We start from the raw sequence: 72,089 nt of genomic DNA, 5'->3' as shown, positions 1-72,089 counted from the left end.
GGGGTTGTACTAGTGGACACCAAGTATAAATTGTGTGGGGTCATAATCCAATGGGAAGATAAGCTAGGCGATTAAGAGATATAACCTTATTGAGAATCACATGGACTCCAAAACTGTGAACTAAAAAAGATCTCTTTGGTTTGATGTTCTTGTTCTAACTTCCTTTTTCTGTACTCTGGCTTCTAAAGCCAGCTCTCATGTGTGAACTCTTCATATGCAATAAAATAAGCCATAAATAAGGCCAAATAATTGGTAATCTTATGGAAGTGAGCCAGGCATAGAATGGCTGTCTGGAGTTTCTTTTCCTATATGAGTTATGAAAATTGACTTATTCCTGAGATACAGAGAACATGATCTATGGCTGAGGGTATTGCTGCTGGATATCACCTTAGAGATCACATTTCAACACGTGGATATAACTATAAGAGAAAAAGTGACCAAGACTTTCATGTTCCCAAAATTATTGCCATAATGAGTGAGTCTGACACATGACATCCCATGACTGTATGGAGCAAGTGAACATTCTTTTGTTTTTAAAACATGTAGTATATACATATATACATGCTTATACACATTACACTGACGTTAACTTTGTCCAAAGTTTTCATTTTGGTTTCAGACGAAAGTGTTTGGATTTCACCATTCCAGAAACAGTCTCTCTCTGGGTGAGGATGTGAGAATGGGTCGAAATGATGACTTCCTTCTGTGTTTCTCTGGCAGTGCTGAAAACCAGACCAAGAGCTTCTGGTCTTCAGGTAAACAAATTGTTGATAGAGACTCCCTTCTCAAGAGATGCAATCGTCATGAATAGTGCTCACTGTACACTACAGTTTTACTTCCACAAGTGCCCAGAGCACACGAGCGAATGCTGGAGGGCACAGATGTGGGTGATTCTCCTTTAAGAGGGGCAGAAGGGATGAACACAGTGGCAGGAAACCTGTTCCTCAGCAGAAAGCCTTGCAAAATCTGAACATGACCCTATGTGAGGCTGGCTATTTGAGCACAGTCTTGGACAGGTCATGAGCATCTGAAGAGTGTGGAATGTTCTGCTAAGCCAAAGGTTGACTAGCAGCCTCTCCTTGGGGGAAAAGGATGGTCTAAAAGTAAACACTTATTAGAAATCTCACTAAACCTTGTTTTTTATATTAAGTCAGTTCTTCAAGGCAGAGAAGTGAGAATGGATAAAGGAGAAGGGTCCTAGGACCACTGAATTTTCCCATCTTAGAGCATCATTTTCTTTCTCAAAATACACTAGAGAAACCACAGCTTAATCCCCCAGTCAAGCAGGAACTATATTTTCAAAACAGTATATGCCAACATGTTCAGGTTCAGAGAACCCAGTGATAGTGGTTCCATTATATTCTCCACAGTAACTTTTCTCTTTTGTGAGATCGGGTCTAAGTAGGCCTTTGTGCTAAGCTACATGTGTATGCGGATCAGAGGCATATACCAGCATGCCTAGCTTCGTTACTACTTTTTATGTTTTCTGCCTTTTCAAGGTCAGTCAATAGCTCTAACATGGCTCTCTCCCATTTGTCTTCTATTCATGCCCTTACATGGTTCTCTTCGTCTGGTCTAACTGGAGCCATCTGTCTCTAGCCATCATACTGTTATGGTGGCCCATCTTGCTTCTTTCAAGCTAGCTCCATACACATCTGATTGTTACTAGGGAGTCTTTCCTGACTTGTGCTTTTCTCTTTTCAAAATGCCTGATTGTGCAGGACATTGAAAGGAATTCCTGAATTTTCTCAAGAGTGTAAATGACTAATTCAAGGCTGTTAACAGTTTCCCACTTAAACACACAAGTAGTAGGCCAGGATTGGTGGCTCACATCTGTAATCTTCGATACTTAAATCTGGAGGATGGTGGTTCCAAGTCCAACCTAAGCAGAAAAGTCTTGAGATCCCACCTTCAAAATAATCACAAAAGAAGGGCTGTATGTATAGCTTAAAGTGACTCTACAATCTGAGCAATAACTGTCATAGTATAGGTCACTTTGTGCTTCTTGTACCACAGGGTCTTTAGTCCCAGGTTTGTACTAATAGCAACTCTTTAATTCCAACTTTGCGTATGTGAGTGTATGTGTACAACTTTACACACTCATGCACTTTTTGTGTACATTGAGTATTAATTAAGGTGCAGGTGCTTATGTTGCAGAGACTTCAAACAAATTTGAATCTTTCCAAATACAATGAACCATCAAGAATTCTACCACTGTCATTATTCAGTACAAAGTTTCCATTTCCAAAATGCCATTTCGCTAGATGGTGTTTATCTATCCAAATTTACTTAGTCTTTCCTCTAGTTGACCCTCATCCTTCCATACCATTGTACATCCATACACTCCCCAGATTATTGCTTATAATGATCATACCATGTTCCTGAAATAAGGATTCTTTAGTGAAAGAATTAGCATTTAATTGTTAGCAAGTCACCTTCTTCAGTAATAACTCACAACGAGCTTAAAGTTCTACCCTTAATTTGGTCGGGCTAGGTGGACACAGCATAATAAAATGGACAAAACATCATTTCAATGTCAGGTAGAGCACTATGGGACCTGACCTCATACCAATTTGTGCTAAACATGGCCCTCACAGGTGAGGGCAGAATACCTTTTTGTCCTTGTGGGACTCCTGAATTTCAGGGAAGCAGGACGCTGAGACTGAGCCCAACCCTTACACTTCTCAGATTGCTGGCCAAGTTTCAGAAAAACTCAATAATCTGCTCAAGGAAGGTATGCCAAGGTACAGGTGAAGAAAAGACAGGAGCTAAAAATTTGGCATGGGATTTCTGAGAAGACACCTTTATACTTACTAAGAACTTAGGGCTTTTATAAATGGCTCAGGATTGGTTGTGGTCAGACAGTGTGGGTATGCAAGCCAATGAGGGGACTGGCAATTTCAATACAGTGTCATACAATAGTGACAAAAAGAGAATAACCCCAAATGGGGCTTCACTAATCATCTACCTGATATCAAAGTATTGTGTCTGACCAGTACTGAGTGTGAACCTGGACTGCTGGGCATAGGACATAGGATGTGAATTGAGTTATAAATGGAGGGATGGGTTGATGAAAATAATTGTCAAAAGCAACAGTACACTCACATCTACCGGGGATCAGTCATAAAGGGACAGTGCACTCAACCATATAACCCATTAGCACTGCTCATTCTTGGTTGCTGGCCAATCACTTCCTGGCTTATCAAACAGCATGCCATGTGGCAATGGTTTGGTGGACACAGAGGGCTAGCATATAAATATCAGTGAATACCTGGCATGGTAGTGGAGAGAACCAAGTCTTGGCCACCCTGCACTGCTCATTCCCAAGGTTCTCAGCCTGTTAGCTCCTTGTGGCAAACTCACTTCTCCCATGGGAACAGGTGCTGCCTGCAGGCCTCCCTGTTTTGCGCTCCAGGTCTCAAAAGTCCCCCAAAGGCTGGTCTAAAAGTGTGGGATCCTAATGCAGGCAAAGCCCAAGTGTTGGAAGTTCCAATTCATAGCAGTGACAGGGTGCTGCAGAGCTCTGTAATGTGTTGTACCTCCAAGGGAAGGAGGCACTGACTGTTGGTACATGAATGCAACAGGGTTTCCTGATCCTCCCTGCCCAACAGCAGCTGTTCTGGCTTGAGCAGTACAAAGGAATGAGGCATGAGACACCTTGGGGACAAGCACCCACCAGTAGAAGGGTGGCTAGGGCAGGTACATCTACAAAGAAGAGTGCCAGTACTGGGGGCTGTGCTCTTTTATCAACTTCTCCACATTTCACTTTTCAAAAACATCTTAGACTTTAGAGTAAGTTTCAACCTATGGACAATTTACATTAGTGTTTCTCTGGACTGTCCCAGCTCTCCCTCAATGCACATGTCATAAAACATATGAATCAAAGCCAGAACATTTCGACTGAAGTCAGATTAGTCACTAAACACAAACCCTATGCCAACCTCACCATTGCCTACTTCTGCCCACCCTTCTCTCACTCACGAGTCTATCTGGCCCTGCAGATTCCTGCTCTCTTTCCCTTTGAGGAACAAAAGTGCCCACCATACCTCCATGGTTAGACATCGTGAAGGGTTCCACTCAGCATTTGCTGTCTTTGTAGGCATAGATTGTCGAATGTCAACAGACTCTTCCTCTTTGCCAGCAGTCCACAGAGCAACATATGCTACAGTCATCTCAGCGAATCTCACTGGGACACGAGTTCACCAAGCTTACACTTGTTCATGGTACTCGTGTTAGAAGTCAGAGTCTTGTACTTAATAGGTAGGTGACCTATACTCCAATTTTGTGCTGGTCATTTTTAAGTTGTGATCTTGCTTCCTATCCAGGTAGATGCCAGGGCCTGGACTCACCTATTTTAAGCTTCCTATTTTAATGAAGTTGATATGCATCCCTAGCTTAAGAGGAGATGTCACCCACTTTTTGGCTTGGGTTGGCCCTGAATAATGATCATCCACATCTCAGCATCCTAAATAGTTAGGATTACACAGGCGACTCACAGCTCCAATGTGCCTTCCTTCTCAACACTACCCACTCAGCAATGACTGACAGTTTTCTCTCCTGTTACTCTTACCCTCTGGAATTTCAGAGAAGAGACACACATTTTCTTCTTCATTGTACTCTAATTGCTCCCAAGATTGCCTGAAATTGTACTGTCTATCTCCCCTCATTGTAGGCTCCATAAGGAAATGATACCCCCAGATCCTGGATGTTTATGCATGAGGAGGTAGGTCCCAGTGACACAGAGGTAAACTTAGTTATGAACCCCAAAGGGAAGTCCTGCTACTCCAGCTGTGGGCTGTCAGTTCCTTCTGCAACTCCCTCAGCTACTCCCTCAGCTACAGTCATCCTCCATGCACTCACCACACTGATGGGTATGAAGACAGCATCATGCCAATTGGCCAGGTCAAACTCCGGGCACCCAGTGATGGAGCTGGAGGAGTTGCACTTTTCCCCCTATCCAACCTGACATCCAGTCCCTCCCTTCAACAGGGTTCAATCTCTGTGGATGCTCCTCTCTACAAACTTTCTCAGTCTCTCTCTAGAAGTAAGGAACAGGTATATGTAATTGAGAAAAAGCAAACACAATCTCTCATCATGAATGGGCTAATTTAAATAGTGAAAAAACCCACAAATTTATACTGAACCCCTCTCCCCACTTCTTTTATTTATGTACAAATCTCGAGGCTCCTCATGGGAGGAATGGCCTCCTGGGAAGGATCACAGCACTACCTGAACCAAATAGATTTGATGAAATGTCCCCAGAGAACACACTGGATACTCTGAGTAGAACAACACACAAACCACAGATTTTAAAGAAATTGTCTAAAATAATTTTTTAACCAAGGTACTCACAGATGCCCCTCCCATAATCTTGGGAAAGATAACAGTAGAGCAGCCATCTGGATCCTGTCCGAAGTGGTTATAGGGTGTTTGGAACCAAGCGATTTCCTTGGCCCAATCCACATCACAAAGAGGCAATATGGATGCTCCTACTCCAATGGCTGGGCCCTTTACTGCTACAATATTAGGCTTCTTAAACTGAATGAAAGTATTCACTAAATTTCTAAATAAAAAAATATAAATGGGGAACAAGTAATAACATTGCATGTGTGAGCAGATGACAAAAATCTATTCTAGATTGCAAGTTGCCAAACAGAAAACGTGCAAATCATAAAAGCTAAGATTTGTTAAAAAGCCTTCTCCCAGAAAAGGTAGACTGTGGATCTACTGGTTGCATGCCTGGATATCACGCAAAGGTGGCTGCTCCCACCGGTTGTAGATGACATAGCCAGAAGTGCTTTGGGTATTTACAGTGGCTCTTGGCCACTCTGACCATTATATGTAGCATTTCCAACTTTCTCTTTGAATACCCAAGGATCATACTGACTTTAGGGCGTTCTTGTGTTGAAGAAAGAAAATTCAGAGTGAACTTGGCACCAAGATTGTCTGGTAGTGACTAAATGGTATTGACTAAGGGTAATAACCTGCCCCTGCTAGGAGACTTTACACATTGAATCTGGAAACAACGGGTATTTTCTAAGGTCTTATAAACTGAACTAAATTAACTTAGGGATATGGAGCTAGGCTAATTTAAGACATGAGGTTGGAAAGAAACATCATCAAACATCCCAATGCCTGTATCCCATTATGTGTTGGTGGATGCTACTGGCACAGGAGATTGGAGAGCAAAGCAGGCTTGGGGGAAGGTGGCCTTTGCAGGGGACAAGAAATTGCCACAAAGCACAGCCAATGCTTTGTTGGAGTTTGTTTTTACAAGCTTTGTAGTTCCAGGGAGGTTGATGCTATACTATATAGGGAATCTGCTTCTTCCTCCCCTGCCATATAGCTGATTCTGTTTTCAGAGGTGGTTTCTTGTTCTGATTTCACACAGTAGAGGAAAGCATGAACTTATACCTACATATATACAAAGTGATTCTTTTTATGTAGTTTGAGTCTGACCATTGAAGAACAACTACAAGTTTTCATATACAGAGTTCTAAGTCAGGGCTTTACTGAAAACAGCCATTGAGACACTTCCTACTAATTCCCCATCCTCTGAACACTATCAAGATGGAATATAGTCCTGCATCTCCCCTTGCCCCCATGTACCTCCCCACCACAAGTCCTGAGGGTTGAACTCAAGATCTGTTTAGTTGGCTGGCATTTGACTATTTGAATCACACTTCGAGTCCTATCTTCACTAAGCACTTGGAGGCTCAATTTTTACAGAGATTTCTTTTTTGGGGGAGAGGGTCTGGTCGTAGGACTTGAACTCTGGGCCTGGGCACTGTCCCTAGCTCTTCAGCGCAAGGCTAGCGTTCTACCACTTAGGCCACAGCGCCATTTCTGGCTTTTTTTCTTTTTGCGTATGTGGTTCTAAGGCATCAAACCGAGGACCTCAGGCATGCCAGGCAAGTGCTCTACCACAGAGCCACCATCCCAGCCTTTAACAGACTTTTCAAATTGAGCTTGCCAAGATCGTCTGGATGGATTTTAGACATTTGAGTAGCTAGGATTACAGATGTGAACCACCTGTATCCCTCTAGATTATATTGTAAGGAGGGAGGTTGGGAGGTTTATAAAGAACACAGGAGTACAGGGCTTGCAGAAGAAGATTCCAGCAACTGGTGTGAGGTGTAGTCCATTAGGTGAGGCCGACCTCATCTCAACTTTGCCATTTTCCCCCAAGGTTAGTACTGTTTTTACAGTGCAAGAATTAATTATTTTAAATTAGCAAGCTACACTAATATCTGAGTATTCCAAATGAGATGGTACAGGCCTTGTTAGAAAGTTCACACTGCGGTTTAATGATAAATCTGTGGTGCATAAAGACATAAGAATCAAAAACTGTCCACTATTCCATGCTTTTCCCATGATATATTTGTACATATATAAAAAATTCTGGTCTCAAAGTCTATGATGAAAATCAATACCAGGATTGATACAGGGTTGATACATTGTTTTATAACTGCAATTTCTATTTTTGCCTGGTGTGATAATAATGTCAAATGAAGTTATGTCTCTGTTTTAGAGATCCATGCTAAATTTACCATCAGCCCTCCTCAGAGGAAGAGTGCCATGATGATGTGTGAATTCATTTGTAAATATGAGTTGAACAGAAACTCAATTTGTTAAAACACAGCGACCCATCAAAGCTCTGTAGAAATGACCTGTCAGGAGAGACCTCCCCAGGCCACAAAGCTGTAGTTTCATGAATTACAAAAATCCAGCTGCATTATATCTAGCGGTAAGAGATCATGATGGACCTAAAGAGGAAAATGTGTACAACTTTGTTAAGTATATATAGGGTTTTGTTTGCTATCCATGGGTCTTGAACATAGGGCCTGGCGACTGTCTCTGAGCTTCTTTTTTATTGTGAAAATACCATACAGAGGGGTTACAATTACATGGGCAAGATAATGAGTACATTTCTTATCAAGCATTGTTGCCTCCTCCTTTGTTTCCCCATACTATCCCTTCCCTTCTCTACCCCACACACCCTCCTACCACCACCACCCCACCCACCCCAGTCCCTCACCCGACCAAAGTTGTAAAGTTTGTTTTTCAACATAACGTCTTGTACATCTCATTGTTGTAATGAGTCCAACTCTAACCCAATTTAAACGATTTGTTTTTTTCCCTTCCCCTCCACAAATTATATAAACATCAAATACAGTGAAAGCAGGGCTTATACCATGGTGGAGGTACATACAAAGCAATAAAGAAATCATCTTTTAAGTATGTTGGAAACAATCACAAGAAAGAAAAAAAGACATTTGAATCCTTATCTTGGAGTTCATTTGAACTAACATCAACTTGTCTGACAGTTTCTGTTTGTCTTAGACATATACTAGTTATTGCAAATAAGGGAAACTATGGGACCTATATTTCTTTGGGCTTGCCTTACTTCACTTAATATAATTTTTTCCAAGTCTTTCCATTTCCTAACACATGGGACAATGTCATTCTTTCTGATGGAGAAATAGAATTCCAAGGCTAGTCTTCTACCGAGTTCCAACAACACTTCCAGTTTTTCTGAGTAGTTTATTGGAGATAAGAGTCTTATAGACTTTTTTTTTCTGGGCTGGCTTCAAACTGCAATCCTCAGATTTCAGCCCCCTGAGTAGCTATGATTACAGGCATGAACTAACAGGCTCCTGGTTTATATATCTATATCTATATCTATATCTATATCTATATCTATATCTATATCTATATCTATCTATATATATATATCTTTAAGAACTTACAATTAAAGCCCACAAAGATTAAAAGGTGCACAATGCAGCATACTCAATTTTTATTTTTTCCCACTGGTTCATCGGTTAACTGAGTTAAAGATTTGCCGCAAAATTAGTTTATGAAGACAGAATTCCTTCTGCAAAGACCCTTGACATGGTTAGATAATAAGTCAGACCCTCATAGAAGGGAGTAGGAATTGTCTCGGAAAACCAGGCAACAAGATCTGAATTAGGAAGTAGTGTGCTGCCTTCCTCAGCTTACTCAGCTTTATTATCTGAAGAAGGAAGGATTGAGTGGGAAGAGGTCAAGTTCTAGGGGCAGTTTTGGGGTTTATTTTGCTCTCTCTCCAAATCCTCTAGTATCGGACTGCTGAGTAATAGCCTCTTCCTTTGAAAACTCCCCATGTTATCTCACTCTATCATGAGAGGAGATCTCACTTCTGTGGAGAGGAGCTTGCTTTTGCATCCTTCAGACACATAGTCTGCAGACATCAAAAGACCAATGCTACAAATGGAACCCAAGCTACTCAGTTTTATAAATGATGTAAGGGCCATTTTATGACAATGAATCTGCAAACTGACCATCATCAATCCAATAGTTGAAATAGCAGCCCTAGACAGTGGATGATGTAAGATGTTATTTGATCTGCATTCTCACTTCCCTTCCTTTCCATTTTGGATATTTGCCACAATGTGGATCTTAGCATCAAAAAGTTTAAGAAATTGAGACATGACCCCAGAGAAATAAGCAAAAAAAAATATACAGAAAGATTGTTTTGTGTAATGTCCTCTTAGGCAAATAAAGTTTTTTTAAATAAAATGAGTAAGAAAGAAAAAGGTTAAGTGAAATTGCTTTAAATAAGTATTTTTTCTGATTCTCCCATATTCCATTAAGAAAAATTCTCGTGACAAAAATAGATTCACTCAAAGCAGCAATAACGCAGGTTTTGCAGAAGCACAATGTTTCTGTTTCCTATAATATCAGCTGAACCTTCTGTGGGAGCCAGGAGAAGAACATGGCAGTGGGACGCTGGTAGAAAAAGTAGGAGTGAGGATTTGATGAAAACATGCATCGAAACTCACCTAAAAGTGCAAGAGATGCGGTTTCTGCTTAACTATATGTATCTATCATTTTTCTTTTTCTAATCCCAGTTCTACAAGCCTCAGCCACTGTCAAGGTCAGATGTACAAAGTCACCACAGAAGACAATGGTGTGTGTGTGTGTGTGTGTGTGTGTGTGTGTGTGTGTGTGTGCGTGCGTGCGTGTGTGTGTGTGTAAAAAGTGAGGCTTAAAGTCATGCAACATATCCTAAACTATGGTTTAACAATAAGCAGTGTCCACACATTGATATGAGGTTTTGAAAGTCTAGAGCAGAATTATATCCACTGATTAAGGTTTATAATTTCAAGTCAAGTAATAAGGCAGTGCCTTCTAGTACTACATCACAAAACTCCAATTAAAGAACCCAGAATAATAATGGGATTATAGCATTTCAAACCACAGGCATGTTATTCTGGGGAATAATAGAGATGAGGAAGACTGAGGTCCCAGGCTAGTCTAGGCAAAGTGTTAACAAGAAGACCTTATCTCAAGAAATACTTCTGGCTAGGTGGTTCATGCCTGCAATCCCAGCTCTGAGGGAGGTGTATGGACTCAATGCCCCAAAATTACTTTAAATACTGAAAACAAGAAGGGGGCTGGTGGTTTGGTAGAGTGCATGCCTAGCATGTATAAGGCTTTGAGTCCAATCAAACAACAATACTATAAAAAAGCAAACAAATGTAAGATGTGCTCATTAGATGGATTCTAATACCTATGCAAGAAGCCATAAAAGTACGGCTTCTTTCCACTCTATAAGAAATATTTTGAATTTGGTGAAGTTATGAGAAGTGTGCAGCACAAGTTCTATGCAGCTGTACATTATCTATACAGCACTCTTAATCACCATGCCTGAGACTTGCTGGATTTCACTTAGACTTAAAATCAGTTATTGGCCTCTGGTAAGCAGACATTTATGTCAGACCCATAGAAAGAGCAGATAAGTTGATTGAGTCAATTGAGTTAAATGATAGAAATCTGGAAACAACCTGCTTAAACTGTATACAAAGGAAAACCACCAACACTAGAACTTAATATTTGGTTATTCCCAGTGCAAATTGAGATGTGTGCAGTTGTAGAGCTTTCCTGGCCTTTGCATGCTGGCTTTTCAGATACTAGTCAATGTGCATGCATAGAAAGCTTCATTGCTGTGTGCTCTGCCACAACACTAAGACCATTAGTGTTGTAGGATGATAGGGAAACTCCTCACAGAACACAACATAGCCATTGTTATCTTGCACGAATAAGAAAGCTGTCAAGCTGGGCACCAGTGGCCCATGACTGTGAACCTAGCTACTCAGGAGGCAGAGATCTAAGTATGGCAGTTAAAAACCAGGCTGGACAGGAAAGCCCTTGAGATACTTATCTCTAATAAACCACCAGAAAACTAGCAGTGGCACTATGGCTCAAGCGATAGAGAACTAGCCTTGAGCCGAAGAGCTAAGAGACAGTTCCTAGGCCTAGAGTTCAAGACCAATGACCAACAAAACAACAAAAAAAAAAGAAAGAAAGGAACAAAGAATAAAGAAAGAAAGAGAAAGAGAGAGGAAAGAAAGAAAAGAGAGAGAAAGAAAGAAAGAAAGAAGGAAAGAAAGAAAGAAAGAAAGGAAGGAAGGAAGGAAGGAAGGAAGGAAGGAAGGAAGGAAGGAAGGAAGGAAGGAAGGAAGGAAGGAAGGAAGGAAGGGAAAATTGAAAAACAGAAAGACACCTGTCAAGATGAGAGCTATGGCAAAGCTTCAGCCTCTGCAGATAAAGACATCCTGACCTGGGAGATGGCTCAAGGACAGAGGAATTGCTCTTAGTAAGAGAAAAATTTTCCACTGAGCACATACCACTACAATGCAGCAGATGCCCAGCACTTGCCTACTGCCCCAAGTCCGTGTGGCCAGAGTCATTAGCAGCCTAGCTGCCAAGTCCCCTCTGCTTCCCACCTCCTGGGAACATTGTGGACCAGCTCAGAAGGAGGTTTCAGAAGAGCATAAAGAGCCATGCAGCAAAGCAGTGGTGCAAAAGCACAAAGCACATGTCTCTCACCTCTGGGTTTACAGTTATTCTCAGATGATTTGTGGATAACAAGACTTGGGGGAAGCTTCCTGAAATTACTCTGTATCCATAGGCACTCTTTGTCTGCCTCACACTGAAAGGCAACAACTTGTCTAAAGGCTGGTCTCCTCTGTTGCCAATAAATTCCTTTTCCCAGTCATCACTCCTGTAACAAACATATGTATGTTGGCTGATAGCACATCCTTGAATAGAGATGTACCTGCCAAGGTTTTGAAATCACAGTGGTCTGTGAAGTCCTATCACCAGTTGTCTTCCACTATCATCTCAGAATTAGACCCAAAGCGGGTTGCAATTCCAGGACTTATCAACAAAACACTGTCCATATGAGAACCTTGTCAAAGTCTACTTAAAGATACCTTTTAGTTTAATTCTATGTCTGACAGAATAACCACCCCCTACTTTTTTGGTCTAGGATATGTACAGCTCTAAACTGGGAGACTTTTAGAGAATGAGATTAGAGAGAATGGGTCTTCTGGACAGGATCTGCTATAGGTATGACAAGGTGGAAGGAAAAAGGAAACAGCGTAAGGAAATATGATTAACAAGGCCGAAGTGGTCAAAAGAAATCTCTCCAATGCAAGAAGGTCCTTCTGACAAACCTGTTCTTGTTGGGCCATGGCCTGGTATGGTGGTGCCACTTTAGACTCTGGTCCCATTAGAGCAACATACATGTCAGGGCTTCTTCATTCCAGGGCCTAGGATGACTACGAGAAGTTCATTCCCTGTTCCTACCTCTGCTTTCTAAAAGGGTACATACATCAAGGGGCTCTCTTCTTTCCCGCTACAAACATTCTACCAGTGTTCCCTCATGACACAACTCTTCAGTGCTAATCTGGGTTTTTTTCCATGAGTCCTAATATTTTGTCTTCTGAGCCTAACATTTGTTTTTTGTTTTTGTTTTTTGTTGATATTTTATTTTTTTACATTTTATTTTTATTTTATGTTTTTTCTTGCTGCAAAAATTAATTTTATTTAAGGTGCAAATACTATACAGAGTTGTTACAATTACATAGGCAAGATAGTGAGTACATTACTTATCAAGCATTGTAGCCTCCTCCTTTGTTTACCCTTCCCATCCATTCCCATCCTCCGTGCCCCCCACCCAATCCCCCTCCCACAAGTTGTAAAGTTCGTTTTTGACATGACAAATTGTACTTCTCATTGTTACAATAGGTCAACCTGTATCCTTATTTGAATAACTTCTTTTTCCCCTGCCCCTCCACAAATTATACCGACATCAAATATAGTGAAAGCAGGGGTTATACTGTGGGGGAGGGACATACAAAGCAACAAAGAAATAATCTTATAATTGGGTAAGAAACAAATGCATGAAAGAAAAAAAACATATAAAATACATATCTTAGGGTTCATTTTCCAAACATCTCCTTATCTGACCTTTTCTGCTTGACGCATATATATACTAGATATTGCAAATAAGGGAAATCATGGGACCTATGTTTCTTTGGGATTGGCTTACTTCACTTAATATAATTTTTTTGAGTCTTTCCATTTCCTAACAGATGAGGCAATGTCATTCTTTCTGATGGAGGCATAGAATTCCATTGAGTATATATACCACATTTTCTTGATACATTCATCTACTGAGGGGCATCTGGGTTGGTTCTAGATCTTAGCTATGGTAAATAATGCTGAAATAAACATAGTTATGCTGGTAGCTATAGTGTGGTCTTGTTTGTAAACATTTGGGTAAATGCCCAAAAGTGGGATTGCTGGGTCATAGGGGAGTTCTATGTGGTGTCTTTTGAGGAACCTCCATACTACTTTCCAAAGTGGTTGAACAACTTTACACTCCCACAAACAATGAAGTAAGGTTCCCTTCTGTCCACATCCCCTCTAGCAACTATTGTTATTAGAGTTCTTGATTTTTGCCATTCTAACTGGTGTGAGTTGGTATCTCAATGTTGTTTTGATGTGCATTTCTTTTTATGGCTAGGGAGGTTGAGCATTTCTTCCTGTGTCTATTGGCCATCCTTCTTTCTTCTTCAAAGAAGTTTTTCTTTAAGTCTTTAGTCCACTTATTTATTGGGAAGTTGTTTCTTTAAGGATTTGTTGTTGGGGGATTTAATTTTTTGAGTTCGAAGTATATTTTAGATTTGAGACCCTTGTCCGTTGTATGACTAGTGAAGATCTTCTCCCAATCCGTGGGCTTTCTATTGATCTTGCCAGCTATGTCATTTGCCCTGCAGAAGCTCTGCAACCTTATGCAATCCCATTTGTCCAACCTTTCTTTGATTTGTTGTGCTTCCGGGTCTCTATTCAGAAAATTTCGACCTGAGCCAAGGAGACCTAGGGTTTCTCCTATTCCATCCTGTAATGTTTTCAGTGTCTGCTTTGACTCCGAGGTCTTTGATCCATTTGGAATTGATTCTGTTACATGGTGATATATAAGTGTCTAGCTTTAGTTTTCTACAAGTAGTTAACCAGTTTTTCCAGCACCATTTACTGAAGAGGCTGTCTTTGTTCCATTCTATTTTTTTATCTCCCTTATCGAAGATTAGATGGCTATAGGTCTGTAGGTTCATTTCTGGGATTTCAATTCAATTCCTTTGGTCCTGAGGTCTGTTCTTGTGCTAGTAACAAGCTGTTTTGATTACTATGGCTTTATAGTAGAGTTTGAAATTTGGTATTGATATTCCTCCAGCAGTGTTCTTTCCGTTGAGGAGCGTTTTTCCTATTCGGGGTCTTTTATTGTTCCATATGAATTTTTGGATTGCCTCTTCTATTTCCTTGAAGAATTAGGTTGGAATGTTGATAAGTATCACATTGAATTTGTAGATAGCCTTGGGAAGTATTGCCATTTTCACGATGTTAATCTTTCCAATCCAGGAGCATGGGAGTTTTTCCCATTTTCTAAGTTCCGTTTTTATTTCATTTTTCGTTTTTGAAGTTTTCATCATAGAGGTCCTTCACTTCTTTGGTTAAGTTAATTCCTAGGTATTTTATTTTTTTGTGGGGCTACTACAAATGGAGTTGCTTTCTTAATTTCAGCCACACTTTTCTAACATTTGTTACCTTTTCCTCCTTTTGGTGCTGGGGACTGAACAGAGAGTCTTGTGCATGCCAGGGATGTACTCTACCTTTGAGTTGCATCTTCACCCAGAGCTTTGTGTATCATACTAGTCAAGGACTCTATTAAGTATTTGATACAATTACCAAGGTACATGAGAATAAGGGAGATGCTGCACTTAGCATTTGGACAAAATAATCACCCTGTCTATAGGAGTCACCTCAATGTTGGCTTGTGTGGCAATGAGTGCAGACCTCTGGCTGGGAGGAAACAAAAGCCATGCCTGAGAAATATATGGTGATCTACTGATATAATTATCAAGAAGAGTTTTCTGAGGGGTGAGGCAAGAGTTATTAATTGTGAAACAAGAACTACTTCGTCAAGAGTGTAAACTAATAATCCAAAGCCACCAGAAAAGGCTCATAAATGAGTATTTAAGAGAAAACAAAAAAATATTCTTAGTCATTTGTTGTTGGGGGAATTAAATTTTTTGACTTCCAAGTATATTTTAGATATGAGACCCTTGTCCGTTTTATGGCTAGTAAAGATCTTCTCCCAATCTGTGGGCTTTCTATTGATCTTGCTAGCTATGCCGTTTGCCATGCAGAAGCTCTGCAACTTTATGCAATCCCATTTGTCCAATCTTTCTTTGATTGGTTGTGTTTCCTGGTCTCTACTCAGAAAATTCCGGGCAGCGCCAAGGAGACCTAGGGTTTCTCGTATTCCATCCTGTAATGTTTTCAGAGTGTGTGCTTTGACTTCGAGGTCTTTGATCCATTTGGAGTTGATTCTGGTACAGGGTGATATATAAGGATATAGCTTTAGTTTTCTACATGTAGTTAACCAATTTTGCCAGCACCATTTACTGAAGAGGCTGTCTTTCTTCCATTCTATTGTATCAAATCCTCAAAGAAACAACTGCCCAATAAATAAGTGGGCTAAAGACTTAAAGACAAACTTCTCTGAAATAGAAAGAAGGATGGCCAATAGACACATGAAGAAATGCTCAACATCCCTAGCCATAAAAGAAATGCAAATCAAAACAACATTGAGATACCACCTCACAACAGTTAGAATGGCAAAAATCAAGAACTCTAACAACAGATGCTGGAGGGGATGTCGACAGAAGGGAACCTTACTTCATTGTTGGTGGGAATGTAAACCTGTTCAACCACTTTGGAAAGAAGTATGGAGGTTCCTCAAAAGACTTCACATAGACCTCCCCTATGACCCAGCAATCCCACTTTTGGGAATTTACCCAAATGTTTACAAACAAGACCACACTAAAGCTTCCAGCACAACTATCTTTATTGCAGCATTATTTACCATAGCTAAGATATGGAACCAACCCAGATGCCCTTCAGTAGATGAATGGATCAAGAAAATGTGGTATATATACACAATGGAATTCTATGCCTCCATCAAAAAGAATGACATTGCCCCCTTTGTTAGGAAATGGAATAACTTGGAAAAAAATATATTAAGTGAACTAAGCCAGGCACAAAGAAACACAGGTCCCATGGTTTCCCTTATTTGTAATATCTAGTATATGTATGAGTCAAGTGGAAAAAGTAAGATAATGTGATGTTAGGAAAATGAATCCTTAGATAGGTATCTTAATGTTTTTTTTTCTTTCATGCATGTGTTTCTAATGCATTTATAAGATTATTTCTTTGTTGCTTTGTATGTCCCTCCTCCACAGTATAACCCCCGCTTTCACTATATTTGATGTCAGTATAACTTGTGGAGGAGATGGGGAAAAACAAGTCCTTTAAGTATTCAGGTGGACCTGTTGCAACAATGAAAAGTACAAATTGTCATGTCAAAAACGAGCTTTACAATGTCGGTGCGGGGGAGATGGGGAAGGATTGTGTGGGAGGGGAGGGGGGAGGCTGGTAAGGGAGGTGAAGGGTAAACAAAGGAGGAGGCTGCAATGCTTGGTAAGAAATATATTCATTATCTTGCCCATGTAATTGTAACCCCTCTGTACAGTATGTTCACAAATAAAATAAAATTTAAAAAATATTCTTAGTCACGGACTGGGAAAGTGGCTCAGTGGCAGAGTGCTTTCCTTGCACGCATGAGGTCCTGGGTTCGATTCCTCAACCCCACATAAGCAGAAAAAGCCGGAAGTGGTGCTGTGGCTCAAGTGGTAGAGCGCTAGCCTTGAGTTGAAGAGCTGAGGGACAGCACCCAGGCCCAGAGTTCAGGTCCCACGTCCAGCAAAAAAAAAAAAAAAGAAAAAAAATATTCTTAGTCAAATACTGGTAGATATGCTAGGTGGGACCTCCATCACAGCTTGGCCTCAATCCTTAACCCACTGAGGAGTGAGAGTGCTTTGGCCAGACCTGCCTTCAGTTCTGACCCAGCAGCCTTATTGGGTTTGGGGATCATCCAACCTGATCAGTTCCAGTACTAGAGACCCAGGAATGTCAATTTGCTGGCCAACACCTACTCCCTAGGACTTCCACATTAGAAGCTCATTGCACTTTGATATGCCTTGGGGCAAGGACAGAAAACATCTTGCTTCTAGTCACAGATCACCCCCTGGGGAAGTTTACTTTCTAATGAGTGAGATCAGCTTGGCTTAAAGATCTGTACCCCACTCATCTCCACCCTACCAACCTCAGGCCTGGTAGAGGAAAGCTTAGGGAAATTACTATTTCCCAACTTTACTAGCAGCAAGGAACTTGCAACTCACCCAGTAGTATCTTTTCCTTAGAGCTTTCTAATAGTTGCTAAATTCCCATAGGTCCTGTTTCTGAATAAAAAGGGGCTTACAGGTTATTGGTGGCCATGCAGGAATGCCTGGCACAGACAACCTACCTGAAGCCTCACTGCAAGAAGAGTGAAAGATTCTGGCAAAAAGAACCCTTGACTGATGTGGCCTCCTGTGAAAACAGAAGTGTTCGACCTCTTCCTGGCCATTGTAGGTTCTAAGCAATTGAGATTTCCATCTTACTCATGTAAAGTAACCATACCCAATAGGCTAGCTCCATGCATCCCTTTTGTCCTTACAACTCCCCCTGGGCCTCAGATAGCTTTGAATGCTGGAAAAGTGAGTATGAGAATGGGTCATTGGGCCATGTCTCCCCTTCTCTCCTTCACTTGGAAGGACAGAATCAAGCAGTTCTTGATACACTATGGGGCTGGTCAGCTTTTCACTCCCTCAAAGAGCTAGACTCACTTCTGTCCTTAATGTTGCCAGATGCCTTGAGAAACTACCCTGGCAACCAAGATCTTGCACTCATCCTGTGAGTTCTGCTTCACTGTAAGCACAGGGATCGGGGTTCCTGCTACAGTTTCTGGAGAATGTGACTGCAATCCCTCTGATGGGGCATGAGACAAGAACCTATCATTGTGTGAAGGAGAAGTAGATGTGTAATGGCCAGTATTCATAACTGCCTTTTGTGGTTCCATTCCCAAAGAGGAATGTGTAATGACTGGCAGGTATAGCCAGTCCTGTGTCAGAATGAAGGAGGAAGAGGCCCTGCTACCTCAGTGCCCAGACAAGCCTTGAACGTCAATCCTGTCAGTACTCCAAACATCAAATTGGTACTAGGAAAATTGTAATATCTAGTTTCAGTTTTCTTTCTCTTCAAACTGCTTTTTTGCTACTGGCATGCTATTGAGAGATTGCTAACTTTAAAACTGGGCCAGGGAAAATAAAAAATATTGGCATTTGTCATACTCCTCTTCAAAATAGAAGAAATACCATGAATTTGAAACTCCTCTTGAGCACCAGTCCTATATTGCTAAGATTAAATCCTGCTGGCCACCTTTATATTTCAAATACATTGAAAGAATAAAAGGGATTCTTAAGAAGAATAAGGACTAAGAGTATAAAATGTATACTTCTTTATTTATATAAATAAGGCTTTCATATAATTATATTTAAAAGAAATCTGTATTTTTACATTTACCACCAGTGAGTTTCTGACAGGAAAGGCTGTGCATAATGATACACAGCAAGGATCCCACTCCAGGACAACAGGAGCTCAGGAAAGCACCATTAATTTGAGAAGTAGGCAGGCTCTGACACTCCTGTTGCACTGCTAGCAATGGGAAGTCTTAAACTAGTTCCTCCACCAAGTCTTCTTCAAATTCCCCCTGTTCATCAGCAGTGTCATCTTGGCACTGCTGGTACTCGGACACCAGGTCATTGATATTGCACTCAGCTTCAGTGAACTCCATCTCATCTATGCCCTCACCTATGTACCAGTGCAAGAATGCATTGCACTGGAACATGCCACTGAACTGCTCTGAGATGCACTTGAAGGGATCCTAGATGGCTATGTTTTTGCCGATGAAGGTGGCCGACATCGTGAGTCCATGTGGGGGTGGGGTGGGGGGGAAGGGAAGGGGGGATGTCACACACAGCCGTCTTCACATTGTTGGGGATCCAGTCTCCAACGTAGCTGCTGTTCTTGTTCTGCACGTTGAGCATCTGTTCATCCACCTCTTCATGGACATTCAGCCTCGAAAGATGGCAGCCGCTGTCAGGTAGCAGCCATGGCGGAGATCACAGGTGACCATCAAGTTCTTAGGGTCAAATATCTGCTGGGTGAAGCTCGCGCACCGAGAGAGCATGGTACTGCTGGCTGGCACGGCTGGCCAGGGGCACAAAGCCAGGCATGAAGAAGTGCAGGCGGGAAAGAGCACCATATTCAAGGCCAGCTTGTGCAGGTCTGCATTCAGCTGGCCAGGGTAGCACAGGCAGATGGTAACCCCGCTGTTGGTGCCTGACACCAGGTGGTTCAGGTCGCCATATTTGGGCGTGGGCAGCTTCAAGTTACAGAAGCAGATGTTGTACAGGGCCTTGTTGTCGATGCAGAAAGTTTTATCTGCATTTTCCACCAGCTGGTGGACAGAGAAGATCGCGTTGTAGGGTTCCAGCACTGTGTTTGACACCTTCGGGGAGGGCATGACACTGAAGGTGTTCATGGTGTGGTTTGGGTACCCCTCTTGAATATTGTTGAGAATCAGGGTGCCCATGCTTGACCCGGTGCCACCTCCCAAAGTGTGGGCCAGCTAGAAACCCTGTAGACAGTCATACCTTTCTGACTTCCGCCTCACCACATCCAGTACCGGCTCCACCAGCTCAGCTTCCTCTGTGTAGTAGCCCTTGGTCCAGTTATTGGTTGCCCCACTCTGGCCTATCAGACACAAGCCATGATGGGACACACACTCCAAGAATATTTACTGTGCCATTTGCATTTTGAAGACAACAGGACTCTTCTGAGCCAACCTTTGCTTTTAATTTAGATAACTTTGGTGAAATAAAGGAAATGTTTTCATTGTATCTGGGACCCTACAAATCACCCAGGTTCTAAAGAAATAAAGACAATGTGGAGGAAGATACATTTTAACCCAAATCAACTACTTGTAGAAATGAAGAACAGAGCCTGCCTCAATACTGGAAATGTAATTAGTTTCACAGGAGGGACAGGAGCACATTGTGATCATAGGAAAGCTAAGCTGCAAGCACTTGTCTGCACCTTGCTCACACATAGCTATGCTTTGATTTCTGGTGTCCTGAAGTAGTTCTCTGTTATTGCCGGGCCTTTGAAATGACCAGCAGTGCTGAAACCTTGTTGGAGGCTTTCCCTGATTGCTGATCTTTCCCTTCAGAGGCTTCTTTGTCATGGGGGGCTTGCAGAGTTGCACTGATCTGAGCTGTCTGAGTGGCCAGGGGCATGACTCCAGTGGACTGGAATAGGTGGGTTAGGTGAGGACAATATCTAGGTGTATAAAGGCTCAGCCCAGCACTGGAGTGCCTGGATGTTAGGACCCATAGACCATGATGACATACCAAATATGAAGTTGTCTGGCCTGAAGCTCTGGCCAAATGGTCCTGATCTCACTGAGTCTAAGGTTCCAGGCTCTAGGTCCACCATGATGGCCCGAGGAACATATTTTTTGCCTGTGGAGACAAGAGTTGACGTAGGCCTATAATTGACAAGAAACTTAGGGGCAGAGCTTATGATTCTGAGTGACTCTCAGCATTCATTACAGAAATTACAGCATTTGAGACATGGAAACAGAAAAGATTGGTTCAGCCATTGAGGGATTTTTTGAAGAGGAGATTAGCAGTGGTTCTCTCACTTCAGCCCTCCCTTCTTTTCAGGCCTCCTGGTCACTTCCGCCTTTTGCACACCATCCCATCCCTGCCAATCCTCCAGGGCTAGTCAGTCTTTACTGATGCAGTCAATATAAGCTAGCTTATGTGGATTCAGAACAGACAGAAGAAAGTAGAAATGCATTTGGAAGGTGGATGGAAAATGCCTCTCAACTGTGACTACCCTTTTTGCCCCTTGGCCAATGAGACAGTCATGAGACAATCAAATTGCTTCAGCTTTCTTGTCATCAAGAAGTGATTCAAACTTATCCATTCTCTTTCTTGACACTGTCTCTCAAATTACAGAGGAACAATATGGTAATCTTGCTTCACAAAAAAAAAATGGAAAAGACAACATTGAAGGAAAAGCTCATTGCTTCATGATGAGTGTTGGGCTGTTAAGAGCCAGTTGTCATTGTTGGAGTTTTTTAAAGTTACTCACCCATAAATCCTTACAGGTGTCTTCCTTGCCAAGGTAATTCAAGTCATTGATTGATATTAGCCTTTAAAACTTCCATGGAGATGTTGAATATTTTTGTGATTACCATCTTGTGAGATGAAATCCATTTCTGACTTAGTAAGGAATGGACTTGAGAATTCTGATAATTCTCTTAGAACTTCAATTCTGAAGGAAGCTAAATAAATCTTGATAGGATAAGAACAAATATATGTGAACTAATCCTTCCTCTTCATCCCTTTTCCTTCCCTAGTACTGTTAATTGGGCCACTGGCTCCTCTTCTCCAGTTCCAAATGCCTCAGGCCTTAACCCATTCCTTCTCCACCTCCTCACATTTTTCTCGTCTCCATTCCTGCCAGTTTTCATCTTCAGGTTCACCTTTAATTCACCTGCTATTGTCTCTGCACATTCCAACACTGTAGATTCCACCAAATGTGGCTTGTCAAGGGAAATAATTATACACTATTTTCTTCTCATATACTTGTACTGTACTCTATAGTAAATCCACTGGCTACATAGCATGTACCTGTTATTAAGTATGATGTCATGTAGAGACACTTGAATGTGTGTGGCAGATTATTTGTAGGTTCTATACAAATACTATTTTATATAAAGAACTTGAGTGTGTGAAGATGTTGTTATTGGTGGGGGTCCTCGAGCCCATTCCATGAGGATACTGAGGGGTGATTGAATTTTAACTAATGGTGCTGTTTTCATACTTCTTTAAATGAACTTATGAACTTATTAAAAGACTATTTTTTCAGCCCTTTGTTTACGGATCAAATCTATAATCCTAGCTAATCAGGAGGCTGAGATCTGAGGATCATGGTTCAGTGTTGTCTCAGAAGGGAAGGAATGTACTTGGAACTCTTATTTCCAATTAACCACACACACGCACACACACACACACACACACACACACACACACACACGCACCACAACACAACACAAAGCTAGAAGAGAAGCTCTATCAATTGAGCCACTAGTAGACTTCCATGTGAACAGTGACCTGATGGAGCCTCACAGGTGTCTGCTGCACCAGACATCCATTAAAATGGCTAAAGGATGCAGATATCTCATACAAGCTGTGTGACATCTCTGATTGGGTCTGGGATGGATATGGCCACAGACTGTCCTATGACCTTGAGAGTCATATAGCTCTCTCCTACAGACAATTAAACCCTGTACAAAGCAAACCAGTAAGTACCTTCCCTTAGGACCCCTCCTGTCTAGCAAGACATTTGATATTCTCTTCTTCAATAAATCATTGCTGTTTTATTCTTCCCTCTGCATCCATGAACTCATTCTTTGAGATCATAGAGACAAAAGATGTGATTCAGTTATTAGGTTTTCAGTATCAACATGATGGCCTGCTTCAAAACAGAACTTTTTTTTTAATTGATTGTATTTTATTTTATTTGAGAACATACTGTACAGAGGGGCTAAAATTACATGGGCAGGATAATGCATACATTTCTTACCAAGCATTGCAGCCTCCTCCTTTGTTTACACTTCACTTCCCTTCCCCGCCTCCCCCCTCCCTCCACCCAATTTTACCCCCCTCCCCCCATCCAATTATATCCCCCTCCCCCCCCCCACACCGACATTGTAAAGCTGGTTTTGACATGACATTTTGTGCTTCTCATTGTTGCAACAGGTCCACCTGAATCCTTAAACGACTTGTTTGTCCCCATCTCCTCCACATGTTATACTGACATCAAATATAGTGAAAGCGGGGGTTACACTGTGGGGGAGGGACATACAAAGCAACAAAGAAATAATCTTATAAATGCTTTAGAAACACATGCATGAAAGAAACGAAACATTAAAATACATATTTAAGGGTTCATTTTCCTAACATCACATTATCTGACCTTTTCCGCTTGACTCATACCTATACTAGATATTGCAAATAAGGGAAACCATGGGACCTATGCTTCTTTGGGCCTGGCTTACTTCACTTAATATAATTTTTTCCAAACCTTTCCATTTCCTAACAAATGGGGAAATGTCATTCTTTCTGATGGAGGCATAGAATTCCATTGTGTATATATACCACATTTTCTTGATCCATTCATCTACTGAGGGGCATCTGGGTTGGTTCCATGTCTTAGCTATGGTAAATAATGCTGCAATAAACATAGTTGTGCTGGTAGCTTTAGTGTGGTCTTGTTTGTAAACATTTGGGTAAATGCCCAAAAGTGGGATTGCTGGATCATAGGGGAGATCTATGTGAAGTCTTTTGAGGAACATCCATACTGCTTTCCAAAGTGGTTGAACAAGTTTACATTCCCACCAACAATGAAGTAAGGTTCCTTTCTGTCCACATCCCCTCCAGCATCTGTTGTTGTTAGAGTTCTTGATTTTTGCTGTTCTAACTGGAGTGAGATGATATCTCAATGTTGTTTTGATTTGCATTTCTTTTATGGCTAGGGATGTTGAACATTTCTTCATGTGTCTATTGGCCATCCTTCTTTCTTCTTCAGAGAAGCTTCTCTTGAAGTCTTTCGCCCACTTATTTATTGGGCAGTTGTTTCTTTGAGGATTTGTTGTTGGGTGGTTTAATTTTTTGAGTTCCAAGTATATTTTAGATATGAGACCCTTGTCCGTTGTATGGCTAGTAAAGATCTTCTCCCAATCCGTGGGCTTTCTATTGATCTTGCCAGCTATGTCATTTGCCCTGCAGAAGCTCTGCAACCTTATGCAATCCCATTTGTCCAACCTTTCTTTGATTTGTTGTGCTTCCGGGTCTCTATTCAGAAAATTTCGACCTGAGCCAAGGAGACCTAGGGTTTCTCCTATTCCATACTGTAATGTTTTCAGAATGTCTGCTTTGACTTCAAGGTCTTTGATCCATTTGGAGTTGATTCTGGTGCAGTGTGATATATAAGGATCTAGCTTTAGTTTTCTACATGTAGTTAACCAATTTTGCCAGCACCATTTACTGAAGAGGGTGTCTTTCTTCCATTCCATTGTTTTAGCTTCCTTATCGAAGATTAGATGGCTATAGGTCTGTAGGTTCATTTCTGGGTTTTCAATTCCATTCCATTGGTCCTGAGGTCTGTTCTTATGCAAATACCAAGCTGTTTTGATTACTATGGCTTTATAGTAGAGTTTGAAATTTGGTATTGATATTCCTCCAGCAGTGTTCTTTCCATTGAGGAGCGTTTTTGCTATTCGGGGTCTTTTATTGTTCCATATGAATTTTTGGATTGCCTCCTCTATTTCCTTGAAGAATGAGGGTGGAATTTTGATAGGTATCGCGTTGAATTTGTAGATAGCCTTGGGAAGTATTGCCATTTTCACGATGTTGATCTTGCCAATCCAGGAGCATGGGAGGTTTTGCCATTTTTTAAGTTCTGTGTTGATTTCCTTTTTCAAGATTTTAAAGTTTTCATCATAGAGGTCCTTCACTTCTTTGGTTAAGTTAACTCCTAGGTATTTTATTTTTTGTGGGGCTATTACAAATGGAGTTGCTTTCCTAATTTCAGACACACTTTTCTCATTGTTGGCATATAGAAAAGCCATTGATTTTTGGGGGTTAATTTTATAACCTGCTACTTTGCCAAAGTTTTGAATCAGCTTGAGTAATTTGGGAGTGGAGTCTATGGGATTCTTTAAATACAAGATCATGTCATCTGCAAAGAGGGAGAGTTTTATTTCTTCTTTCCCTATTTGGATCCCCTTTATGTCTGCATCTTGTCTTATTGCTGTAGCTAGGCATTCTAATACTAGATTGAAGAGAAGTGGAGAGAGTGGACATCCTTGTCTTGTTCCTGAGTTAAGAGGAAATGGCTTTAGTTTTTCACCATTGAGTATAATGCTGGCTGTAGGTTTGTCATATACAGCCTTTATTGTATTGAGGAATGTTCCATGGATTCCTAACTTTTCCAGAACCTTCATCATAAAGGGGTGTTGGATCTTGTCAAATGCTTTTTCTGCATCTATTGAGATAACCATGTGGTTCTTATACTTGCTCCTATTGATGTGATGAATAATATTAATTGATTTGCGTATATTGAACCAGCTTTGCATCCCTGAAATGAATCCTGTTTGATCATGGTGTATGATTTTTTGGATGAATTGTTGAAGTCGATTGGCCAAAATTTTGTTGAGAAGTTTTGCATCAATATTCATCAAAGAAATGGGTCTATAGTTCTCTTTCTTTGATGAGTCCCTGCCTGGTTTTGGGATGAGGGTTATGATGGCTTCATAGAATGTGTTCGGTAGTGAGCTTTCTCTTTCAATTTCATTGAAGAGTTGGAGGAGTATTGGTGTGAGCTCTGCTTTGAAGGCCTTGTAAAATTCCGCTGTAAAACCATCTGGTCCTGGACTTTTCTTAGCTGGGAGGTCTCTTATTGCTGTTTCTATTCCAATGCTTGATATGGGCCTGTTAAGCTGGTTTAACTCATCTTGGTTTAGTTTTGGCATGTCAATATTTGCTAGGAAAAGGTCCATTTCTGTCAAGTTCTCAAACTTATTAGCATAAAGTTTTGAGAAGTATTCCCTTATAATGTTCTGAATCTTGGTTGTTTCCGTGGTGATGTTTCCATTCTCATCTCTGAGTTTATTAATTTGGGTGTGTTCTCTCCTTTTTCTGATAAGGTTTGCTAAGGGTCTGTCAATTTTGTTAAGTTTTTCGAAGAACCAACTCTTTGTTTTGTTGATTCTTTCTATAGTTTTTTTGGATTCTAATTCATTTAATTCTGATTTAATTTTGATTATTTCTTTCCGTCTACTGGATTGGGGTTTATCTTGCTGCTCTTTTTCAAGTAGGTTTAGATGTGTCATTAAATTGCTAGTTTCCGATGTCTCCAATTTGTTGATGTAGGAGCTCAGAGCTATAAACTTACCTCTGAGTACTGCCTTTGCTGTGTCCCAGAGGAGCAGGTAATTTGTGTGTTCATTTTTGTTGAATAGCATGAACATTTGAATTTCCTTTCTAATCTCTTCCATGACCCACTCATGATTCAGCAGTGTGTTGTTCAGCCTCCATGTGATACCGGACTTTCTTTGGTGGCTTTTGGTGTTGAGTTCTAATTTTATTCCCTTGTGGTCAGAGAGAATGCAAGGTATAATTTCAATGTTTCTGAATTTAGACAAGTTTGCTTTGTGGCCTAAAATGTGATCTATTTTAGAAAACGTTCCATGTGCTGCTGAGAAGAACGTGTATTCTGATGCTGCTGGGTGAAATGTTCGGTAAATGTCTGTTAAGTCTAGTTGATCTATGCAGCTGTTTAGATTTGCGGTTTCTCTGTTGAGTTTTTGCCGAGTTGATCTATCTAGTGGGGAGAGTGGTGTGTTAAAATCCCCAACAATTAATGTCTTTGGATCTATATGGGATTTGAGGGAAAGTAGTGTTTCTTGGATAAATTTGGGTGCTCCATTGTTTGGCGAATAGATATTTAGAATTGTAATATCCTCCTGAAGGAGAGATCCTTTAATTAGTATGTAGCGACCTTCTTTATCTCTTCTCACGAATTTTAATTTGAAGTCTATTTTATCTGATATTAGGATTGCAACTCCCGCCTGTTTATGAGGGCCGTTTGCTTGGTAGATTTTGTTCCAGCCTTTAACCTTGAAAATATGTTTGTTTTTATGGGCAAGATGTGACTCCTGCAGGCAGCAGATAGAAGGGTCTTGTTTTTTAATCCAATTAGACAGACTATGTCGCTTAATTGGAGAGTTCAGTCCGTTAACGTTAAGAGATAGGACTGAGAGGTATTTGGGAGTTCCTGCCATGTTATCCACCTTCTTCGGGGCTGTCAAAGCTGGGTTCTTCCTAAGGTTCTTGGATTCTCAGTTTAGGTGCAGTTTTTTGGCCTTTGTTGCGTTCTTGTTGGTTTTCTATGTGTAGGACATCTTTAAGAATCTTTTGTAGGGCTGGTTTGGTGGAGATGTATTGTTTCAATTTTTCTTTGCTATGGAAGGTTTTTATTTGGCCTTCAGTTATGAAGGAGAGTTTAGCTGGGTACAGTATTCTTGGTTGATAGTTGTTTGTTTTTAGGGCATGGCATATGTCATTCCAGGCTCTTCTTGCTTTGATTGTCTCTGCTGAGAAATCTGAGGTTATTCTAATTGGTTTCCCTTTATAGGTGATTAACCTTTTCTCCTTGACAGCTGTAAGGATCTTTTCCTTGGTCTGGGTTGATCCTGTTTGGATGATAATGTGATGGTGGGATGTCCTATTCTGGTCTGGTCTATTTGGGGTTCTAAAAGCTTCTTGTATCTGAATAGGCCTATCTTTTTGTATGTTTGGGAAGTTCTCTGCTAGGATCCTGTTAAACAAATTTCCTACACCATTAACTTCTGTTTCTAGGTGCTCCTCTACACCCATTATCCTTAGATTGGGCCTTCTGATGGTGTCTCCCAGGTGTTGGATAGATCTATCATATTTCTTGGACTTGTCTTGGATGGTTGTATGTTCTTTCTCTATAATATCTAGGCTGTCTTCCATCCCTGAGATTCGATCTTCTGCATGGTCTAACCTGCTGTCAAGACTCTCTACTTTGTTTTTTATCTCTTTTCCTTCTAATTGGTCAGCTTTGATGGCTTCAAGTTCTTTGTTGAAGCTCTGTTTTAGGTCTTGTATGAATTTCTTTACTTCCTTAATTTGGTGTTCAGTGTTTGTTCTCAAATCACTTAGTTGATTGGTTATGGTTTCTTTGGACTCCCATTCCTTCTGTTGGGTTCCATTCAGCATTCCCTTTGTGGTCTCCCTGACTTCCTTCAGCTCTTTGTTAATGGATTCCATGAATGCCTTTAGTGATCTTTGTGTATTCTCTACCTGGTCTCTTAATTCGTGAATTACTCTTTGATTAGTTTCCTCCCTTCTGTGGGATTCCTGCAGTTCTCTTTGAGTGTTCTCTGCTTGCTCACGCCATTCCTTCCTTTCTCTTTGAGTATTCTCAAGTTGTTCACGCAAATCCTGTATCAGTTTTTGAGAAGCTTCCTCACGCTTATGATATTCCTGTATAAACTTCTGGGATGCCTCCTCTCTCTCCCTATCACGCTCATACAGAGTCCTTTGTACATTGTCAAACTTCTCATTTATCATGTTTGCTATTAGTGTTTGTAGAGCTGTTTGGGAACTCTCATCTGGATTATTCTTTATCTGTTCTAATCCCTGATTATCAAGGTTGGGAATTGAGATACCCGAATTTGCCATTTTTCTTGTGTTTTTCCGGCTTACTTGGCCCATTTGAGATGAAGATTGCACCACAGTTTTGTGCTAGAACACTATCTTAAGGCAACCATCAACCAAAGTTTGCATTTGTACCGTCAATGGTCTACAGATACAATCTAGTTCAACAGATAGATCTATTCAACATCAAACGACTATATGTTAAAGGACTTGGAACCGCAGAAAAGATTTAGGAAAACCACAAATTATTATGATTAGGGAGAGATGTTGGTAAAAAAATGGGAATAGATTGGTGTGGGGAGGCACAGGGAGAGTTAAAACTGTCCTAATCACAGTGCAGGAAATGGGTTGTGCAGGATGCAAGTAGAGAAAGAGAGAAAAAGAAGAGACGGAAAGGGGAATAAAGAGAGACCAGAAAAAGAATACAAACGTAAAAATTAATGTTATTATAGAGGTTAAAAGACCGTCTATTTAGAGAGGAATGTGAATATGTTCAGAGAAGGGGAGGGACATAGAGGAGATGTGAAAATCTTTAAGGATGGGAAATGGAGAAGAAAAGATCAGAAGTTCAGTAGAGCTAGATAAAAAACAAAAAGATAATTAAGAAAGAAAGAAAAAGAGAAAGAAGACAAGAAAAGAAAGGAAAACTCTCATTCACGTATTCCTAAAATAAAAATTATAAGATGAGAAAAAAAAGTTACTGGAAAACAATTATTTTTTCAGAAGAGGCAAAAATTAGAGATTAATAAAAGTTTTAGAAGGGAAAAAAATTACATATATATATATATATATATATATATATATATATATATATATATATATATGGTAACAAAAAACAAAAAACAAGCAAAAAAAGAAAAGAAGAAGAAGAAGAAGAAGAAAAAAAGAAAAGAAAGGAAAAAAAAGGCTTTTGATTTTTTTTTTGGGGGGGGAGGAGTGGGAAGAATCCTGTATCTCCCTTTTGTCTGCAACCAGTCTCTTGTTGGAGTCTCTGGTCAGCTTGAGGTCCTGTGGCTTGATTGGTTTCTTAAGTCGGTTGTTTGGAAGAGGCAGAAAAATGCTCTGCTTTACCCAAGATTTTGAGATCCCCCTCCCAAGTTAGTTTTCTGGGAGGGTGGTCTGCTTTGAGAGTCACAAAAGAGGGGGATGTGGTGATGAGGCTAGGTTCTGGGTAGAGTTGAGGCCTTTCAACAAACAGTAGCTTTTCCCTGGGGCTATTTTGTGATAAAGCTCACAGCGCCCAGCCTGGAGCCATTCTCAGGGTTTCTGTTTTTCAATTGATTGTGGTGGCTGCTAGAGGGAGGGACAGCCTCTGGCTCTGGTTACCCAGTGAGGCAAGGCACTCCAATGGCTGGCGCCTGAGCTGGGTGACTTTTCCCTGGATGGAGCTGAGTCCGGCAGGTCACTTCGCCGTTAAGTTCTTGTGACCTGCTAAATGACTCATTTTATTCCAAGGCCTGAGCTGGAGCTAGCAGCTCCTCCGAGCTTTGTCGATATCCAAGATGGAGATCACCGGTGCTGGGGGGGAGGGGTGGCCTTCCCTCCTCTGCTCCCTGAGGAGTGAGGACCAAGGGCTTGTACTCACGCCGAGTCTTGGATCCTGGGTCGTCTCTGGTCTGCAAACAGCAGGATGAAGATGTTCGCTCCTTGTCGGTTCTTGTTTGTGTTGAGTAGAATCCGCTCATCCGCTGCGTCTGGCTCCTTCGTCCCCGACTCTCTGTGTCTCAGCTATGACTCCGCGGCGGTGGTCGCCGCCGCGACTCCGCCGCCGGAGTGGCAGCTGATGCGTTTCCTTGGCTTCCCCTCTCTTGTCTAACTCTCTGTCCTGTGATGGCACACTTGGTGTGATTCTCTGGCTTAGGACTGTTCACTGGAATTCTAAAACTACTTTCTATGCAAGAGCTTGTTCAGATTCCAGCTTCTCCTCCGCCATCTTCAAAACAGAACTTTTATCTGCTTCCTGGGCACCAAAGCTGGTGGATCCTGAATGCTTTTATCTTGAGCCCTTTTTGTGTTGCCACCAAACCTGTGCTAGAGTATCATCAGTGCCCAAGGGACACACCGGGAATGCGTTTGTTCCAATCACACATGGTATACCTAGGTGTTGAGTCTGCAAACATGATGGGTACTCACAGATGTGTGACTTAGTGATGTCAGCCACTCAGCACAAGGTTTCCCTGGACCAGAGTCTCATCCCCATGCATTGGGTGGATGATAGGTGAAACCTTTGTTTCTCATACACAGATTATATCCTGGTTGTTCCTAGCAAATGAATTCCATAGACCCCAGGGGAAAAAAGCTGAATCCTTCTTTTAGTCATTTCTTCCCTAACACTGACACATCTGCTCCTTGAAGACACCATGGCCACATACCTCTCAGTAGAGGCTTTCCAAGACCCTACTCCATCATGTCACCCACCCACTTCAGATCTTTTAGCAGCCACTTTCCTCTAATAAACACTTCCCTCACGTCCAGCCTCCCCTATGAAAGTCTTCACTGTTGGGTTTTTATCCTAATGTAGAGGTCACATGCTTAACTATCAAGGTCATTGTTATTTGATATCTTTGGGGTCTACACACAGGACTGCTCAGGGCAATATTGATCCAATGTCTATGGCTCTGTTCACAAGACTGCTCAGTGCCATGGTGATGGGATGTATAGTGTCTGCATATGGGACTGCTCAGTACTATAGTGAATGATGCAGAATATCCATAGAAGGGCACCATTTTCCCATTGAGATTTTCAGCTTTCATTACTTGTGTATAGCTGGTATTCCACACAGCACTCTAAAATCTATGGGAATTTAGGAGAGAGCCTCTTTATCATGAGTTAGCAGAGAATGGAATAAAATAGAATACTCAGCTGTAGTGGTGGTGGCTTTAGCTGGTATTTCTTGATACTCAGCAGACTAAGATCTGAGGATCTAAGTTCAAGGCCAGTCCAGGCAAGAAAATTCATTGAGATTCTTATCCCTAATTAACCACCAAAAATCCCAAAGTACAACTATGACTGAAGTGGTAGAGCACTAATCTTCAGCAAAAAAAAATCCAAATCAATGTTTATGCATTAATTTAAGCCTTAGGACCAACACACACACACACACACACACACACACACACACACACACACACACACACACACACACACACACACAACCATTTGTCCAGCACTGGTGGCTCACACACCTGTAATCCTAGCTATTTAGGACGCTGAGGTCTGAACTTCAGAGTTTCAATCCAGCCTAGGCAGAAAAGTTTGAGACTTATCTCCAATTAACCACCAGAAAACCAGAAGTGGTCCTGTGGCTCAAAGTGCAAAAGCACTAGCCTTGAGGGACAGTGTCTAGGTCCTGAGTTCAAGCCTTTCGACTGAGAAGAAAAATAAAATGTAACACCTGGATCAGGTCCTTTGTCTCCTTTGTTTGAGGAAAGAGTCTACAGACAAAAAGGAAGAGGTAAGACAGCATAACTTTATTGAAGGAAAAGACCATCAGAACCCTTGCTAGACAGGAGAGGCCCATGGGAGGGAAGGCACTAGTTGGTGTGGGTTATGTAGGTATTAATGAGGTGTCTTTAGGAATGAACTATATGTCTCTCATGACCATTGGACAGTCTGCAGGTCATATCACTCCCCAGGCCTAGTCAGAAGCTCCACAAAGCCAACCCAAGATCTTTATGCATTCTTTAGTCCTTCTGAGTAAGTTATAATTTTGGTACCTACCTCTGGGGTATAGTCACCTCATCACAGTGTTCATTGTTCCAGGGGCGATGGGCCATGATATGATGTCAAGGAGCCTGCACACAGGACTGCTCAAGGCCAAAGTAAAAGAGAACTTCTGTGGGAGAGAGACTTTGCCTCCATTGCACAGACATGCTCTTTTTATGCTCTGATAACTCTGGGCGGTTTTTCCATGTTTTCTCATTTTTTTCTCCAATGCTTTAGATGGAAACCAGGACATCATGCATGTAAGGCAAGCACTTTCCCATTGCACTTATATTTCTTTCCTTGGATTTGTTTTTAAATGAGCAGTAGATTTCATCTTTGTGTATAGGAAAATAGTTATCAAATATCTCCATTTTAAAGCTTTCAGCTGATGAAGTAGCACAGTATTTTTTATAATCTAAAATAGAAATATTCTGCCTTGGATATGTCCAGAGGCCTCAGACATAAAAAGGCTTGGGATAACTGCTGTGCAATTGGAAAGGCCAGGCTGAAGCCTTTTCCTTTTGCCCCAGCTTGCTGTTGCACCAGTGCTCCTTTCACCAGAAATGCTCATTTTCTCCATTTCTGCTCCTTGACACTTAGCTAGAGGAGTCAGCTCCAGCCCTCTGAGAACTCTCTATGGGGGTGCGGAGTGGGGATTCCAGTATGGGAGAGGGCTTCTCTTCCCCCTCCATCTTTTGTGCTGGTCTTGGGCTTGATCTCAGGGACTGGCTCAGTCAGTTTTTCTGTTTGTGTATTTTTTCTTGCTTGTTTGATTTTTAGTCAAGGGTAGAACTTAGGCAACAGTTTCACTTCCAGATATTTGGGCTCCTAATTAGTGATGAGTCTCATGAACTTCCCTACACAGGCTGGCTTTGAACCTCATTCCTCAGATGTTTGCCTCATGAATAACGTGGATTATAAGCATGAGTCACAATCACCTGGCAGAGAGAGGGGTCTTCTTTCAGACATACCAACTACACAGTGACAAAGATCAAGAGGGGTAGCCTCTTTGTTTCAGCTGACCCCATCTTTTTCCATCACATCCAGCGTCAGCCCTGTACCAGCTATGGAGAAGAGCTTGGTGCTTCTTCAGGCCTGATCTGAATTAATTCATTGATCATACTAATAATAAATAAAATATTTCATGAGTATGTTTGTCTTCTCACCAACAGGAACGGATCTAGAAATCAAGAATCATTTATACCTTAGCTTTCCAACTCCAGAATGTAGAAAATTACTCACGTTGCCTATGCCTTTCTTTACTAAGTGAATTAGATCAGAACAGCCTTCACATGTGCTTCTCACCCAGTGGAGATGATAACAAGGTAGCAAGATGTTGGGCAGTCTTGTATAGAAATTGGGCAAGGACCATAAAAACAAACACATTTTGACTTTGAAAGGCTGGAACAAAATCTACAAAGCAACGGTCCCCATAAAGAGGCAGGAGTAGCAATACTAATATCAGATAAAATAGACTTCAAATTAAAATTAGTTAGAAGAGATAAAGAAGGTCGCTACATACTAATGAAGGGATCTCTCCTTCAGGAGGATAGTACAATTGTAAATAGTTATTCGCCAAACAACGGAACACCCAAATTTATCTGAGAAACACTCCTTTCTCTCAAATCTCATATAGATCTAAAAACATTAATTGTTGGGGACTTTAACACACCACTATCGCCACTAGATAGATCAACTCAGCAAAAACTCAACATAGAAACCACAGACCTAAACAGCTGCATAGATCAACTAGATTTAACAGACATCTACTGAATATTTCACCTAGCAGCATCAGAATACACGTTTTTCTCAGCAGCACATGGAACATTTTCCAAAATAAACCACATTTTAGGTCACAAAGCAAATTTGTCCAAATTCAGAAACATTGAAGTTATACCTTGCATTCTCTGAGACCAAAAAGGAATAAAATTAGAACTCAACACCAAAAGCCACCAAAGAAAGTCCTGTAACATATGGAGGCTGAACAACACACTGTTGAACCACCAGTGGGTCATGGAAGAGATTAGAAACAAAATTCAATTGTTCATGATATTCAAAAAAAATGAGCACACAAACTACCAGCTTCTCTGGGACACAGCAAAGACAGTACTCAGAGGCAAGTTTATAGATCTGAGTTCCTACATCAACAAATTGGAGAGAGCTGAAACCAACAATTTAATGAGACAGCTGAGCCTCCTTGAAAAAGAGCAGCAAGAAAAACCCAATCCAGTAGATGGAAAGAGATAAAGAAAATTAAATCAGAAATAAATGAATTAGAATCCAAAAAAATCATAGAAAGAATCAACAAAAGAAAGAGTTGGTTCTTCAAAAACATTAACAAAATTGAGAGACCCTTAGCAAATCTTATCAGAAAAAGAAGAGAACACACCTAAATAAATAAACTCAGAGATGAGAATGGTAACATCACCACCGAAACAACCAAGATTCAGAATATTATAAGGGAATATTTCTCAAAACTTTATGCTTATAAGTTTGAGAACTTGCCAAAAATGGACCTTTTCCTAGCAAATATCGACATGCAGAGACTAAACCAAGATGAGTTAAACCATCTTAACAGGCCCATATCAAGAATTGAAATAGTAATAGCAATCAGAGACCTCCTTTCTGCTGTTTTACAGCGGAATTCTACAAGGCCTTCAAAGCAGAAATCACACGAGTACTCATTCAACACTTCAATGAAATTAAAGAGAAAGTTTACTACCGAATTCATTCTATGAAGCTATAATAACCATCTTCCCAAATCCAGGCAGGAACTCATCAAAGAAAGAATTATAGACCCATATCTTTGATGAACACTGATGCCAAACTTCTCAACAAAATTTTGGCAAATCAGCTTCAACAATTCATCCAAAAACATCATACAGCACAATCAAACAGGATTCATTTCAGGGATGCAGTGCTGGATCAATATACGCAAATCAATAAACATAATTCATCACATCAACAAGGGTAAGGACAAGAACCACATGATTATCTCAATAGATGCAGAAAAAACATTTGACAAGATCCACCACCCCTTTTGAAGGTTCTGGAAAAATTAGGAATCCATGGAACATTCCTCAATACAATAAAGGCTGTATATGACAAACCTACAGCCAGTATTATACTCAATTGTGAAAAACTAAAGCCATTTACTCTAAACTCAGGAAAGAAACAAGGATGCTCACTCTCTCCTCTACTCTTCAATCTAGTATTAGAATGTTAGTTACAGCAATAAGACAAGACCCAAACATAAAGTGGATCCAAATAGGGAAAATGAAGTAAAACTCTCCCTCTTTGAAGATGAGGTGATCTTGTATTTTAAGAATTCCATGGACTCTGCTCCCAAATTACTCATGGTGATTAAAAACTTTGGCAAAGTAGCAAGGTATAAAATTAATCCCCCAATATCAATGGCTTTTCTATATGCCAACAAGGGGAAAAGTGAGGCTAAAATCAGGAAAACAACTCCATTCAGAATAGCCCTACAAAAAATAAAATAACTAGGAATTAACTTAACCAAACAAGTGAAGGACCTCTATGATGAAAACTTTAAAAACCTGAAAATGGAAATCGAAACAGAACTTAGAAAGTGACAAAAAACTCCCATGCTCCTGGATTGGAAAGATCAACATGGTGAAAATGGCAATACTTCCCAAGGCTATCTACAAATTCAATGCGATATCTATCAACATTCCAACCTCATTCTTCAAGGAAATAGAAGAGGCAATCTAAAAATTCATATGGAACAATAAAAGACCCAGAATAGCAAAAACGATCCTTAACAGAAAGAACACTGCTGGAGGAATATCAATACCAAATTTCAAACTCTACTATAAAGCCATAGTAATCAAAACAGCTTGGTATTGGCACAAGAACAGACCTCAGGACCAATGGAATAGAATTGAAAACCCAGAAATGAACCTACAGACCTATAGTCATCTAATCTTTGATAAGGGAGCTAAAAAAAATAGAATGAAAGAAAGACAGCCTCTTCAGTAAATGGTGCTGGCAAAAATGGTTAACTAGTTGTAGAAAATTAAGCTAGATTGTTATCTATCTCCCTGCACCAGAATCAACTCCAAATGGATCAAATATCTCAGAGTCAAAGCAGACACTCTGAAAACTTTACAGGATGGAGTAGGAGAAACCGTAGGTCTCCTTGGCACAGGCCAAAATTTTCTTAATTGATACCCAGAAACACAAGAAATCAAAGAAAAGTTGGACAAATAGGATTGAAGGAAAGTGCATAGCTTCTGTATGGCAAAGGACATAGTTCGCAAGATTAATAGAAAGCCCACGGATTGGGAGAAGATCTTCACTATCCTTACAACAGACAAGGGTCTTATATCTGAAATATACCTGGAACTCAATAAATTAAATCCCCCAACAACAAATCTTCAAAGAAACAACTCCCCAATAAATAAGTGGGCTAAAGACGTAAAGGGAAAATTCTCTGAATAGGAAAGAAGAATGGCCAATAGACACATGCTAAACCTCTCTAGCCATAAAAGTAATGCAAACCAAAAAAATATTGATATACCACCTCACACCAGTTAGAATGTCTATAATCAAGAAGTCTAATTACAACAGATGCTGGAGGGGATGTGGACAGAAGGGAACCTTACTACATTGTTGGTGGGAGTGTAAACTTGTTCAACAACTTTGGAAAGCAGTCTGGAGGTTGCTCAAAATACTCCACATAGAGCTGCAATCCCACTTTTGGGCATTTACCCAAATGTTCACAATCAACAACACCCTAAAGCTCCCAGCACAACTATGTTTACCGCAGCATTATTTACCATTGCTAAGATACGGAACCAACCCAGATGCCCCTTGGTAGATGAATGGATCAAGAAAATGTGGTATATATACACAATAGAATTCTATGCCTCCATCAGAAAGAATGGAATTGCCCCATTTGTTAGGAATTGGAAAGACATGGAAAAAAAATATATTAAGTGAAGTAAGCCAGGCCCAAAGAATCATAGGTCCCATGGTTTCCCTTATTTGCAATAACTAGTATATGTCTGAGTCAACCAGAAAAGTTCAGATAAGTTGATGTTAGGGGAATGAACCCCAAGGTACGTATTCAGATGTTTTTTTGGTTTTTTTTCCTTTCATGCAATTGTTTCTATCATATTTACAAGATTATTTCTATGTTGCTTTGTATGTCCCTCCACCACAGTATAACCCATACTTTCACTGTTTTTGATGTTGGGATAATTTGTGGAGGAGAAGTGAAAAAACAAATCGTTTAACTAGGGATACAGGTGGACCCATTGCACCAATGAGATGTACAAGTTGTTATGTCGAAAAACGAACTTAACAACTTGGGGGAGGATCGGTTGGGGGGAGGGGAGGAGTATGGGAAGGGATGGGAAGGGGAAAGGAGGAGTCAACAATGCTTGATAAGGAATGTACTCGTTATCTTGCCCATGTAATTGTAACTCCTCTGTATGGAATTCTCATAGTAAAAAAAGTAAAAAATAAAATAAAAAGATGTTGGAAAGGGTGGCTCGTCTGAAATCTGAGCTATTCAGGAGGACAAGATCTGAGGTTTGAGGTTTGAAGCCAGCCATAGCCAAAAACTGACACTTTTGTCTCCAGTTAATCAACAAAAAACCTCAAGTGTATCTCATGTGACAGAGCCCTAGCCTTGAGCACAAAAGTGAAGAGAGAGTATAAGGCCAAAAATTCAAGCCCTAGGGCCATCACACACATATACACGCACACACACACACTCACACACTCACAGAGTGGGAGAAGCTACGTGGACTAAATGAACAATTGGGACTCTGCCAGTGGTTTTTTGTTTTGTTTGTTTGCTTTTGTTGGTCATGGGGCTTGAAGTCTGACGCTAGGCACTGTCCCTCAGGTCTTCAGCTCAAGGCAAATGCTCTACCACTTGAGCCATAGCGCCACTTCTGGTTTTCTGGTGGTTTATTGGAGAAAAGATTCTCACGGACCGGGCACCAGTGGCTCATGCCTGTAAACCCATGGTTTCCCTTATTTGCAATATCTAGTATATGTATGAGTCAAGCTGAAAAGGTCAGATAATGTGATGTTAGAAAAATGAACCCTTAGATATGTATTTTAATGTTTTTTCTTTCATGCATGTGTTTCTAACGCATTTATAAGATTGTTTCTTTGTTGCTTTCTATGTCCCTCCCCCACAATATAACCCCTGCTATCACTATATTTGATGTCAGTATAACTTGTGGAGGAGATGGGGGAAAAAAGTCGTTTAAGGATTCAGGTGGACCTGTTGCAACAATGAGAAGTGCAAGTTGTCATGTCAAAAACGAGCTTTACAACGTCGTGGGGGGGGAAGGATTGAGTGGGGGGAGAGGGGGGAGGCTGGGAAGGGATGTGAAAGGTAAACAAAGGAGGAGGCTGCAATGCTTGGTAAGAAATGTATGCATTATCCTGCCCATGTAATTGTAACCCCTCTGTACAGTATGTTCACAAATAAAATAAAAAAAAAGAGTCTCACGGACCGGGCACCGGTGGCTCATGCTTGTAATCCTAGCTACTCAGGATGCTGAGATCTGTGGAACGCGGTTCAAAGCCAGCCCAGGCAGGAAAGTCCGTGAGACCCTTATCTCCAATAAACCACTAGAAAACCAGAAGTGGTGCTGTGGCTTAAGCAGTAGAGTGCTCACCTTGAGCTGAAGAGCTGAGGGATAGCGCCCAGGCCCAGAGTTCAAGTCCCATGACGGAACAACAACAACAAAAAAGAGTCTCATGGACTTTTCTGCCTAGGCTGGTTTTGAACCATGATCCTCAGATTCAGCCTCTTGAGTAGTTAAGATTGCAGCCATGAACGACTGGCACCCAGCTATGCCAGTGTTTTTAATGATCTCCTTCCCTCATGAGTTCTGCTTGAGAATGTGGCTTCTGCCTTTGGACAGTGGCCACCGGTAGCGCTAGCTCTGGTCAAATCTAGGCAGGAATTTCTGAAGCTTCTCTGACCCTGTGTACCCAGGCACCCTCACCACCAGCCCTCGCTGCCAACAGGAATTAGTAATGAACAATCACATGACCAGATGAAGTGCAGAAAATTCCATGCTTAGTGATCTTTTACTCTAAATAGCATTTTTAAAAGAAACGTTTGGTAACACAATGAAGAGACAAAGGTCAAGGGGGGAACCAATACAACAACAATATAAACAAAACAATATGTTGGAAATGATCTGTACAACTTGGGGCTGGGTGATGGGGGTAGAGAAAGCAGGAGAAAATTGAGGGATGGGGTAACAAGTTTGTCAAGAAATGTATTTATTACCTTATGTAACACTAAACTGTACATCATCTTGACAATAAAAATAAATAAATAAAAATGTATAAATAAAAGGAAAATTTCAGCATAGCAGACTGGGAGTGAAAAGTCACGTTTATGAAAGCACAGTCAAACAAGAATAGTTTCTTAGGTTAGTGAAGGAAAAGATGATGTCATATTCATTTTTATATTACTCAGCCTCAGAAGACAATGAGCACATATTTAAACATACATTTTATGCGAGGCACTATTGTCTCATGGATACAATTCTAGCTACTCAGGAAGCTGACATCTGAGGACCAACGTTCAAAGTCAGCATAGGCTGACAAGTTTTCAAGACTGTTATCTCCAATTAATTAGCAAAAATAATGATACTAGAGGCATAACTATATGGCATAGCACCAGCCACAAGCCAAAACAAAATAAAACAAAGAACCCCAGTAAGAATGAGAGATCCATTTTTCAAGACCTAATAGTGGGACACACGCACACACACACACACACACACACACACACACACACAGGTAAGCAGGATGCTAGCACTGTATGCCAGAGATTAACTTGTAGGTATGCTAGAAACTACTTCTCAGGAGATCTCTCCCAACCCTGAGCAAAGGACAGGCTCTCTGAGAAGATCCTCTCTTCCCCTGGCAAGTCCCACATATGCACAGCCCTCTGTCCTCCAATTAAATCACTTTGTTTTGTGTTTGCTGTTATGTGGTCTTGAACTCAGGACCTTTTACTGTGATGTAGCTTATTCACCTTTTCAGTGCTTACTTGGAAATAAGAGTCTCATAAACTTTCTTCCTAACACTGGCTTTCAATCTCTTATCTTTAGATCTCAGACTTAGTACCTAGGGTTACAGGCGGGAGAAATGAGTGCATGACCTCTAAACTATTTTTAAGCCTTAAATTTCTTTTTTGTGCATTCATGGTCCCCCCTCTTCTTTTCAATGGCAGTATCTGTGGTTTTCTGACTCATTTCCTTTGGCATTCAGTGATATCAGTAACCAGATCTCTGATGGTGGGACAAATCTCATTGTTTGATAGACATACAAGGAAAAAGTTGGGGCTTGAAATTTTTCCCCAGGTAACAGGAGATTAAAAACTTGGTGAGGATAGGAGTAGAGAGGTGGTCGTTAGGATTCTAAGGTGTATTAGTTAATATTGTTTAAATAGAAATTAGGATATACTTACATAATTTTTCCAATTTTTAATGCTACTCATTAAAATCATATTCATTATGGTTCGGACCTGGAATGTCTCCAAAAAGGATAGTCATCCATTGTAGCGATTAATGTTCAGAGATGCAGCTTCAGTGAAGTAATTGCATTTGAGTGCTCTGTCCTCATCAGTAAGTAAATCCATTGTTAAGTTCCTAATTTGATAGACTTTTGGAAGCGATGGAATCTTTGAAGGTTAAAAGACCTAGTTGAAAGACCTGGGGTTTTAAAAGTGATATCCTTTCCTGGCCTGTTCCTCTCATTTATCCTCGTGCTCTGTTTGCTTCCTATTTGGTCCATGAGCTGAGTAGCTTTTTCTTAACACATGCTTCCACCACAATGTGGCAGACTCTCTGGAATCTTCCCAGATTCATCAAAGGACAAAGCTGCCCTTGAGTGTGTTTACCACAATGATAAAAATAGGTAAATCTGTTATTTTTGGAGGTTAATTGCTTTTAATTAGAACAGTGATTCTCAGAGTATGGCTCAAACCTACATCATCAGCACTGAGGAATTGTCAGAACTGTCCGGTTTTTTGTCTTTTAATATTTTTTGGTAGTTCTGAGGTTTGAATGAAGGGTTTTACACATTGTAGGTAGTCACTCTAGCAATTTGAGCCATGCCTTTTAAACTTTAGTTATTTTTCCTATAAGGTTCTATGTTTACAACCCCAAGGCAAGCCTCAAACCATTATCGTGTCATCTAGCTTTCTGAGTTATTGGATTTACAGGTGGGTTTGATCCTGAGATAGGATCTTGATAATATTTTTTATGAGTTGGCCTTGCTTCCTAAGTAGCTGAGATTATTGGCTAATGCAAACCCAAATTGTTGGCTGTCCTTTTCCTTTGCCCCAGATAAGCTAATTAGAGAAGAAGGGTAAGAGTGAGCCTATCCAAATGATTTTGGGGAAATGTAGATTAAATGTAGATTGGATTTGCAGGAACTGTGTTGAGGACTGCTTTAGTAGAAATTTAAAAAAATATTCTAAGGATGATAAAGGCTGATTTTTGAAGAGATATGAGTGATGGAAAAACATGTTTATCACTCTTTAATTTGTTATCTGTCCCTTCACAAACATGTGACATCCAAAGCTGGCAAAACTATGTCCATATTGTCAAACATAGCTAACATCCTGTCCACACACAGCCAGCAGGCAGCAGATATCCATTATTAAGTTAACATGCATAATTGAATAATAGTAGAATAATAAACTATTATTTCAGTCTTTATTAGAAAGACAGTCAGCAATGTAGGCCCATATAGTTCAAGCATTTGTGTGTCTTAAATCGTTTAAATAAGGATACAGTTGGACTCATTGCAACAATGAGATGTACAACTCGTTATGTCGAAAACGAACTTTACAACTGTGATGGGGGAGGAGGATTAGGTGGCGGGGTGTGGAGAGGATGGGAAGGAATGGGAAGGGGAAACAAAGGGGGAGACTACAATGCTTGATAAGAACTGTACTCATTATCTTGCCCATCTAATTGTACCCCCTCTGTATAGTATTTTCACAATAAAAAAGTCTACAAAATATCTGGGTTCAAGTTGTAATTAATTAACTTTAATTTTTGTGCCTTTCCTGGGCTTGAATTCAGGGCCTAGACAATGTCCTCATGCATTTTTGCTCAAGATTTGTGCCCTACTGCTTCAGACATGGCTCCACCTCTGGTTTGTTGATGGTTCATTCGAGTTAAGAGTATTACAGACTTTCCTACCCAGACTGGCTATACATATGATTCTCAGATCTTAGTCTCCTGAGTAGCTGGGATTTATGAATATATCATCAGTATCCTGAAAGCTTTTATTATAGAGATCTTAACATGTTCATTTGTATGCAGAATTAGAACAAATCATTATTCTCCTTAAAAGCTTTGATTGCATATTCTAATTATAGCATGTGCATTAATTTTGTTGCTGTCATTAAAAATCCCTACAACTTCGGGGATTTAATTGACTTAAATTTTGTATATCAAAGTGACATATAAGCTTGGTACTGGTGGTTCGCACCTGTAATCTTTGCTACTCAGAAGAGTGAAATCTGAGAATCATAGATAAAACTAGCCCTATCAGGACAGCCTATGAGACTTTTATCTGCAATTAAGAGCCGAAAAATGGCAGAAGTGGGGCTGTGGCTCAAGTTGTAGGGCATTAGGCTTTTATCAAAGCAGTTTAGGGACTCAGAATTCAAGCCTCAGGACTAGCAGACATAAAAGGAGACAAGGGAGCTGCACAGAGGCAAAAGGCCTGAGAAACACTAAAGGTTTGTGTTTTTAAGTTTTAATACAAAGTTGTATAAAGTTGTAGAGATTTGATTACTCACAACGGTGGTACTTAAATGAATTAGCAGGCAACAAGTGAGTCTTTGTGGGTCTCCTTAGATGACTCAGTTTATTAGAGGGTCAATGGAAAAGTTCACCTGACAAAATTAAAAGGGCAAAGATGAATTTTGGCTATTACAATACGAGTTATTCAACTCAGCTGAAACAAAAATTGGGAGAGACTTTGCTGTGTGTGCCAATTCTGTGGTTTAGACAGGGCCTGGGTGCTGTCCCTGAGGTTTTTATTGCACAAGGCTAGTACTCTGCTCCTTGAACCACTGTTCCACTTCAACTTCTCTGTGTTTAATTGGAGATAAGAATATCACAGACTCCTCTGCCTGACCAGTCCATGTTGCACATGTAGTGACAATACGAAATGGAACCTCATTATCAAAAAATAACCATGGTTAAGTTCATACTTATGATAAAATATTTGAACTATAATTTTTAGATATTAACAAATATATTTTTGTATGCTAGGCATTGGTGGCTCATGCCTGTAATTCTAGCTACTAAGGAGGCTGATATCTGAGGATCAAAGCCAATCCAGGCAGGAAAGTCAATGAGACTTTTTTTTTTTTAATTTTTCTTTCATTTCTTTTGTGAACATACTGTACAGAGGGGTTACAATTACAGTGGCGGGATAATGCGTACATTTCTAATCAAGCATTGCAGCCTCCTCCTTTGTTTACCCTTCACATCCCTTCCCAGCCTCCTCCCCCCCCCCCCCGCCACCCGACCCAATCCTCCCCCTCTCCCGCCCCCCCCCCCGCACCAACGTTGTAAAGCTCCTTTGCTACATGACAATTTGTACTTCTCATTGTTGCAACAGGTCCACCTGAATCCTTAAACGACTTGATTTTCCCCAATTCCTCCACAAGTTATACCGACATCAAATATAGTGGAAGCAGGGATTATACTGTGGGGGAAGGAAATACAAATCAACAAGGAAATAATCTTATAAATGCATTAGAAACAAATGCATGGAAGAAAAAAAACATTAAAATACATATCTAAGGGTTCATTTTCCTAACATCACATTATCTGACCTTTTCCGCTTGACTCATACCTATACTAGATATTGCAAATAAGGGAAACCATGGGACCTATGTTTCTTTGGGCCTGGCTTACTTCACTTAATATAATTTTTTCCAAGCCTTTCCATTTCCTAACAAATGGGGAAATGTCATTCTTTCTGATGGAGGCATAGAATTCCATTGTGTATATATACCACATTTTCTTGATCCATTCATCAACTGAGGGACATCTGGGTTGGTGCCATATCTTAGCTGTGGTAAATAATGCTGAAATAAACATAGTTGTGCTGGTAGTGTTAGTGTGGTCTTGTTTGTAAACATTTGGGTAAATACCCAAAAGTGGGATTGCTGGGTCATAGGGGAGCTCTATGTGGAGTCTTTTGAGGAACCTCCATACTGCTTTCCAAAGTAGTTGAACAAGTTTACATTCCCACCAACAATGAAGTAAGGTTCCCTCCTGTCCACATCCCCTCCAGCATCTGTTGTTGTTAGAGTTCTTGATTTTTGCCAATCTAACTGGAGTGAGGTGGTATCTCAATGTTGTTTGGATTTGCATTTCTTTTATGGCTAGGGAGGTTGAACATTTCTTCATGTGTCTATTGGCCATACTCCTTTCTTCTTCAGAGAAGTTTCTCTTCAAGTCTTTAGCCCACTTATTTATTGAGCAGTTGTTTCTTTGAGGATTTGTTGTTGGGGGATTTAATTTTTTGAGTTCCAAGTATATTTTAGATATGAGACCCTTACCTGTTGTATGGCTAGTGAAGATCTTCTCCCAATCCGTGGGCTTTGTAGTGATCTTGCTAGCTATGACCTTTGCCATGCAGAAGCTCAGCAAGTCATGCAAACCCATTTGTCCAACCTTTCTTTGATTTGTTGTGTTTCCGGGTCTCTATTAAGAGAATTTCAGCCTGAGCCAAGGAGACCTAGGGTTTCTCCTATTCCATCCTTTAATGTCTTCAGAGTGTCTGCTTTGACTTCGAGGTCTTTGATCCATTTGGAATTTATTCCGGTGGAGGGTGATAGATAAGGATCTAGCTTTAGTTTTCTACAAGTAGTTAACCAATTTTGCCAGCACCATTTACTGAAGAGGCTGTCTTTCTTCCATTCTATTGTTTTAGCTCCCTTATCGAAGATTAGATAGCTATAGGTCTCTGGGATCATTTCTGGGTTTTCAATTCTATTCCATTAGTCCTGAGGTCTGTTCTTATGCCAATACCAAGCTGTTTTGATTACTATGGCTTTATAGTAGTTTGAAATTTGGTATTGATATTCCTCCAGCAGTGTTCTTTCCGTTGAGGAGCGTTTTTGGTATTCGGGGTCTTTTATTGTTTCACATGAATTTTTGGATTGCCTCTTCTATTTCCTTGAAGAATGAGTTTGGAATTTTGATAGGTATCACGTTGAATTTATAGATAGCCTTGGGAAGTATTGCCATTTTCACGATCTTAATCTTCCCAATCCAGGAGCATGGGAGGTTTTGCTATTTTTGAAGTTCTGTTTTGATTTCCTTTTTCAAGATTTTAAAGTTTTCATCATAGAGGTCCTTCACCTCTTTGGTTAAGTTAATTCCTAGGTATTTTATTTTTTGTGGGGCTATTACAAATGGAGTTACTTTCCTAATTTCAGCCACAGTTTTCTCATTGTTGGCATACAGAAAAGCCATTGATTTTGGGGGGTTAATTTTATACCCTTCTACCTTGCGAAAGTTTTGAATCAGCTTGAGTAATTTGGGAGTGGAGTCTATGGGATTCTTTAAATACAAGATCATGTCATCTGCAAAGAGGGAGAGTTTTATTTCTTCTTTCACTATTTGGATCCCTTTTATGTTTGCATTTTGTGTCATTGCTGTAGCTAGGCATTCCAATACTAGATCGAAGAGAAGTGGAGAGAGTGGACATCCTTGTCTTGTTCCTGAGTTAAGAGGAAATGGCTTTAGTTTTTCACCATTAAATATAATGCTGGCTGTAAGTTTGTCATATTCAGCCTTTGTTGTATTGAGGAATGTTCCATGGATTCCTAATTTTTCCAGAACGTTCATCATAAAGTGGTGATGGATCTTGTCGAATGCTTTTTCTACATCTATTGAGATAAACATGTGGTTCTTATACTTGCTCCTATTTATGTGATAAATAATATTAATTGATTTGCGTATATTGAACCAGCTTTGCATCCCTGAAATGAATCCTGTTTGATCGCGGTGTATGATTTTTGGATGAATTGTTGAGGTCGATTGTCCAAAATTTTGTTGAAAAATTTTGCATCAATGTTCATCAAAGTAATGGGTCTATAGTTCTCTTTCTTTGATGAGTCCCTGCCTGGTTTTGGGATGAGGGTTATGATGGCTTCATAGAATGTGTTCGGTAGTGAACTTTCCTATTTCAAATTCATTGAAGAGTTGGAAGAGTATTGGTGTGAGGTGTGTTTTGAAGGCCTTGTAAAATTCCACTGTAAAACCATCTGGTCCTGGACTTTTCTTAGCAGGAAGACTCTTATTGCTGTTTCTATTTCCATGCTTGATATGGACCTGTTAAGATGGTTTAACTCATCTTGGTTTAGTTTTGGCATGTCAGTATTTGCTAGGAAAAGGTCCATTTCTGTCAAGTTCTCAAACTTATTAGCATAAAGTTTTGAGAAGTATTCCCTTATAATGTTCTGAATCTTGGTTGTTTCTATGGTGATGTTTCCATTCTCATCTCTGAGTTTATTAATTTGGGTGTATTCTCTTCTTTTTCTGATAAGATTTGCTAAGGGTCTGTCAATTTTGCTAATTGTTTCGAAGAACCAACTCTTTGTTTTGTTGATTCTTTCTATACTTTTTGGATTCTAATTAATTTAATTCTGATATAATTTTAATTATTTCTTTCCCACTACTGCATTGGGGTTTATCTTGCTGCTCTTTTTCAAGGAGGTTTAGATGTGTCATTAAATTATTGGTTTCAGATCTCTCAAATTTGTTTATGTAGGAGGTCAGAGCTATACACTTGCCTCTGAGTACTGCCTTTGGTTTATCCCAGAGGAGCTGTTAATTTGTGTGTTCATTTTTGTTGAATAGCATAAACATTTGAATTTCCTTTCTAATGTCTTCCATATTCCACTCGTGATTCAGCAGTGTGTTTTTCAGCCTCATGTGTTACCAGAATTTCTTTGGTGGCTTTTGGTGTTGAGTTCTAATTTTATTCCCTTGTGGTCAGAGAGAATGCATGGTATAACTTCAATGTTTCTGAGTTTGCTTTGTGGCCTAAAATGTGGTCTATTTTAGAAAATGTTCCATGGGCTGCTGAGAAAAACGTGTATTCTGATGGTGCTGGGTGAAATGTGCGGTTGATGTCTATTAAATCTAATTGACCTATGCAACTGTTTAGATCTGCGGTTTCTCTGTTGAGTGTTTGCCGAGTTGATCTAACTAGTGGGGAGAGTGGTGTGTTAAAATCCACAACCATTAATGTCTTTGGATCTATGTGGGTTTTGTGGGAGAATAGTGTTTCTTTGATACATTTGGGTGCTCCATTGTTTGGTAAATAGATATTTAGAATTGTAATATCCTCCTGAAGGAGGGATCCCTTAATTAGTATGTAGCGACCTTCTTTATCTTTTCTCATGAATTTTAATTTGAAGTCTATTTTATCTGATATTAGGATTGCAACTCCCGCCTATTTATGGGGTCTGTTTTCATGGTAGATTTTGTTCCAGTCTTTAACATTGAAAATGTGTTCGTTTTTACGGGCAAGATGTGACTCCTGCAGGCAGCAGATAGAAGGATCTTGTTTTTTAATCCAAGTAGACAGTCTATGTCGCTTACTTGGAGATTTAAGTCCGTTAACATTATTAGATAGAACTGAGGGGTATTTGGTATTTCCTGCCATGTTATCCACCTTCTTGGGGGCTGCGAAAACTAGTTTCTTCCTAAGGTTCTTGGATTCTCAGTTTGGGTGCAGTTTCTTGGCCTTTGTTGTGGTCTTGTTGGTTTTCTATGTGTAGGACCTCTTTAAGAATCTTTTGTAGGGCTGGTTTGGTGGAGATGTATTGTTTCAATTTTTCTTTGTTATGGAAGGTTTTTATTTGGCCATCAGTTATGAAGGAGAGTTAAGCTGGGTACAGTATTCTTGGTTGATAGTTGTTTGTTTTTAGGGCATGGCATACATCATTCCAGGCTCTTCTTGCTGTGCTTGTCTCTGCTGAGAAATCTGAGGTGATTCTAATTGGTTGCCCTTTATAGGTGATTATTCTTTTCTCCTTGACAGCTTTAAGGACCTTTTCCTTGGTCTGAGTTGATCCTGTTTGGATTATAATGTGATAGTGGGATGTTCTATATTCTTCTTGTCTATTTGGGGTTCTAAAAGTTTCTTGCATCTGAATAGGTCTATCTTTTTGAATGTTTGGGAAGTTCTCTGCTAGAATCCTGTTAAACAAATTTCCTAGAACATTAACTTCTGTTTCTAGGTGCTCCTCTACGCCCATTATCCTTAGATTAGGTCTTCTGATGGTGTCTTCCAAGTGTTGGACAGATCTATCATATTTCTTGGACTTGTCTTGGATGGTAGTATGTTCTTTCTCTATAATATCTAGGCTGTCTTCAAACCCTGAGATTCGATCTTCTTCATGGTCTAACCTGCTGTCCAGACTTTCTACTTTGTTTTTTATCTCTTTTCCTTCTAATTGGTCGCTTTGATGGCTTCAAATTCTTTGTTGAAGCTTTGTTTTAGATCTTGTATGAACTTCTTTACTTCCTTAATTTGATGTTCAGTGTTTATTCTCAAATCACTTAGTTGATTAGTTATGGTTTCCTTGGACTCCCATTCCTTCTGTTAGGTTCCATTCATCATTGCCTTTTTGGTCTTCCTGACTTCCTTCAGCTCTTTGTTAATGTATTCCATGAATTCCTTTAGTGATCTTTGTGTATTCTCATCCTGCTCTCTCAATTCCTGTATTACTCTTTGCTAGCTTCCTCCCTTTTGTGGGATTCCTGTAGTTCTCTTTGAGTATTCTCAGCCTGCTCATGCCATTCCTGCCTTTCTCTTTGTGTATTCTCATGCTGCTCACTCAAATCCTGTATCAATTTTTGAGTAGCTTCCTCGCGCTTATGATATTCCTGTATAAACTTTTGGATTGCCTCCTCTCTCTCCCTATCACGCTCATACAGAGTCCTTTTTATGTTTTCAATCTTTTCATTTATCATTTTTGCCAGCAGTGTTTGTAGAGCTATTTGGGAACTCTCCTCTGGATTATTCATTATTTGTTCCTACCCCTGGTTATCAAGAGTGGGAATTGAGATACCCGTGTTTGCCATTTTTCTTGTGTTTTTCCAGCTTACTCTGCCCGTTTGAGATGAAAAGAGCTCCAGTGTTGTGCTAGTACACTATCTTAAGGCAAGCATCAACCAAAGTCTGAATTTGCACACACAATAGTCTACAGATACAATCTAGTTCAACAGATACATCTATTCCACATCAAACAACTATATGTTAATGGGCTACGTACCGCGAAGAAGAATTTTCACAACCAGAAATTATTAGGGTTAGGGAGAGATGTGGTTAAAAAAAGTAATAGATTGATGTGGGAAGGCACAGTGAGAGTTAACTAAGTCCTAATCTCAAAGCAGGAAATAGGTTGTGTAGGATGAAAGTAGAGAGATAAAAAAGAAGAAATGGAAAGGGAAAAGAAAGAGAATAGAAAAAATATAAAAGTAAAAATTAATAATATTATGCAGAACAAAAACAATCTATTTAGAGAAGAATGTGAATATATTGAGAGAAGGGGACGGATATAAAGGAGATGTGAAAAACTTAAAAATAAAAATGCTTAAGGGGCTGGGATGGTGGCTCAGTGGTAGAGTGCTTGCCTTGCATGCATGAGGCTCTGGTTTCGATTCCTCAGCACCACATATAAAAAAAAGCCGGAAATGGTGCTGTGACTCAAGTGGTAGAGCACTTGCTTTGAGCTGAAGAGTTAAGGGACAGCGCCCAAGCCCAGAGTTCAGGCCCACAACCGACCAAAAAAATAAAAATAAAAATAAAAATGCTTAAAATATTATATAGGTATAAAGAGGTAGTACTGCTATTAAGGAATTTAAGCCTCAGAGGTTTTGAATTGAGTAATAAATTTGTGGATTAAGTGTGTACACAATGGGGGATATTGTCTAATAGTCAACTAAGAGTTTATCTGAGGATGTGCAGGACAACAATTAAGTCACATAAAGAAGAACAAAAGAGAGGAAATGGTGAAAAGGACAAGAAAGGAAGAAAAAAAGATCAGCAGTCCAGTAGAGCTAAACAAAAAACAAAAAGATAATTAAAAAAGAAAAAAAGAGAAAGAAAACAAAAAAAGAAAGAAAAACGCACACTCATGTATCCCTAAAATAAAAATTTAAGAGGAATAAAAAGTTACTGGAAAACAATTTTTTTTAAAAAACGCAAAAATTAAAGATTAAAAAAAGTTTTAGAAAAGAAAAAATAAAATTTATATAAGGTACCAAAAGAAGAAGAAGTAGAAGAAGAAGAAGGAGAAGGAGGAGGAGGAGAAGAAGAAGAAGAAGAAGAAGAAGAAGAAGAAGAAGAAGAAGAAGAAGAAGAAGAAGAAGAAGAAGAAGAAGAAGAAGAAGAAGAAGAAGAAGAAGAAGAAGAGGAGGAGGAGGAGGAGGAGGAGGAAGAAAGTTCTTTGATTTTTGGGGGAGGGGTGGGAAAAATCCAGTATCTCCCTTGTGTATGTAACCAGCCTCTTGTTGGAGTCTCTGGTCTGCTTGTGGTCCTGTGTCTTGGTTGGTTTCTTAAGTCAGTTTTTTCTAACAGGCAGAAACATGCTCTGCTTTACCCAGGATTTTGCGATCCTCCTCCAAGGCTAGTTCAATGGGAGGCAGATCTACTTTGAGAATCACAAAAGAGGGAGTTGCAGTGATGAAGCTAGGTTCTGGGTAGAGTTGAGGCCTTTCAACAAACAGTAGCTTTTCACGCTGGCTAGTTTGTGAGAAATTCACAGCACCCACTCTGGAGCCATTCTCAGGGTTTCTGTTTACTGAATTTCAATTGATTGTCGAGGCTGCTGAAGGGAGGGGCAGCTTCTGGCTCTGATTACCCAGTGAAGAAAGCCACTGCTAGGGCTGGCGCCTGAGCTGGGTGACTTTTCCCTGGGTGGAGCTGAGTCTGGCAGGTCATGCCGTCGTTAAGTTCTTTTGACCTGCTAAATGACTTGTTTTATTCCAAGGCTTGAGTTGGGGCTAGCAGCTCCAACGAGCTTTGTCGGTATCCAAGATGGAGATCTCCGGTACTGGGGGGGTGGGAGGGGTGGCCTTCCTTCCTCTGCTCCCTGGGAAGGAGTGAGGATGTCAGGCTTCTACTCCCGCCGAGTCTTGGTTCCTGGGTCATCTCTGGTTCTCTGAACTGCAGGATGAAGATGTCCGCTCCTTGTCGGTTCTTGCTGGTGTTGAGTAGAATCCACTTGCCCGCTGCATCTGGCTCCTTCATCCCAGACTCTCTGTGGTTCAGGTATGGCCCCTGCAGTCGCTGCCACCACCGCTGCCGCCGCCGCCGCCGCCGTCGCAGCTGCTAGCAAGAGCTCAGATCTGTCTCCTAGCCTGGATTTTCTCTCTCTGGCCTGACTCTCTTTTCTGTGATGGCACACTTGGTGTGATTCTCTGGCTTAGGACTGTTCACTGGAACTCTAAAACTGCTTTCTATGCAAGAGCTTGTTTAGACTCCAGCTTCTGCTCCTCCATCTTCCCGGAATTCCATCTCCATGAGACTCTTATCTCGAATAAACCACAAGATAAACCAGAACTGGCACTGTGATTCAAGTACAGTGTTAGCCTTGAGCTGAAGAGCTAACTGACAGCGCCCAGGCCCAGAGTACAAGCCCCATAACCAAAAATGTGTATACTCACACACACACACACACACACACACACATACGTAGGGATTGTGTTATTCTTTTACCCATTCATCATTGGTGGACCTACAGCTTTCTTAATGATTGCAATAAATATGGACAAGATCACATAGTAGATCTACTATTGCCAACTTAGATATTTTTAAATGTGCATTTACATGCAATTTAGTACATTAATGATGTTGTCCAGTGATCTACTTTGAAACTTTTTCCATCTTCTCTAATTGAAACATTGGAGAAATGCACCTTCTACAGATCTGCTTTGCTAATTACATCACCATCAATTATTTAATGCATATGGCATTCCATCAAGGTAACTGTCTTTTGAACTAGTGCAGCTGCAAGCACTTAATCATTCATATGTTTACTCATATTTTTTTTTATTTTCAAGATGATGTACAGAGGGGTTACATTTACCTAAGTAAAGTAGAATGTGCATTTCTTCTCAAACATGTTACCACTTCCCTCATTTTTCTCATAATTTCCCTCCCCTCTTACACCTTCCCCCCAAGTTGTACAATCATTTCCGACATATTATTCTGTGTATATTGCTGCTCTGTCATCTTTTCTCACCTTTCTGTTGTTCCCCTTCCTTTTCCTTATTCAGATAAATGTATATAAAATACCAGAGTACCAAAATCAAATACAGTGACAACAGGGGATATATCATAGTGGGAAGAAAATACAAAAAATTTACTTGTTTTTATTTTTTATTTTTGGCAGGGGGCGGGTGGTCATGAGGCCTGAACTCTGGGCTGGGGCCTGTCCCTCAGCTCTTCAGCTCAAGGCTAATGTTCTACTACTTGAATCATAGCATCACATCTGGCTTTTTCTGTTTAGATGTTGCTGAAGAATTGAACCCAGGGCCACATGATTGCAATAAATAGAGGCAAGTACTCTACTACTGAGCCACCATCCCATCCTGTTGTTGCACTTTTAATGTACTATGTGATTTTTTCGTTTTTTTGGTACATTCTCTTTTTTTTAATGAGTTTCAAATAATTGTGGAAAATTCTTTCATATACAAATAGATCCTGTGGAGATTTTAGCTAGAAAAATTTTCTATGTGTTTCATTATTTTTTATTTTTGTCGGTCATGGGGCAAAAAAAAGAAACTTTGCCACTTTAGCGGGGAGGGGGGGAGGGAGGAGGAAATGGGAAGGTATGGGAAGGGGAAACAAAGGAGGAGCAACAATGCTTGATAAGAAATGTACTCATTTCCTTGCCCATGTAATTGTAATCCCTCTGTGTGGTATTTTCACAATAAAAAACAATAATAAAAAATTGCTATGTGTTCTGGTATATAGGTATAATACTGTCTTCTTTGGAGGCCAAAGTAGGAAGATTTCTTGTTCAAGTCCAGCCCTAGTAGATTAGCAGAACTATATAACCCCCAAGTATAAACAAAAGGGGTTGTGGACATAACTCAAATACTATAGCACCTACGTAGCATGCACAGGCTTTGATTCAATCTTCAGGGGAAACAAAAGTGAAAAGGAAGAGAAAAAATCCTGAATTATCAAAGTTGATACTGTGCAGATATTTCTAGATAACCATTTAGCCATCAAAACTATACAGGAATTTTTAGAAAGAGATAAGAATTTCAACAAATTGCAATTGCAGCAAACATGGCTTATTTATCTTATTTATATTATGGTGGGAATAACAGGCAATTAGAATGAATATGAGAGCTTCAGAAGAAATTGGCAATTTATCGAGGAAGAATGTCAAGCATTGCTTTGAGACACTAAAAATGGAAGCAGCAGGTCAGATTTCAGACATATTTGCAGCTGAACTGGGATGTAGACCAGCCCTGCCCTTACTACAGTCCCCTGAAAAAATTTTTGCCAACCTCTGCTATCCTTCTGGGCTGTAAAGCCATTCTCCTAACCTGCTCAGAGACAGGGGCTTCACCCCAACCAACGTCTTACAAAACAGTTCACCTTTTGCCAGCCCCAATCAAAAGTCCTGACAAATAAGCAATGGAATTCCCATCTCTCCTTCGTGTTTTTGAGCTAAAATTCTGCAGCCATATTTTAAGAATGTATTTTCAAGATTGTTTGAATTCGTGTTTCCTGGATGGGAAACTGGAATAGCCCCAAATGCATCTATTTTTATTTGTTTCCCACTCTGCTGATGTTGTACTCACTTGACACCATGGAAATCATTGTGGGTAACCCTTGAAGTTGAGCTAATTTTTCAAGGCCCCTGGGCAGTGGGATAGATCACCCTCTCAGATTAGCTATTACAACCAGTGATTAAAGTGTAACCTGGTCTTTCAGAAATAACAGAAATTCTGCCACGTTTTTCAGTTCTGTTAAATGTGGTGGACAGAGCTAACCCTGAATGCTGGCTGCATGTTGGGTTGCCATAGAAGCAAGCAGCATCCTTGGCCACTTGTTCCACAGAGAAGCTCCTCCCTGTGCCAGCTTAATAAACAGAAAGTACCTTTCTTTGTTGCTGGCATAGCTATCTCTGCCCTCCCCAAGATAGCTGAACAATAGAAGGGGTATCTCACTAATATGTGGCATGGAAAATACAGGCAACAAAGTGATGGACTTAGCTGTGTCCATTGCTGGCCTTAATGACCCTAGGGGATAGGTGAGATTTTACATTAGACAAGATCATCAGTAATGCCAGTGGGAGATTCTTGTCTAAGCATTGGGAATAGCTCTCAGTGTTTCTTTTGCCTACATTAAAGGCTGCTTAATGCACTAGAGCTTGTCTTGGAAAAGACACTGAAAGGAAAAACATAGGGGATCGAAAGGGCCACAGAGACACAGAGTTGTCCTAGCCCCTTGTTAGGGATCTTAGAAGAGGAGGTGCACACATGTGGAAGCCCTCAATTTAAGCCTCACTTGATTTGTGAAATAAAATCATTCACTGAGTTGATGTGCCTCCTGAATTCTGCCTACCTGCATGTTTCCCTTTACAATTCACCCAAATGCCAAGGATGATACAGTACACTGTACTCAACACTCTTTAAATAAACTGAGGCTCAGGGATATGAGCCTGAGTTCCTTGGTAAGCAGCAATGCTGGCACTTGGATCTATGACTCCAGCTGTGAACCTACACTTCATTTGTCTTTTCTGACCTTGAAATAAAATTCTCTTTTCCTGCCTGCCAGCTAACTAGCTCCATGCTCAGTGCCCACTTCCCTATACTCCAGTTCTATCTAGAGAATAAAATACTCAAAGTCAACTATCTTCCACACTGATGTGTCTCTGCTTACCAGGAATCAATGCCTGGGGTGCTGGTATGGCAGCAGAGGACAGCCTCCTTCTGCCTTCCTTATTTCATGCAAGTTTCTTTGTATATACTATCTCTCTTGTAACGCAAGGCTCTGGTGGAGCAGTGTTGCTAATGGGGCAAGATAGAAATCCTAGAAGGTGGAGTTCTCTTTTAATTTTAAATTCCTTAATTCTCAGTTGTCTTACTTTCTGAGGTATAACATATAAGCAAGGGGACAAAGAAATATGCTTTTAGCAAATATCAGAAGAGTTCTCTGTGTCTATTAGAATTGTTGTTTTTGTTGATCATAGAGTTTGAACTTAGGGTCCAGGCACTGTCCCTGGGCTTTTTTGCTCAAGACTAGAGCCCTACCACATTGAGCCAAATTTCCACTTCCAGTTTTCTGGTGGTTAATTGGAGATAAGAGTCTCACAGACTTTCCTGCCAGGGCTGGATTTGAACCACAATTCTCAGATTTCAGCCTCCTGAGTAACAAGTATTACAGTCGTGGGCCACCAGCACCTGGCAGAAATTTTTTCTTTTTTCTTTTTTTAAATACTGTGAGATTTGCAGAGAAAGCAAGAAATTAGAATCTATTGTTGGGAGAGCAAATTAATTAAATGCTTTGTGGACAGCTTGACAAAGTACATTAAGTAATGAAATATGCCTCATCTTTGACCCAGCTAAATACATCTGAATATTCCTCAAAATAAGTCACAGAGAGAGGAAGATATTCTGGGCAAGCATGCCTCAGCACCATATGTCCGTCCTAGGCAAGGTCTGGAAAAATAACCTAGGTGATAAAATTATTACTGCATGTATTCAACTAACTGGAAAGCAATTCTTAAAATACTACATGCCTATTGAAAGGAAAAGGTATTCTTGACACAGGAAGCAAAACAAAAACAAAGTGTTAAAAATAATAGAGTTATCTTGGGGTTCATTTCGCCTAGCATCATCTTTTCTGACCATCTCTGCTTGTCTCATATGTCTATAGTTCTAGCTATTCTGGAACCTAAAGCCAGAAGCTCACTTGAACTCTAGTTCAGGGCTCACCTAAGCAACATGAGATACTGTCTAAAAACAAATAGCTGTCTTCATCTAACCAGACCATGCTCAAGAAATTATGTAGTCCCAAATGTTTGTATAAAGTACACTTAGGAAGAAGAGGTTCAGGTGTACCTTCACATACAAGGGTGACAGATAGGTAATGACAAATATTTAAGGCTTGAAGACAGAATTTTTATTGTGTTCACTATAAATGTTGTATTTGAACAGATCAGACAGACAGATAGAATTGTGTCCATTCATTGAGCCTAAATCAGAATAAAACATACTTAATCGAATCCATTACATGTTACCACAAATTATAAGGCAGCTATCCAACCTGGGTCCTTGCATCCAGCATAAGGAGAATTCAGGTAAGAAGAAAACATATGTAAAGATGATCGAAGGGTTTAGTAGAAGAGAAAAATAACAAAGAGCACATATTATAGACACACCACAGAGAAAAGGGCAATTCGGCCCAGGTCAGCCATCTTGGCCATTTTCCTCATTACAGAGATTGGTCTTGGGTTAAATAGGGAGAATTGTAGACCTTGAAGATGGCTTTCTGATTGGTGGCTATCCTTTCTGTTTCTTGTAATGTTATGACTTCAAAGATTTATTGCCCCATCCTTATGTACTCAACATTTTGAGCATACTCTTTATTCTTCTGTAGCCCTCTTCGCCCATATCCATGTCAGCTAGCTTTGGTTTAGCAGCTGATCATGCCATCTGCCAGTTCTATAGACCACATGTTCTGATTGACTACTTTGCACTAACTCACACTAGAATTACTCTGATTTAAAAAAATATGCCATGTTATACATGCATCTGAACAACATGTGGTAGCACATAGTACATTATGTATCAGGTAAAAATAGGGAATAAACATTTTCAGAACAAATACTGTAGTATATTCCCTAAAGTATTAAGTACTACAATTGTTTTATTGAAATGTATAATCATACGTAACTGGTATTTTTGTCAATAAACCTGCTTTTATTTAGGAGGTAGTATGTACAGAAATAGCTCTTAGACATAATATTAAGTTATCGTAAAAACAACTCCACTTCCATTTCTATTCAAGATGGGTAATTTAGGTATCAATTCCCTCACTTTCTAGAGCAATGAGTTCTCTTCTTCATAGGCAGAACACAGATTCTGATAGCCTTCTTGCTTTAGAGCTGGCCCTGACATCACCCTGACACACTGGCATGGCTTTTTCTTCCCACCAGGTTTCTATCAGATAGGGAAGCTTTATGGTTGCACACTGAAGACTGACCACCCCAATCTCCAGTCCATGTCTCCCAACTTGAGATAGGATATTCCTTACAGTACCTGAAGTCCATTAGTCCATTAGTCCATTATCTATCTATCTATCTATCTATCTATCTATCTATCTATCTATCTATCTATCTATCTATCTATCTATCTATCTATCTATCTATCTATCTGTCTATCTGTCTATCTGTCTATCTGTCTATCTGTCTATCTGTCTATCTGTCTATCTGTCTATCTGTCTATCTATCTATCTATCTATCTATCTATCTATCTATCTATCTATCTATCTATCTATCTGTCTGTCTGTCTGTCTGTCTGTCTATCTATGCTCTATTTTGTGTGCCAGTACTGGAGTTTGAACAGAAAGCCTCATGCTCTTCCTTAGCTGTTTTTGTTCAAGGTTGTCAGCCTCCCATTTTAGCCACACTTCTGCTTCCAATTTTTTGCTGGTTAATTAAATATAAGAGGCTATGGACTTTCCTGCCCTGGGTGGCTTTGAAACACAATCCTCAGATCTCATCCTTCCAAGTAGCTAGGATTACAAATGTGAGCCACCCCTGGGTGACTTCTTATCTTCATACACCTCCTATGGTTTGTGTCATCACCCAAAGGGCTTCTAGCCATAGAAAGCTTACCCATTCTGTCCATGGTTTCAAGATGGAGGCAGCCAAAACTGACAGTCTCAAAGCCTGTGATTTCATCCCACTAGACCCTACCGAAGCCTTCACCACATGAGGCATCTCCCTGCCATGTTCTAGCTCCAATCTTTTTATATCCTTTCTCCCTTTTCTCACCTTCTACCCAGACATGCATAATCTCATCATTACCTTGGAACTAGTCATCTATCCATCCCATTCCTGGCATTTAAAGAACCCCTGGATTCCAATAGCTCAAGCCTGTATTCCTAGCAACTCAGGAGTCTGAGATCTGAGGATTGTGGGTCAAAGTCAGCTTAGTAAGAGTGAAGCCCACGAGAACCTTACCTTCACTTAACTACTAGAAGTTGAGCTGTGGTTCAAGTGACAGAACACGCTAGCATTAAGTAATAAAGTTCAGGGACCATGTACAGGCCCAGGTCTGTTGTGCATGTACACAAATACGCATGAAAACACATAATGTAATCTGGTTTTATTGTTTGGTGTTTGAATAAGGCTACTTGTTTACAACCTTAGGAAAGAGCACATTTCAGTTGCTTTTTCTACAGTGAACTTGGATGTAAGTCCTGTGTTGTCCTCAAACCCCTGAGTTTCAACAACTGAATATTACAAGTACTGGGATGTTATGCCTGAATGAAATCAACTGATGGTTGAGTCTGCCTTTGCCAGCTGACACTGTCCACAGGGTACTTCTAGTCTTTAGACACTTCCTATGGAAGTGACTGTCCCTTGTAATGTAAAGACTTTTCAGCGGGGGGGGGGAGGGTGTTGGGCTGGTAGGGATGGTAAGGGGAAAAAAAGGAGGCAACAATGCTTAATAAGAAATGTACTCATTACCTTGTTCATGTAATTGTAACCCCTCTGTACAATGTTTTCACAATAAAACTTACTAATAATAAATCAAACAAACAAAAAAGACTTTTCTGCCCCCTGGCTCCTGAAGCCTCCTCTGAAGTTTTCTTCCTCCTGTTGTCAGGATTCAGCTCATGTGTGCTCCTCTCCAAAAGGCTGAGCAAGCTTTCTTGGAAGATGCATTCTGTCTCCAGGGAGAATGAGACATAATACCTCTTTGGGCAGTAACTCAGGTTTCTGCCCAATCCCATCTGCCAGGATTTTGACTGGGCACTCAGAGCTGCAGCTAATATGGAATGAATGAAAAAGACAACAGTGAAAAAGAAGACCTCCCAAAAGAGCTTAGAGAAAGAGTCATAGATTGGAAATTGCTTGGAATATGGTCTTCCCTCCATGAGGCCTCTCCATTTACTAGCTAGCATTCCTGGGCTGGAGTGCCTCTTTGTGGCTCCACCCTTGGTCATGTATACAATTCCTATATTGCCAATGTAACATCAAAAGCTGATGTTCCCAGGGACATTGGAGGGGACAGCAAGAGGTAGCTACCTATTACTTACACACAAACTACTTAGGCTGTCTAAAGAAATGAAGTCTGGTCATTTGTAGCATTGTGTTGGCAAATTCACCATCTATGGATGGGAGTGCACCTTAATCCTAGTGGAGCTAGAAGAGTCATACAAACGGATTACCCTGAAGCTTTGAGCAGAGCTAGCTGTTGCTGCTGGCTTCTCGACTATTTTGTCTTTGAAGTACCAAGAAATTGATGAAAACATCAGCACATCAAAGCAATTCTCAGTGTTCTTTTGTCACAAGAGTTCCAAAATAAGTTTCCAGCAATAGTTTTGCAAAAGCTTTGGCTGCTCTGTCCCCAGGAGAGACGTCACCTGCCCAAAGTGCCTATGGGACCTGGACATCATCTTAGAAACCAGCTCATCTGGGCTTGTTTGAGGGCTCTCGAGGTAGAGGCGGGGGTGGGAAGTTGATATCCCCAGACCTTATGTCTTTTATCGAGGCATTATCTCTTATTATAATGGTCTCTTTTCTTTTCAGTGAATATCAAGTGTTGTCCTGAATACTGGGTACAAAGCTGTGAACAGAATGAGGTACTTTCATCATGGGGCTTATTTATTGCTGCACAGCCTAATGCATCATAAATAAGTGGAGATTATGCAGAATATTATGAGAAAAAGGCATGGTAAGGAAAGCCAAACTGTATGATTTCACAATTGAGGGATGTGTAGCTTATACACAAAGCCCAAAAAACAAACAGCTTTAATGTTGTTTCTCTTTTTTTTTTTTTTTTTGGTGGTAGTAGGGCTTGAACTTTGGGATTGGGCATTGTCCTTGTGCTCTTCAGCTGAGGTCGAGAACTCTATTTGGTTTTCTGGTGATTATTTGGAGATAAGAATCACAGGGAGGGCTGGGAAGGTGGCTCAGTGGTAGAGAGCTCTCCTTGCATGCTTGAGGCCCTGGGTTCGATTCTTCAGCACCACATAAGCAGAAAAAAAAAGCCAGAAGTGGCGCTGTGGCTCAAGTGGTAGAGTGCTAGCCTTGAGCTGAAGAGCTGAGGGACAGCACCCAGGCCCAGAGTTCAGGCCCCACCACCCGACCCCCACGCCAAAATAAAAAAGAATTGCAGGGAGTTTCCTGCCCATGTTGGTTTTGAATCGTGATCCTCAGATCAGCCTCCTCAGTAGCTAGGTTTACAGGTGTGAACCACTGGTGCCTGGCTAATGTTGCTTCTTACTTGCTCACCTTTGGTGCCAACGACCTCCATGAGTCAAATCTCGAAGTGTCAAATTGAGAACTATCTTGTACTTTGAGAAGTTATAGGGAAATAAAAAATTCAGAGATATATGCCACAGGTTAGGGAGTCAAAGTTGGATTTGAATGTTTTGTCTCCCTTTGGGTGAATGCTTCCTCTTCAAAGATTTAACACTTTTCTCAAAAACAAAACCAAAAAATATGGGATGGATATACTTAAGCCATATCTTGTCTTGAAAGCCTTCTTGTTTTGAAATTATTTTAAACTCAAAGAAGAGTTGCAAAGAGTAGTGAGAGTTCCCACATACTTCTTCACTGCTTTTTTATTATGAACATACTATTAACATCTTATATAACCACTCTCATTTACTGATTCTAAGACATTCACATTTGCACAATATTTTCAAGCTCCAGATGTTATTTGAATTGTATCATATCCCTCTCTAACGTCTTTGTGTATGTGTTCTTGTATTAAAGTACTGATGGCCACAAAAAGGGGTCAGAAATCATTTTTTCCTTACCTGAAAAGGAAGAGGCATGGGACATAGTTCTAACAGTGTGTAAGTGTGGAGACTGCACATTTTGGAAATGGTTACAAGCCTTATTAAAAGAACTATCTAGTTAATAAAAGTTGTCACCCTGGTCAATTGTCCTGGGCCACTGCCTCAAATGTTGCCTTAAAAACCAGCTGGACACCCGCCTATCAAGCCTATGCCACATATCCTTAACCAGTCTTAGTAGAAATTTGCAGCCCAGAAAAATGTGTGATAACCCTTTTGAGTCGGTGTGGGACCCTGCTGCTGCTTCTACCCACCCTTCTGGATAAAGTTCAAGGACGGCCTTATAGTCATCTGGAAGGAAATCTATGTTGTCATCCTGACCATGTTGACCATAGTGACAGTGGACTGGACTCCTGCCTGACTCCATCACCTCTGACTGCTTCCCAGTGGAAAGCTGCTTTGGATCTGCTGAAACTGAGTCTGTGGTATATTATTTCAGTGATATCCAGTAACTCTCTCTATTCCCACAGTAGATATTGAGGGCAAGGATGATATCACTGGCTTGCCTCAGGCACTTCAAGGATTAGGAAACTAGAAATCCACTCTACAATCAAATCCTTGCTTGGTTTGGGTGTGGTAAAAGGCCGCTTCCAACAATAGCTATAAAGGAGAGATCTTTATCAATGGAGGTAGTAGGAGGAATGAAACTCACCCCTGCTATTAGAATTAAAAATTTAACAAAATTCTCCACCCAAGGGATGCCTTGAGGCAGTTCTGATAACCTGGTTCCTCAAGCCAAAGAAGCAAAATGGGCCCAAAAGCCACAAAGAAACTCAGGGAAAGAAAGTGTAGTAAAGAAAGCCTTAGAAAGGAATTGAAAAAAAATCTCATCTGGATTAAAAAAAAAAGATATAAAAATAAGGATTGTCTTAAAATGTTTGTCACAGTGAAAAGGGGAAGAAGACAAACCCCAGAAAGTTTAAGTATGTAACAAATGGTAGGAGTATGTCTTAAAAATGAAGCTTATGAGTAAGTTGGTATGAAATTAAACTAGCTTTCATATACATAGAGTCATGATGGGTGAATTGATGTGGAACTATTCTTTATGTTTATCTGTATGGTAGGGAGGAAGGATATACCCACTTCAATCTAGATGCTGGTTTAGCTAATTAGAGCAGCCAGGTAGACTCGTTGTGAGAGGGGATTCTCTTAAATTTACCATGACTGAATGACTCCTTCCCTTTGCCCTTTTGCGCTCCCATTGCATTGTCTATTCCAAAGGGTTTATGCCCTGTGAAATGATGTTTGGCAGACCATCCTTCTTGTATCCTCGCTTAAAAACTGCAATGTTGACATAGATGACTGCTCCAGTCTTTACAGGCACTGCAGACTGTTCAACAGGAACTCCATTCCCAATTTCAGGCACTCCTGCAGGCAGCCCCTGTAGTTGGACCTAATTACTGATCATGAGACACTGTGTGGGTCATATGACATAAAAAAAACTAACTATCCTCAGTGGAAAGGACCTTATACTGCTATCCTAACAGCTCCAACCACTGTCAAGGTGAATGGGATCTGGTCCTGGATCCACGCTTCACCACTTAAGGTGGCCCTGCTACCAGAAGAGACAAATGGATGGACCCTGAAAAGCCTCTCAAGCTAAGACTTATCTCATCATAATTTTTCATTTATGCTTCTGTGCTCTAAATGATGTTAACTACCACTGGCAGTTTAAAATCAGAGACAAGGGGACAGTTTTCTTACTTCTGCTATTGTAATGTCCCTGATTGTAGCAATTTAATTTTACCAACCAACTCAACTTGTGGAATATGACAAACTGCTTCAGGTATCTTGATGTCACACCCCTTCTCCTACTATGTTCTGGTGCAATGGAAGCCTATGGTCATACATTAATCCAACCTTGGCCTCTTGGATTTTGATAACAGCAGTTCCCCAATTAAATCTTTATACCAAAAGTGAAAATTTTCAGAGATTGTTATGCCACCTCTTAACCAAGAGGACAGATTTTATTCCTATAATGTTAGGGGTGAGTCTGGTTACCTCTGTTGGAGGAGCAGCTTTTGCTGGAGGTGCTGTAAGACATAGTTTAAAACTTGCTCAAGAATTTGAGGAGAGGGTAGATGAGGATACTCATGCCTCTTCAGTGTCTCTGGCATGCATACAAAGACAACTGAACTCTCTAGCGGGGGTGGCCTTGCAGAATCATACGGCACTAGACCTTCTCACAGCTTCCAAAGAGGGAACCTATGTTTTTCTAAGGGAAGAGTGCTGATACTGTGTAAATGAATCACGGCTGGAGAAGAAAACATAAAGGTTGTAGGTAAACTGTGTGAAGGACTCCACCAGCATCCATCTGCTAAACTAGATCTAGTATGGGTTCAAAGCCTTTTGGCCTGGTGGCTAGTATCCCTAGCCACCAGCAATTATACTATTTCTTCTACTTGTTATTACTGGTTCCTGTGTGGTTAAGTCTTTGATATCACTTATAGAAAAAATAATTGGGACTGTCAAGCTGATGGCCCTTCAGGCCCAGTACAGCCTCCTGAGTCAGGAAAAAGAGTCAAGAATTTGACTCAGTTACAAAAAGAAAGGGGAATGTAAGGATCTCTTAGGATTAAAGACCCCAAGACCAAGCAATGACACTGAGTCAGAATATTAACCTCTTATGGGGAACTGAGGAATGCAATAATCTCTTGCTTGAAACTGAGGAATGAAATAACAGGAAATTGCCATTGTAAAAGTCCCTTGTTTGGAAAAAAAAGTTGATGTTATCATACTAATAGAACTTTGCAGCTTGTACCTGCTTGTGTTTTTTGCCTTCATTAGCCTAGGCTGTGTTCATGTTTAGGGTCATAGTGTTAGCTCCCAAGTCTACACTGTGTCCCTGGCAGGACAACTTCTGTAACACCTAACAAACTTCTTTAATCTCTAAGCCCGCTTTGATGGACTCATTCTCAGACCCTGTAAGAATTGAAATAACAGTGATTAAGTTGTCTTAGACACTAATGAGGGGAATTTGTTTTAAGGATATCTCAGGTAATCTCAAAGTAAGAATAGAGTAGGATCAGACCTAAAATCTAGAAGTAGCCATGAACATCCATTGGCAACCTGGGAATGATTGTCTCCTGAACCCACATTCCTGTTTCAGCATTCTCACTGTTAAGAAAATGGAGGAAAACAGAAAAGGAATAGGCCAGACTCAATGATCAACAGGTGGGGACTGTTTATTGCCAGCAAGGTGCATAGACCTTTCAGGTTTGGAGGTTGTTTGAGGGACAATATTTTGGATGGACTTATATAGGGCTTGTTTTCACAAAGAAGCAGAAAATAAAAAGTGGCTTATGCTCTCTTAGGCCACAAGGAGACTTCCTTGACCAGGCCCACAAGTTGAATGTTCTACACTGGATGAAGGGCTATTGTCCCCTGGGGACCAAGTGTTATATCCTTGGCCAGGCACTGATTGGAACCTGCCTGCTGACAGGCATGTGGCCACGCTTGTTTTCTTGTACCTGGTGTCTTGCTTGAGCTGGAGGAATTAGGCAGGAATCAATCTTTCACTCACTGTAACAAATTTTTCAAGCCAAATTGCACAGATTCCAGCCTGTTACCTTTCCTGCAGCAGAATGTGGGGACATCAGGTTATACAGTGCTGTGGCGTTTTAGTGAGAGCAATGAAAAGAGTCCCCAGTATGTGACTTCTGTTAGAGTCATCGGAACTCTTGAACAGAAAAGTGTTGGTAGCTAGTTGTGATTCAGCTAGCTGCAGAAGGTCTCTGGCATCTCTAAAGGAGAACTGGGTCTCTCTGTTGACTGCCACTGGCAGGTAAGAATGTTACTGTAACAGAATAGAGTTCTAATGCCTGTTCCCAGAGCTAGGGCTGGCTCTGATTAGTAGAACCAAAGGACGAGGCTTGGGAGTGGTAGAGGCTGGTGGTCAAATGAATCTAGCTGCTCAGCAGAAAATGGAATATGAATTTTATTAAGAAATACTGGAGCATCTCTTACTCATGAGATACCCTCAAATCAGGCTTTCACTGAGCTGGATGCAGAGCAAAACAAGCACAAAGCCACTGGTAACAACCAAAAACCAGCCCTGCTTCTATTCCCTGCAAACATTCTCCAGGAAATATTGCCACACCATGCAGAACAATTCCTACCAGATCTGCTGAGTTTCTGCTAGGCCCAAAAGTCGGGTTCCCTTTCCATTTTACTTTTCATTTTCAGTCTTTTTCTCTTGCTTGTTTTTCTATGAGATCTTCTTTTATTTGTATTTACACACACACACACACACACACACACACACACACACACACACACACACGCATTTGTGAAAATACCTTACAGAGAAGTTACAATTACATGAGTACATGAGCAAGGTAATGAGTACATTTCTTATTAGGGATGGTAAGAGGAAACAAAGTGGGAGGCAACAATGCTTGATAAGAAATGTACCCATTACCTTTTATTTGTATTCTGTGACAAGTGATCTGAATTTTCCCTGTTACTGCTTCCAGCACATGCTGCCCTAGGTCCAATTGAACACTCTACCACAATGCCTGGACCTCTGCTGTAACAGCTTCACCTAGTCCTATAATTGAATCCCAGGAGGCTGGGAATATGGCTCAGTGATAGAATGCTTCCCTAGCATGCATGAATTCATGGGTTCGATTCCTCAGCAACACATAAGCAGAAAACACCAGAAGTGGTGCTGTGGCTCAAGTGGTACAGTGCTAGCCTTGAGTAAAAGAAGTTCAGGGGCAGTGCAAAGGCCCTGAGTTCAAGCCCCAGGACTGGCACAAAAAAGGAAAAAGAATTGAACCCCAGGGCTTCCGATGTCACATTTAGAAGGCATGTTTTCTTCCTACATTGTCTGTCATGTGTATCTACAGCTTTCTCTAACAAAGGTTTTTCATTGAAACTACAGTTGCTTACATCTTAGCCTTAGGATCTGATATAGGGATTGATCTCTGGGCAACAGGGCTGGTTGAAATGCAAGACATTTCCTTAGCACAATTCAAGGGCCTACTCTACTTGTTTTAATGTTCTGGGAAAGTTTTCTTTCTTTTTTTTTTTTTTGGGTCCAGTCGTGGGGCCTGAACTCTGGGCCTGGGCACTGTCCCTCAGCTCTTCAGCTCAAGGCTAGCACTCTACCACTTAAGCCACAGCGCCCCTTCCGGGGTTTTCTTTTTGTTTATGTGGTGCTGAGGAATCAAACCCAGGCCCTCGAGCATGCAAGGCAAGCGCTCTACCACTGAGCCACCTTCCCAGCCCCTGGGAAAGTTTTGTAAAGCAGTTTTGAAAGTTTGAAACAAGAAAGCACCAAGCTCATGGCTGGTCTCATTAACTATTGGGTGAAAACTCCAGAAAAGTGGTGGGAGGTGGGGATGTCTTCCTGCTTGGCCCATAGTAGCATGGCATGCAGCTCTTCTGCAATCAAGCATATTTCTACTGATCATATGTGGACATGGCCAGCTCATCCTGGTACTCTCCAGGTAGTATTTCTTAGGCAACAGGAACTCCATGTAATGAAGTTCAGGGAGTTTACACAGTGCAGAGAAGAGGCGCTTGAGGGTGCAGGCTCACAGCAGGTTAGCAAGGAACTTGAGCTCCTAGAGATAGAGGCAGGAACACAGGCCCAGGATCATCATGACCACATAGCTATGGGTAAAAGCACACTCCACTGGGGTCCACACCCGCACTATCTGGGCAACCTGTTGCCGGAGCTTGAGGAAAGTAGAGGGATATAAATGAAGCAGATTGTGTCTACTGAGGTGCAACACATCCAGCTGGGCAGCATGGATACAGTCTGCCAAGAAGTTCATGTCCACATGGTTCAGAGCACAATTGGCCAGGTCCAGCATTCTCAATCATGTCCTGAACGGGCTGTAGAACATGGAATAATCAGCACTAATCAGGGGAGTTCCATGTGAGCAACAATGGATGTGAGCAATCCATCTGCTTGTCTGTCACAGAGAACAAAGACTACACCTTGCAGGGCAAGTCTTGTTCTTACCTGACTGCATGCAGTCTATGAAAATAGTTTGTGACACATGATGCTACATGAAATGCAAATGTCTGTGTCCATAAATATGGTTCACTGGGATGCAGGCTGGCTCCCTTGCTTTCAGACAGTCTACAGCTGCTGGGCTTGCTGTGTGGTTCAGAATTAACCTGAACCAACGAAACCTTTGTCTTCATCTCACCTAAATGGCAGATTTTATCAACAACCATTTTCATATGAAAGGAGTTATGTACATGATCCTGGAGAGAACATCCACTCTGAGAGCTTGCTACAGAGGAAATGAGGCATTAGTAAGAAAAAAGAGCCATTACTCTAACAATAGAAGAATCCATTACTATAGAGCCAGGAAGGGAAAGCCAGACATCCCCAACTGAGGCACCATATCCACAATCCAATAATTCTGATTTAGATAGTGTTGGCAGCAAGCATCAGCAAAGGGGCAGCTGGGCCCTGTCTCTGACTGAGTCCCTCACTGTCTGTGCATGCCCCTCTTGATATCATAACTGCAAATGGGTGAAACTATTAGCTAAGACCTTATGATAATCCTGCTTATGGAGGAGGCCAGGCATTCCCCCAATTCCCATGAATGATCTTGGGTTAATATCTGCTCAGAAAGGCCAGGGTGACACTGCAGTCCCACAGTCAGCTGACAACAACCTCATGTCACCCAGCTGAGCCAGATTTCTATACCTGACCTGAGATAATGCCAGTCACACAGTGTTGGGAACTTTTTTGCACCACAATAGACAGCTACAGGAGTCACTATAGTTAGCTTTGCCTTATAAAGCAACATTCTAGACCCATTAGTTAGCATGTTCTTTTCACAGAGACCTCTCCCTCTCCCTTCCCCCTCCCCCTTTCCCTCTCTGTCCTGCTCTTCTTGCTTTCCCCCACTCTTCCTCCTATCTATGCTAGGGATTACAGCCAGGGTTTTTCATGTGCTGGTCAAACACTGTAGCATCAAGGCACATTTTAGCCCTCATTTTTCTTTCTTTCTTTTTTCTTTCTTTTTTTTTCTTTCTTTCTTTTTTCTTTCTTTTTTTCTATCTTTCTTTCTTTCTTTCTTTCTTTCTTTCTTTCTTTCTTTCTTTCTTTCTTTCTTTCTTTCTTTCTTTCTTTCTTCCTCTCTCTCTCTCTCTCTCTCTCTCTCTCTCTCTCTCTCTCTCTCTCTCTCTCTCTCTCTCTTTGTCTATCTCTTTCTCTCTTTCTTTTCTTATTTTGAAGACCAAGACACCATTCAAACTCAGTATCTGATGCTTTTGCTCACTGGCTGGTACTCTAATATTTGAGCTACACCTCCAGACCTTGTTTTTTGAGGCAGTCTCCCCATGTTATCCATGCTGGACTTGAACTCACTTTCCTTCTTCCTCAGGCTTCTGAGTGTTGGGATTGCAAGCCTGGTTTTGATGCCTACCTTACACATTGTCTCTTTCTAACTAGAAGCAGTCCCCTGAGGTCCCTCACTATTCTGGATCACTCCTGGTCCTCCAACTTCTTTATTTCTCTTTTGTGCTCTCTTATGTGCAGCTCCAGAGAGCATTGAGCTTGGGGCTTTGTGAATAAGCTGTTCTTCTACCTATCACTCAGTGCCCCTACAGCCTGTGAAGCCAATGACCAGAGTGCTTGACCCATCCCTCCTCCTTTCAGTATCTGAGATTCACCCTAGGAGAATCTGGATCTTCCCTGTCAGCATGGAGAGGGCCACACTCAGCTCTATCAGGTAAGTCATGTGACTGAGCTCTCAGGAGATGGAGCCAAGGAGGCAGTCTTCATGCTTAGAAGTTGGGACAGAAGTGAAGGGTGTGTCAAAGGCCTTAATGGGGAGGATGAGTGAAGTCAGACGAGGGAATCCCACCTGGGCTAACAACTGCTGCACATGCCAGCATGTAGCCGCACATTGTGGGCAACTTCCAGCTTGCACAGCTAACCTGTCCTGGCTAGGCCTAACACCCGCAGAAGCTACCCAGGGCTCAAGCTGTCTTCCCTGAATGAGGGGCAGTGCATTTGCAGAGCAGCCATACCTGCTGATTCCAGGGCCTGCACCACTATCTCAAAGTTGCCTTCAATGGGCTGGGAAGGTGGCTCGGTGGTAGAGCGCTTGCCTTGCATGCCTGAGGCCCTGAGTTCGATTCCTCAGCACCACATAAGCAAAAGGAAAAAAGCCGAACGTGGCGCTGTGGCTCAAGTGGTAGAGCGCTAGCCTTGAGCTGAAGAGCTGAGGGACAGTGCCCAGGCCCAGAAGGGCCCCACGACCGGACGCCCCCCCCCCAAAAAAAGTTGCCTTCAATGACAAAGAAATAAATGAGGACTTCAATAGGTCACCTAACTGCACAGGGCTCTGCCTGTAGTTGGTAGCATATTCTAGCCAGGAGCTCAGTGTGGCTCCATATTCCCAGAGCCCTTCCACAAAGGCATTGCTGTACCTGCACATCCCGGATACCCATAAGGTCAGATCTCTGCAGCTGATAATCCTTTTAAAGAATTATTTAAGAAAGATTTTTCCTTTGTTTTATTTAGAAAAGAATATTTTAAAGGTTCATTCCCTGGAAAACACTTCCCCAGTTTTAAATGCCAAGACAAATAGTTGGGTTCCACATGAGAGTGCCATTAAGATACTAGAACTCTATGTACTTTTCAGGGATACAATGAATTTTGGGATGACTCAATGTTTTAGGTATCCATGATTCTAACACTAGATACATTTCTACTTTCTCAATACACTGAGAAGAGATTTTGATTCCAAGAGACTTTGAAAAATAGTATGAAGTCTTTCATAACTCCGCATCAACTCTTCATTTTATGAACTTATTTTCCTAATATATAGTTAATTATTTTCTCCAAAGTCACAAAATCATTTTTTGAAGATTTTCTAATAGGGATAAAGCTTTGAGACTGAAAGGTCAATATAATCCTTTTTGTCTACTATAATCAAGAATCTCTTAAAATTATTGTTGAATGTTAAATTCCTCCAAAGCCTATACTTGAATGGAATCGCTTCTATCTTGAGGGTATGAATTGTGTGTGCTTGGGAAAAATTCCATTTATCCCATTAATATGTGGAGGATATTTCACAGTAAGGAGATCCAGGTAGTACTTACCCACTTTGGTCTCATCTCTGTACTCTGTGCGTTTGGGCAAACTTCAACTTTGTTCACGACTCATTTAACTTCTGTAGATTCTATGATGAAGATACTCTTTTTTTGTGGGGGGGGGTCTGGTTGTGGGGCCTGAACTCGGCCTGGGCACTGTCCCTCAGCTCTTCAGCTCAAGGCTAGCGTTCTACTACTTGAGACACAATGCCACTTCTGGCTTTTTTCTTTTTGCTTATGTGATGCTGAGGAATTGAACCTAGGGCCTCAGGCATGCCAGGCAAGCACTCTACCCCTGAGCCAACTTCCCAGCCTGATGAAGATTCTCTTAAATTTAATTTTTTTCTAAAATATATCAGAAGCCTGTAAGTATTCCTCAATACATCATGTATTCCCACAACTTATGCAATCCCTTCCTTTGATAAAAAGTCCTTCCTCTAATTAATATTAGCTAACTCCAATAGTATAGTATAAATAATTACTCAGGTTGAGGAGAGAAAGTTGTGATATAAGTGAAATAAATACTTAGTTTTATAAAATTTTATCATTTTTAACCTCTGAAAAATTCTAGAGGTCCTAACTAAAAGCAGCTTTCATGTACACACACAAGAAAAGAGGTTAATTAATCTATTATACACTAAGAACAATGAACCTCTGAGAGAAAAACCCATGGCATTTTTAATTATGGCTGTTATTATTATTTTAAGAACTTTTGTATCCCTTTTTATCCAAAGAAAAAAATTAGATACTATTCTTAAACAGACCAAGTTTCATTACCAAGAAAGTTAAAAAAAAACCTAAATAATGTGAGAAAATAACTATATATTATAGATTTTAACCTCAGAGAATATATGAAGAACTCCTCAATCAAGTAACACAAAAGGAAATTCACTTTAAAATAGTTGTGGAACTTCAACAAACATTTCTTCAAAGCAGAGAGATAAAGCACCACTAAGCAACCCCAAAGTTGCTAGGAAAATGCCATCAAATCACAGGAAGATACTGCTTCATGCCTTCTACAATGACTGTGACTTAAAAAAAATACAGAAAATGGTCTGGGAATGTGGCTTAGTTGTAGAGTGCTTGCCTAGCATGCATGAAGCCCTGGGTTCAATTCCTCAGTACCACATAAACTGAGAGAGCTGGAACTGATGGTGTTGCTCAAGTGGTAGAGAAAAAGAAGCTCAGGAAGAGTGCCCAGACCCTGAGTTCAAGCCCCAGGACTAGGAAAAAAAGAGGAGGAGTTGAACTCTTTTGGCACAGCTAAGGTAATGAGAATGTATAATGTTACAACCACATAGAAAAAAAGTTGGTGAATCTTCAAAGAGTCTAACATAGAATTACAATATGACTCAACAATTCTATTTGTAAAGATACAAACAAACAATGGACAATAGAACTTACATGGATGCCAGTGTTCATTGTAGCCTTATTTATAAATACTGGAGAGAAACCTTCCGAATGTTCATTTATAGATGAATGAATAAACAAAATATGGCATCTCATAGTATGGAAATTAATGTGCCACAA

General features: G+C 40.6%; 1 pseudogene; it reads right to left on the bottom strand.

The window, feature by feature from the left end:
* Positions 1–19,003: 19,003 nt before the first annotated feature.
* LOC138838571 (tubulin beta-2 chain-like) lies at positions 19,004–67,309 on the bottom strand (annotated as a pseudogene).
* Between the last annotated feature and the right edge of the window lie 4,780 nt (positions 67,310–72,089).

The sequence above is a fragment of the Dipodomys merriami genome, unplaced genomic scaffold, assembly GCF_024711535.1.
Source record: "Dipodomys merriami isolate MVZ:Mamm:240054 unplaced genomic scaffold, mDipMer1.0.p SCAF_283, whole genome shotgun sequence".
Taxonomy (NCBI): domain Eukaryota; kingdom Metazoa; phylum Chordata; class Mammalia; order Rodentia; family Heteromyidae; genus Dipodomys; species Dipodomys merriami.
The sequence above is the reverse complement of the archived record's forward strand: the minus strand, read 5'-3'. Positions and strand labels throughout refer to the sequence as shown.